At 38.1% G+C, this 71,402-nt stretch overlaps 4 protein-coding genes, 1 long non-coding RNA gene and 1 other non-coding gene across 10 annotated transcripts in view; 3 read left to right on the top strand and 3 right to left on the bottom strand.

The window, feature by feature from the left end:
• Positions 1 to 4,412, bottom strand: part of LOC110068222 (DENN domain-containing protein 11-like) — a 10,462-nt gene extending 6,050 nt beyond the window's left edge. The window contains exons 1-5 of the mRNA XM_089297693.1: positions 4,193 to 4,412; positions 3,470 to 3,569; positions 1,760 to 1,921; positions 1,107 to 1,248; positions 462 to 600 (exon numbers count right to left, since the gene is read on the bottom strand). Of these exons, the coding sequence (XP_089153819.1) occupies positions 462 to 600; positions 1,107 to 1,248; positions 1,760 to 1,921; positions 3,470 to 3,569; positions 4,193 to 4,412 (763 nt within the window). The remainder of the gene's footprint in view (positions 1 to 461; positions 601 to 1,106; positions 1,249 to 1,759; positions 1,922 to 3,469; positions 3,570 to 4,192) is intronic.
• Positions 4,413 to 4,724: 312 nt separating this feature from the next.
• On the top strand, positions 4,725 to 9,747 carry LOC110068220 (selenocysteine lyase-like). The gene is made up of 4 exons (XM_020775600.2): positions 4,725 to 5,270; positions 6,982 to 7,165; positions 7,522 to 7,700; positions 8,349 to 9,747. The coding sequence occupies exons 1-4, from the start codon at positions 4,725 to 4,727 to the stop codon at positions 8,700 to 8,702; spliced, it is 1,263 nt and encodes a 420-aa protein (XP_020631259.1). The 3' UTR covers positions 8,703 to 9,747.
• Positions 9,748 to 10,682: 935 nt separating this feature from the next.
• LOC149106190 (uncharacterized) lies at positions 10,683 to 19,248 on the top strand. The gene is made up of 2 exons (XR_016209674.1): positions 10,683 to 10,738; positions 18,921 to 19,248. It is a non-coding gene; the product is annotated as an uncharacterized LOC149106190 (long non-coding RNA).
• An 8,635-nt stretch (positions 19,249 to 27,883) lies between these two features.
• Positions 27,884 to 56,251, bottom strand: LOC110068202 (importin-4-like). 2 transcript variants are annotated; one of them, XM_089297964.1, is made up of 35 exons: positions 56,157 to 56,251; positions 55,978 to 56,064; positions 53,810 to 53,889; positions 52,110 to 52,151; positions 51,637 to 51,667; positions 50,923 to 51,024; positions 50,679 to 50,815; positions 50,068 to 50,110; positions 49,875 to 49,940; positions 48,953 to 49,054; positions 48,718 to 48,801; positions 48,185 to 48,343; positions 47,546 to 47,599; positions 46,244 to 46,353; positions 45,529 to 45,563; positions 44,983 to 45,056; positions 44,424 to 44,559; positions 42,971 to 43,038; positions 42,705 to 42,750; positions 42,415 to 42,473; positions 41,751 to 41,808; positions 41,589 to 41,668; positions 40,590 to 40,633; positions 39,163 to 39,274; positions 38,745 to 38,827; positions 38,331 to 38,408; positions 38,025 to 38,082; positions 37,184 to 37,289; positions 36,250 to 36,440; positions 33,948 to 34,124; positions 32,716 to 32,769; positions 31,741 to 31,895; positions 30,461 to 30,593; positions 29,326 to 29,500; positions 27,884 to 28,906 (listed from the first exon to the last, which is right to left on the bottom strand). In XM_089297964.1, the coding sequence occupies exons 1-35, from the start codon at positions 56,217 to 56,219 to the stop codon at positions 28,767 to 28,769; spliced, it is 3,222 nt and encodes a 1,073-aa protein (XP_089154090.1). In that variant the 5' UTR covers positions 56,220 to 56,251; the 3' UTR covers positions 27,884 to 28,766. The 2 variants fall into 2 exon arrangements, with proteins under 2 accessions (XP_089154090.1, XP_089154091.1); XM_089297965.1 differs by lacking the exons at positions 55,978 to 56,064; positions 56,157 to 56,251 and adding an exon at positions 55,168 to 55,255.
• A 399-nt stretch (positions 56,252 to 56,650) lies between these two features.
• Positions 56,651 to 56,736, bottom strand: Trnay-gua (transfer RNA tyrosine (anticodon GUA)). The gene is given in 2 exon segments: positions 56,651 to 56,686; positions 56,700 to 56,736. It is a non-coding gene; the product is annotated as a tRNA-Tyr (tRNA).
• Positions 56,737 to 56,904: 168 nt separating this feature from the next.
• Positions 56,905 to 66,816, top strand: LOC110068245 (uncharacterized). Of its 4 annotated transcripts, XM_089298071.1 has the most exons (6): positions 56,905 to 57,056; positions 57,169 to 57,293; positions 62,726 to 63,442; positions 63,800 to 63,873; positions 64,673 to 64,766; positions 65,780 to 66,816. In XM_089298071.1, exon 3 carries the CDS (start codon positions 62,914 to 62,916, stop codon positions 63,214 to 63,216), a length of 303 nt encoding a protein of 100 aa, XP_089154197.1. In that variant the 5' UTR covers positions 56,905 to 57,056; positions 57,169 to 57,293; positions 62,726 to 62,913; the 3' UTR covers positions 63,217 to 63,442; positions 63,800 to 63,873; positions 64,673 to 64,766; positions 65,780 to 66,816. The 4 variants fall into 4 exon arrangements, 2 of the variants coding, with proteins under 2 accessions (XP_089154197.1, XP_089154198.1); XR_016209833.1 differs by lacking the exon at positions 62,726 to 63,442; XM_089298072.1 differs by lacking the exon at positions 63,800 to 63,873.
• The last annotated feature ends 4,586 nt before the right edge of the window (positions 66,817 to 71,402 follow it).

The following is a 71,402-nucleotide window of genomic DNA, read 5'->3' as shown; positions in this document are numbered from 1 at the left end:
AATTAACTGTAGTCACATAATTTGCAGTCCTGCCCCGTGAGATTCAGAGGCTTTTGGAAAGTAGTAGTTTCCTTCTTATAGATATCCTGTGACTTTGAAGCAGTCAATGAAAGAATGTTCTGTTGGGGATAAGATTTCAGCTACAGCTCTAAAATGTATATATACAATTATAATGTTTAGCGTGAGTGCTGGTACACAATGTCATGCAATATCATATTATTCAAAACTTTTTCATGCTATGTTATGCTCATTATGTATTGGTATATTTTTTTAAATATTAAATTATTGTCTGCATAAAAGAGTGTGTTATGTGCAATGACCAAAACATGCTAAGGGAGAAAAAAAACCTGACAGCCAGGCATGACAGATTATCAGGGTATACAAATATGGCACATTATTTGGTATAATTCCTTCCAAAGTACGCATATCTAACATTATTTTACTATTCAACCACAATGTACCTCTGTAACAAGCCACTCCCACAGGAGGCGGAGAAAAGAATAAAATTCTTTTTTGTAGCAGCACAAATTTCCAAAGTACAAATATGTGTTCTCCAAAGAACTTGATAAACTGAGGAAAACACCCAGCTGGATGTGTGATCTGTTGACAAGTCAAAAATGAATATTAATCCAAGAAATTTACAAATTAAGTGAAGTTGCTTGAAATTTTCTGTATTTTATGTGCACAGGCTTAAAACATCATGTATGATATCTGACATAATTATTTTTGAAGCTAAAATTTGTAGACTCTCAGTTTTTGTTCCTGATTATAAATATTCAAGGTAAATTACAACTTTGTCATAGAACAAATGCCCTTTGTGCCTGACTATAATTTCTAAAGCATCTGTAGCTACAGTATGACTGGGTATTTTCCTGCAAAAGAAATGCTACCAACAGGACGTATGTAATATTTTATTAGTATAATTGTAATAAGGAACCTTCTAATTCTAATTTATTGCTTGTGAAGCAACTAGCAGCAGTTGAATGAAGTACAGTGTTCACAAGACATGGGCAAGTTATCTTGAATGTTACTTTGAGATAACCTGTAGGAGCTTTCAAATAGGACTGGATTTCAAATGATGAAAAGTACAATAATGCAATCTTTACCCTCAACACTGGTATTTCCTCCAGCCCTGGAGCCTTCTCAAGAGTTGGAGAAGGAATGTAATTATTTCTAAGAACGCAGTTCTTATAACTGTGGTAGTAGTTTTCCAAGCCCTCATAATGTCCCGGGTTTTCAAGCTGCCTCCTAGGAATAAGCAAATGCACTTTTTAACAACTTTTGAAACTTAAAGGTGTTCAATAATGCATAATTCACACATTTACACTCATGAAGAGAAAGAAATACAGGTAATACAACACTCCTACACAGTCTTAAGTGAGAAAAGTGGGCCAACTTCAATGCCTTTCTGTTAACAAACATGTACAAGTCAGGAAGGTACCCTTCCTCCTGCATGGTGAATGCTGATTGGTCAATTAAAATTTTTAGAGGCACTGGTTGTTGTGATGATATTTTGTTTGTTGTACATGAAGTGTATTCACTGACAAATAAGTGTGTAGCCCAGATGAAAGCGTGTTCAGTTCATTAAAAGTTGTGCAAGGCTAGTGTAAGTAGAAAATACCACCAAAATATGCTACTGATGCTTTTTTTTAATGAATAAATGAAAAATATCTGACACAGAAGACAATCAAATCATCTTTCTTTATGTTAAGTCGTCTACTATAATAACTTAACATAGATGGATTAAGTGAGATCTTACCTAACTTCCTCTTCAAGAAATGGTATGTGTTCATGTAGAGATGTGTACTTTGCACAAAGGATACCCACTGACTTCATTCTGGCACCTCTCTCCGCCACATTATCAACAGCTATTCTCTCATAACAACTAAGTCCATAAAGACCATCTCTGGTTTTGAAGTATCTAATAACAGGAAAGGAAAGGTAACATCTTATTAGTGCCCTGCTTAGCAAATTTCCAAACATTATGGTCTATCAAATGAATGTAAAGAGTAAGTGATGCACAGGAATGGAGAGAAGCTGACATAATACACTCTTCAATGTTAAAGCAATGTTCTTGTTCCCTCACCACAGTTGTTTAAAAGTCACATAATGCTATCCACTGGATAAATCACTATCCAGTGTATGGCTTGGTTTGTCACTTTTTACATGCAGGTTTATCCACTATATAGTGTTATCCGACATTTGCACAACTAACCCCTGGACTGTTAGGATCAAGTGTACTTGAGACATCTTTCAGTCAATACCATCGGTTCACACATCGGCCGAGTGTCGATCAATAAGCTATTCAAGTTGGTAGACTGTCGGTCACCACTATCGGTCAACAATTACCCACCGAAATACACGGACATAATGGACATACACAGTCGGTATGTCCATTGATCCTTGTCCGACACCTTGACCATTATGCTGGCATTGCATATCGGTCAACTGTCTGTGGTGTATCGGTCGACTGTAACTGGTATATGTGTATTGTTAACCTTTGGTGTACTGAAATGGTAGCCATCGCCTAGCCCCTTCCCTTTACCCACAGGGGAAGTGAAAGAAGAGTCTCTATCGCCTGTGCTCATATGTTGATAGGGCGAGGATACAGCTCAAACAGCTGTCATTTCGAATGTACCTGTACATCTAATTGTATATTGAATACATATCTAACTTACATTCCTCAGGCTTTAGAATGGATGAACGAAGGGGTAAATGACGAAATGAATGAAGAAATGTAACTAACAAACAAAAGTCTCATTAAAAAATCAATAGCAGTTGACAGTTAAAGCAACAACTGCTAAACACCTACTCCTCTATTTATCATTGTTTTAGACTTTAGCTGGTCTGCAATATATTATAAAAGTGATGACGAGAAAAAAAAAATAAGCTGAAAAAGACAGTCTTTGACATAGATGAATGTTGCCGGCACGAAAGGTCAAGAACAGATGATGGCTATTGAAAGTCCCTTGCAAAGGCCAGGGCTAGACAAAATTATTTAATATTTGAGTAGTGAAGATAGAACTCAGTAACAAGAGCTGACCAAATGATCATAGTGTTGGCATAGTGTTGGTGAAGTGTCGGCCGAGTGTTGGTAAAGTATCGGCCGAGTGTCAACCAAGTATCGTTGGCCATGTGCATCAGTTGAGAGGCAACCGAATTTTGGTCAATATATCAGCCAATACTTGGTCGATATGCCGACCAACACTCGTGGTTGACATGTTGATCGATAGCGTTGGTTGATACTTGACGAACAGATGTCTTAAAAACACATGATCCGACTATTAATTAACACCAGTATTAAATACACTCCAATGGAATTTTATCAGGCATCTACCAAAAAAACTAAATGTGGAACAAGTCAGGAAAAAAGAAGAAATACTGATGTCAGTATTGTAAAGTACATGGATCTTCCAATAAAAAAAATTAAAAAAAGGAAGAAGAAGAAATGCAGTTTATATAGACTTACATGAAGTCTTTTGTGATTGTGTGTGAACCACTGGCCAGGGCTTTGAACTCCACTCCAGTTAAATCCACTGATCTGGGATGTTTCCATTCTATTTCATTTCCTTTAAAAACAAGGCTAAGCTTTTCAGACATGTTCATTAAGCAATTATTATTACTTACATATTTTTTTATTTCACTGAATAACTTTAACAAAACATCATTTAATTTGCCCAATCAGCACTATTGCTTTCCATGTGCATTATTTGTCAAATTTTCGTCCACACAGAGCATTTAGTGTTAAGATTCTTAATGGCAGGCCACAGTACAACCAGTCAAGTGTTCATCAAACAAGATACTGCCCTCTGGATAATATAAAAGTTCTTCATAATTGAGGCCACAACATCAAGAGTTTTATGAAGCTGAGAGGATATCTATCATTGTTTTGGTATCTGTTGACAAACGTTTGATTAATACAGTATAACTAATAAAGGGTTCTGTATTTCCAAGTAAGCAGAGTGATAGATTCAGGTTAATGTTTTTTTTTTTAGCAAAAGACCTCATAAGACAAATAAAATTAAACCTGGTATAAATTCAGATAAATTATAATGAAGTAATCTATCGCAGACTAACGAAAAAGAACCTTAATTAATCATCAGTACTAAACTTCCAGAAGACTATGGACACTTATGTTTTACACGGATTAGCTACAAGTGTCATATAAGCTTACTATTTTGAAAAGTCTTACCTCTTCTTGTATCGAATTGTACGACATAAACAGCGATTATGAGATCAGGAACTACTCTTTCCTGTTCACTCGTATTTCCTCCGGTGTCTTGTAAAAACGAAAAATTTGCACCGGAAGTAACATCTTCATCTCTTAGCGGCAGTGATGGAATATCTTGTCTCGGATCGTAAGAAGTATCAGGAACTTCTTCGAAATCGACAAGGCAAGCATCGTCCGCCATTCCTGCCTAATCATGATCAGCGGTGACTAAGTACTTGCTTGGGAGGGTAGGGACAGTAGACGCGGACTCAAGATTTTTAGGAGCCTGGGACGAGACAGTTCACGGCACGTTCTCCATGTTCTCTCCTCTTGCCAACTTTTTCATTCAAATTTCTCTTGATCTGCGTTATATTTCTTCGTTAACAACCAATCAGGGCATAGTTAAACTAGTGCTTTGACTAGGTTTCACTGTTATACTGGCTAACACATTGCCCTTTTCTTCTGTTAAGATAATAATTTAGCTGAGATTGTGTGATTAATATAAGTTTCTGTGATGAACCCTTTTCTGGAAGATGGAGACAAAGAAAATGAGTTTAAAATTTATTTAGACTACAATGCAACAACACCACTGGAACCAACAGTACTGACAGCCATCCATAACGCTTTGCAAGATGCCTGGGGAAATCCCAGCAGTTCTTACACAGCAGGAAAGAAAGCAGGTCACATGATCAAACAAGCCCGCTGCTCCATGGCCAACATGATTGGTGGATTAGAGAGTGACATCATCTTTACATCAGGTGGTACAGAGGCAAATAACATGGTCATTCATTCTGCTTTAGAATATTTCCATGAATTTAACAAGGAAAGAGGGAATTGTAAACCTGATTTGAAACCTCATGTAATAACGTCAAATCTGGAACATGATTCTATTCAACTACCACTCCTACATCTTGAAAAGCAGGGCAAAATTGAGGTAACATTTGTCCCTGCCTCGCAAAACTCTGGTGCAGTAACTGCAGAAGCAATAGTACAGGAGGTCAAACCAAGTACATGCCTGGTGACTGTCATGATGGCTAACAATGAAACAGGAGTGATTCAGGTAATTAATAATAAGGAAAGGGTTCCACCAGGGATGCCAATGTGAAAATATTGAAATCTGGGAGATAACAAAATTATCTTTTCTCAACCCTCCAAAACACAGTGTAAGAGAGATGCCAACATGAAAAAGTTGAAATCTGGTAGACCTGCAATTTTACTTTATTGCCCTAAGAAAACATTGTTAAAAGTAAAGGTTTTCAGAATCAAGCACAAAATTGAGTCAAATTTTTCAAAAAATTTCGCCCTAAATGTTAAAAATCGGCCAAGGGTTGCCAAGATACATTGAGTGCTTTTGTTTGTATCTGGGAGATGTTTTGAGGTACCAGTGCATGGGACCGGGATATTGAGTTCTAATCTGGGAGACTCCTGGATAATCTGGTTGAGTTGGTTCAGATGTTGTTCAAAGTAGAGTTCTGCCAAATCAGCCCCAAAAATGTGTCAAATAGCTTACAATTTTCCCATGAAAACACCAAAATTTATCAACTTAAAAAATAAGTGCAAAAAATTACTTTAAGCACTTCAGTTAGTATCCAGGAAATATGATGACCAGTATGGGAGTCTAGGAGATTTGGTCTGTATGCGGAAGACTCCCGCAAAATCTTCGAGAATTGGCAAATGTGTTCTTCTTTCAAACACAAGTGTTTGTTTTTGATTGGAACATGCTAGACTGTCTAGTAGCTGCTTGTTAAAACCAATGGTGCTTAAAAGGTCTAAAACTGTTGGAGTGATCTGTCCTCATAGTTCTTTAAAAAACGTTTAAAACAGATCTAAAAAGTAAAATTGTCTCTAAACTTTTGACCGCCTTCTGTGGTCTTCTTCGGAGAATGATGATTTCGCACGATTCACAGAATTTTGATAAGCTGAGACATTATTGTTTGTTGCCCCCTAGGGAGGCAACCAGTGACGCGTAAACCCTTGGGAAGGGTGCTCTTTCATTTACGGAGTTTTTGTCTAAGAAAGAGTGCAAGGATTCCAGAAACAGTCTTTTGTTCTTGCCGCTCACACCTGTTTCAAGAATGTTGGCATAAATAGGATGTATATTGTGGCCAGTTTCTGCATGTTGTTTAATTGCGGAATTGACATTTCCATTGGTTCCTGGCTTGTGTTCGGCCCCCCGAGATTTCCAATTTCTTCTGCTTTCCCCGACATACAGGAAAGAACATGTCCTACAGGTCACTTTGTACACAATGCCTTTTAATCGCTCTTTTGTCGGCCGGTCTTTGGGCTTTTTGAAAACATTTCCCAATGTTTGTACTGGTTTGAAAGCTGTCCTGATGTTTTCACGGCTCAAAATGCGTTGAACGCGTTCTGACACTCCTTTTACATATGGAATTGATGTGTATGCCTGTGGATTCTCCTGGGGTCTTGGTTGCGTGTTTGTTCTGTTCGATTCACCAACTGACTTGATGAAGCTCTCGGGATAACCATTAGCTAGTCTGGTTATTGATTTATCTCCCATACCCTAACTTACACAGAATCTAAACTAGAAGTATGTACCCAGCTGGGCCTTACAAAAGGTACTGATGGGATACATTCTGAGGGGAGGGACTGTCAGCTCTTCAACTCCTTTTCAAAATAGTTCTTCATCTGGGCAATACGTGCTGTTCTCTCTGTCTATATCTAATGTATTACAATGCTTTTAAAAAATCAAAACCATCCTCAATCACTGAAATTACACTGTTTTTTTTTTGTTTTTTTTTTGTTTTTTTTAGCCAATTGCAGACATTTCCAAAGCCATTAGAAGCCTAACAAAGAGCCGTTTATCTCAGAACATCCCTAGGATTCTTGTCCATACAGATGCAGCACAAACCATTGGCAAAGTTAAAGTTGACGTGGATGAGCTTGGAGTTGATTACCTGACAGTTGTTGGACACAAATTTTATGGACCTCGCATAGGTAATGTGCAAGAGGGGTGCTATGGGGAAGTACCAAGAGAGTCTATATATGGCCTCCCTCTGAATTGTTTGGGCTTTGATCCATCCACTTAAATGCTATGTTTCCCAAAACTAAGACTACTCAGTGGACAGGAAATGTAAATTCTTGTGTTAATATATAACAGTACTCTCAAGAAAGGTCTGTCAGACTATTTCTATGTTTAGGGCATTTGGTTCAAATCAAGAAGGGGTGTGATACAACACTACTCTAAGATCTCTTATTCTAACAGCACCTCTTTCCACTGACATGATGATGGCCTGCATTGACATACCATTCTATGGAAGACAATAATCAAACTTCTGTCATTTATCCAACAGGGGCATTGTATGTGAGACATCCACGAACAGACACCCCTCTACACCCCATGTTTTTTGGAGGAGGTCAAGAGAGGAACTTTAGACCAGGAACAGAAAACACTGGTATGATAGCTGGATTAGGATGTGCCTCCCAGCTGGTGGTGGACAACTTGGAGAAATATCATGACAACATGAAAATGGTTAGTATGGGTAAAATTCAAACCCTGGGTGAGCACCAGGTTAAGCCTTAAAATAAGTCAACTTTCCTGGGGCGGGTACAGGATGTAAGAGAAGGGGGTTTGAGATATGAACCGCTGAAGATGTTCCCTGTAGGGGGGTCTAGGGTAATCCTCCCCCAGACAATTTTTAAAATTGAGGTCTTTGGAAACGGGATTTTCAGCATTGTGAGATCTGCCTCAGCTTTCTTACTCTTTCATGTTCTCTTTATCTTCTGTCAGCTCTGTGCTTATTTGTCTGTCTGTTTGGGCATAGCATACATTGACTATTTGATATCAACAGAATAATAAAATAATAAAATGTTTCTATCCTTGTTAATCAGTCACAAAGAGTTGATAGCATTTGCGTGTAGTTGGGGGATTAAGAGATGAGTTTCTAATTGATTAAATTAAACTATAATAATTGAATGAAATTCGATAATTGATATGTAATGCTGTAAAGGTAGTGTAGGGAAACGAAACCAGTGATGTACATGTATATGTAATCACCACCTCTGTTATACTACTAAATATTCAATGGATGAACAAATAAATATAAGTGATGAAAACAAAAATTTCAGGACGATTTCGTCATAGTAGATTTAAGCCCTTTTTTTCCGTTCTCTTTTTTAGGTGAGAGACCACCTAGAGTCCAGACTGAAGGAGACATTTCAGAACAAAATTCAATTCAATGGAAAATTTGAGACTAGTGACCGAATACCCAATACGTGCAATGTGTCATTTATTGGCTCCGGATTAGAAGGTCGGAAAATTCTCGCCACTGTTAAAACGTTTCAAGCCAGTGTCGGGGCTGCATGTCACTCTGATGTTGTTTCGCGTCCCTCTCATATCTTAACTGCCATTGGAGTTCCTCACGACATTGCAATGAATGCTCTGCGACTTAGTGTGGGACGAAACACAACCAAGGAGGACATTGATGTTGTAGTGGAAGATCTCAAGGTTGCTGTCAAGTGTCTCGAGCAATGATAAATTATGTTGTTTTAATACAAAATACTGAAAAAGAGATTATTTATAGTCTAGGTAAATATCATGACACGCCTTAAGTCTCACAGTCTTCTTGCTAATTCATAAAACAACTTTTGTGGATACGCTATACGTGAGTATAAAACTATAATCATGTTAAGAACTCACTGGAACTTAAATGAACAGTGTTCTAAAAATATAAAATTAATCCTCATTCAATCGATAGTTTTGAACAAAATAACAAAAGCGCTGGTGGATGGTGAATAAATCCATTAAATCCATTTGTAACCTGAATAGTTTTTGTTGAAGAAGGAGGTCATGTTAAACCTTTTTAATTTACTAAAGTAGCTTGTTTTTTTCCTCTTCGCTTTTCTTCGTTCCCATGGCGTGTTACAACGACGGGTATCTCTACTCTTTAAGGCATGTAATGCGTCCGTTGTCTTGCTATGTAAACGGTAATATTTATCCTAGAAAGAGTTCTATGTGGTTAATACTTACCCGATGCTTATCTCTCTACTCTTACTTGGTTTGTCCTTTGCCACATCGTCAAATGTCGCAGAGAGTGTGCGAATTCTCGCGTACAACGGGGTTGGAAACACATAAAAAGTAAATGGGGAACTCGAAGGTTCTATTGGCTGATAGTTTCCCTTCGCAGCCCTCGATAGGTTTTAGACATAACTAACGATCAACGATCTATCAAGTAGAAATTTATTTCTACTTCAAAAACCTCATGAAAACACAAATTTGAAGCCACCACTCCACACGCCGTGCTTCCCTTAAAAAAGATTTTAGCATATTAAATATGGAACGTACTTGGTAATTGTGTGGATTATGTTGCTGACTATGTGATTTCATGTCCTGTTATGGATCTCAAAGGCCAAATAGAGCGAAATTTCCATCTGTTAGATCAATGCGAGTTTATGAAGCATCGCAGAGCCGACTTCATTGAAGGTTGAAAAAAAAACAACAATGTAGACAACGTTATCGAAACAGGATTAGAGTAAAGAACGAAGATCACCGAAAAACTAGTAAAAGTAAGAAAGATTGAGATGCTGCTGTTTTGTTTTCGTATATTGTTAAGTCAGTCTAGATGTTCGTATAAATCCGGCATCACACTTTAATCTGTCCTGATTCGTTAGCTGAAAATTAAAGAACAAAAAGTCTTCAGGGGGCGAAACCTTTTTTTCCTGAATCACGTCCTTTTCTGAAAATCGTAGCTGGCTATTTATTCGCGCCTATCTTTGTCCTCAGACAACACGCATATTTTCCATATCACAAATATTCAAGGTGACTAAGGGTAAACATCTTTGACCGTTAACAGCCTTCCAAACAGAAATTGTACCCAAAAAAATCAGTTGGGTGGCTGATTCTAAATAAGCTTAATTACAAACCAGTCACACCTTCAAAAATTGGCGAAAAACTCGAAAAACCCGGTAATTAAAAACCTGAGTGAAAACTGTTGACCGCGACCACTGAGAGGTACTTAACACATGGCAAACACAACTCAAGATAACAGTGTGTATGCGTTTAAAATTAGTCGGTAAATACAGTTTATCCTTTCAAAACTACTGCAGTTACAAGAGGACTTACCGTAATTCAGGTCATGCCTTTGTTAACCAACGAAAATGCCTTTACAATACACTCAGAACTCTCTTGTTCACAAGAAGTCGTATTTTATTCAAATTGAACTTTGTACTGAATTTCACTTCGTCGAACTTTTCGCGTTTTTTTCCTTTCGGTTACACCTTGTACCTGTAAAGCTGCTCCTTCACATTTTCTGTGTTAGATGTTCGTTTGGATGGAATCTTTTGCTCAGTGTTATTACAGCCCTTTTCTTTCTGTCTGAAAGAACCCTTCGTAGTAAGCAGAACTTCTAAGAGAACAAAAGACCTCTTTGTATTTGCATGTGATTGTATTTCACTAAACGGACAATAACACTTGTACTTTGCACCTACAAAGCGTACAAAAGGAAGTACCATGGTATAATCATCTCCGATTACACCGATCGTCGCTTCCTTTGATTTTAAATTACAAACAAAGTTGGAATAAACTGCTGTTGGAAGCAATGTCTTCTCCTTCACGCTCGTAGAAATCTTTAGCGAAATAGATCCTTCTGTAACAGGAAGTCGGATCGAGAGTCCGTACAAGCTAGCCAAGAGGTTCTCAAGAGCTTATTTGCCCTCAAGGTCTTTTCAGTGCCTTCCCCGCTATGGCCCAAAAGTTTTCGTTCAGCCAAAAATGCACAATAAAGTCCCGAGGGAAGAAATCTATCGTCACGGCAAAAGATCGGCCTTTTGCAGAACTACATATAGCAAATCACCCATATCTCCGGAAAGAGGAAAAAAAAAAAAACTTTAATAATAATGTTATTATTTTCAAAGCCTAAACCTGAGGGAAAACCGTTGACCGGAAGCAAGGGTTAAGAGGTACTATAAAGCCAAATTATTGCGGCCTTATTGGTCCTGCCAAGCGATAAGAGATTTTAAACAACGAAAAAAAAACTCATTCCCCATAGGACAGACATTTCATTGATTGTTATGTCGTGTGGAAACGTTCAATAACAAAGGCAGTTACAGCTTACGATATGTGATTTATGTACGATGTGAACGGCAGATCGGAAAAGGAGTTCAAATGGGAAGCCGTAGAATCGGACCTGTGAAATGAACTTGTAATTGTTATTGTGTTTAAGCTTAGAGATAACAGAATGATGTAACAGCTGGTTGAATCTATACCAAACTTACAGATTGCATATGCTGGTTTACAAGTTACTGGTGTCATTCACGTGACCAATGAGTTCAAAGAGTATGGATTTGAAATTACAAAATTGAAAAGTGTGGAAATATCATTTCCGCTCCTTTCAAAGTTGCAGCAACAGACAGTCAAACAGACACAGAAACTGGCAATAAATTTATGACATATGTTTTCAAGTATTTTTAGGTTATCAGGAGCTCAGTAAAGTCACGGTATTTTCACTTATTTCAGCCACCTATTAAATTACCTTTGAATCGAAGGAAACCTGAAAATAACAGATAGTTTACTAAGATGACTTAAGATAGAATAATAAATCACAAGGATGGCTAATGATGGAGAAGATAACACAGATTACAAACCGCAAACTAAGGCTAAACCCGAGACGCGCAAACAGTGACGTAACCCCTTAAAGTTTACATGGGATTACTCTGAAAGAGGCAGAAGGAAGAAATTAGAGATCCTTAGTAGTGACCAATGATTCAACGAGGTTATTTCGCAAATGCACGTAAGTAGTTGTTTCATACCAGAAAATGATTCAAAATGCTGTCAATTTGCAAAAAGCGTTTTTGGCTCGGGATATTGAAGTGTTTTTGCATTTGATTCCAAAAACCGGCGGAGCGCTTAGAAACATCTGTCAGTGTTATAGAATGGTTAATAAGCCAGGATTCGCAAGTTATGATCGTAACTGAGAAGTGGTACGTGTTGATTGCTCCGCTGACTTAAAAATTTCATTGCCCGTTATAGAGCTCAAAGGCGGCAAACGGAGGAAAAGAAATAATCGAACATAACTTTCACTTATCTCATCACAGAGCCGACGTCATTCCAGTTCATACAGACGGGAATACCCGAAACAAGAATTAAGGCTAAGAACCAGTGATCGGCGAAAAACTAGCACTGGAGTTAAAGATGGATCGAGCTCTAGCCGAACTGAGTGATTACAAACCTAGTGCACCTCCGAAAATAGGTGAAAAACCCCCGAAAAATAACATAAATTGCTTAATTTTAACAAGCCAAAATCTGAAGGCTATCGTTACATAACCGCAAAGCGAGCTGAGAGACACCACGGACAATCAAATCCAATCAAATCGTACAGTAAGTGATACCTTTTTTCCTTCTAAAGCCATTTTTACCGGCGGACTTACCTTAATTCAGTCATTTCCTTGCCAATCTTCATGAATTCCGTGTTTTTTAACCGTGTTTAAATAAAGATCTATCTACAAGCCCAGGCTACTTGACTTACCTTATAAACGTCAGAGCCCTCTTGCTTTCACTAATACGTATTTTAATCAAATTGAACTTCGTACTTTTCGAATTTCGCTTAATGCGGCTGCTCTTTTATACTTTTTTTTTATGAGCTGTGTATTGGATCGAACTTTGTACTTTTCTACAGTTGTCTGGGTAAGCTGAATTAAAGGGAATCATTTCAGCTCTTTTGCGGTATTTCGCACGTGGTTGTAGCCACTTAACTGGATGCAGAACACGCACTTGGCACTTGCAAAATGTTATATAACCAATCAACATCGTAAAACTTTAATTCTCCAATTACATCATCGCTTTCATCAGACGATGAAGAATGAAGTTGGAATAAAGTCAATAACCTGCTGTTTTACTCAACTGTTAGAATTGCCTTCTCCTTGTCTTCTGTAGAAATCTCCAGCGGAAACGGATCCCTCGGGACTACAAAATCGGGCCGGAGTTTTAGTTCTCGCAAGCCAAGTATTGCCCTTCAAAGCTAATTTTCTTTGAATTATTTTGGGCGTTCGCCGCCCGGGATTCTCCGCTACATTCCAAAAGTTCCGTTCAACCTAACACAGTGAGTCTAAAACGAGAAACCTATCGTGACAAAAGAATTCGAAAGAACGATGATCGTCAAAACACCCGAAAACCAAAACAATCTAAAACAACATCGATTAGAATTAAGTTACACGCAATCTGATCGTATTTCCGAGAAAAATTCGTAGATACAGGGCAGAGCTTTCAAATATTTAGTTCAAATGGTTACTGCCCACCTAAACGGGCATTCTTCGGGAAAAAAAAATTAAACGAGAGCCATTTTCAATAAAATTCCAACAAGCTATATATCAGAAGAAAGCTTATTAATTGCGTTCGATTGCGTTCGACGAAGTGGAACGCAAACCTAATTTTGACTGTGGCTTTTCAGAGTTGGTTTCCCTGTGCACGGTTCTAGGCTGAAAAAAACCACATTCCTGTAAGGACACCAAAATGGCCACCCCGCTTGACTTTTGCAGGGGCATGTCACCGCCAGTAAACTGGTACCGTTTAATGCTAAAACATGTGATAAGACATGTGACGAACATGTGAGTATGTTAGCAGGCCATCTGAGCTCGTCTTTCCGATGGATCCTTTTAAGACTTCTTTCTGTTCAGTCGCCGTACGCCTCGCTATTATGTGCTCTCAGCGTTAGATTTTGGCGACTTTAAACGCTTCGATGGCAGAATTTATCGCAATCTGAGGAAATTGTCCTTGTTTATTGCACGACCTGGCTTTGGGATGACAACCGTGGGAACAGCTACATTTTGATTGCATTTGTTGATTAGTTCCAGTCGCGACAGATAGCTCAGTCTTTATCCGGTCGAAATTTTATTGTTTGGAATCGGTGGAAAAGTACTCTGAAGGCAAGATCCATAAGACTACTTTATTCATCAGGGGAAATACTCAAATTAGTCGCGAAAAGAGCACGCGACTGCAAATGCTAGCTTAGAATAATATACGTAATTTAAATATTCTATGAAACTTGAGAGACTTCAGAAACTGACAGCGTCACGCAACGTATCAACAAATCGTGACCTCTTCACTAGCATGGACTTTGACACTATGCATATCTGACTGTAAAACCTCGGTTGCTGCTGAAAAATGTTGATTTTAGCAGTAGACAAAGGTTGAAAGTCAGCTAGTGAAATCATTTATTTACGATATATAATTATATATTAAAGTGAGAGCGTCGAACGCATTCTCATAATCTCTGATTACTACTAGTAATAAATTTAGTTTACGGTGAAAATATAATTTCAGGAACGTTTTCTTTTAGGAAATGCCAGGAGGTGGACAGGCAGTATACCGTGAAACGACTGAAGGTTCTTCTTTTTAATTTGTCAGGTGTCGAATACCGCTCTACCCCAGCAAAATATGTCTACGCAGTCTGTCTGTCTTATTCGGCGGGCATCAATCAATGAATGTGTGTCAGGCTTTTCTATATTCTGATTGGTTGACTAGACACCCGCATCTAAAGTTAGAGCAGCTAAAAAAATAATGAGGCGTGTTACGTCAATAGACACCGCAGGAAAAATATTTTAAATATTCCCGGAATATAGAAAAAAAAAAAACCTGTCACACTTTTGTTCAGTTTGTCATTATTCTTGGAATGATTTGGTGAAATTTTCAGAAAAACCGTCGAATCTACCTACCCAATAAATTCGCTCAAAGTTCAGTAAGGTATCCTTCCCAAAAGTCAAATGGGAGATTTTTTTTAAAATCTCGCATTTGAAAATAGTTCATTAAGGTTATCGTAAATAACTCGCGCCACGTAAGGAGATTATCTTGCCACATGAAACCGCAAACCAACGGAACAACAGGACCTCCGGGCGCATGAGACTATGATCCGTTGCCGGACGTTAATGATAATGGTTGGAATATCCCGGGAATTGCGAAAAGCACACGTTTTTCTAGCTTGCAAAAAACAATTTTTTCTGCCCTTAAACCCCAGCCAAACGATCGCAACATTTCAACGCAACATTGTTGGGTGCAACATGTTGCGTGCGTTTGGCCACCTTGTTGCGACCTGTTGCGACGTGTAGCGAGATGTTGGGTAATGTTGGCTCAAATTTGAAACTGGTCCAATTTCTCATGCAACATTGTGCATGTGGCATGATGTTGTAGTCGTTTGGCCAGGTTCGTGTAACAATGTTGCACCCGGGCATGCGCACTAGTTCGATTTTCAATACCCAACATGTCGCAACACGTCGCAACAAGGTGGCCAAACGCGCGCAACATGTTGCGCCCAACAATGTTGCGATATGTTGTCCTGGAATGTTGCAATTGTTTGGCCGGAGCTTGCAAATGCTGGGCCAACAATGCTGCGATATGTTGTGTATGTTGCGATCGTTTGGCCGGGGCTTTAAAGGTGGGAAGTAACCTTAAATAAACCGCACGAATTGCATACAGATGCGATGACGTTTAAAAATTGTTCCTAGAAGATTGGAACATAAGCAGACAAACTGATTCCTAAACTAAACTGTAGAACTTTTGTCTCAGAAATTTTAGGGGTTTACATTTAAGGTAGTCCATTCGTAGTTCATTCAAGTAGTTCATGTACCAGGTCCATCTTGTTAGTACATGTGCTAGGAGTCAGCGAAATGTACCAACCCGAAAGAAAGATTAATAACTAAAATAAAAAGCACTCCGCTGATCCTACAAACAGCAAAACGGGTATCGAATGGTCTTTGCAAGCATTTGCAAGCATTTGCGAACACTGAGCATGCGAGCAGTGCGTTTATTTTTGCGAGCACGAGCAGTGATCAAATTTGTTTTGCGAGCAGCGAGCACTTTAGAAAATACAGATGGTGAGCAGCGAGCACTCCGTAAATTTTCTAGGCGGAATTTATATCTCTCTTTTATTAGAAAGAAACGTTTTGCGCAAAGTAATCTGGCTGACACCGTTCAACCAATCCCAGCGGCTTACAGCCAATTATGCCTTGTTGGATGTCAAATTACGTCAGGTAGCTTCGCGGGAGCTTCAGTGCGGTACACTAGGTGGACGCTCAAGGAGATCCAAAGCTCTCTACTCCGACATTGTGAACACATCACGGGAAGAAGCTTAAAGTTACCAGACTTTCAAGTGTTGTGACATGGAAGGTTTTTTTGGTTATATTAATATTCTTAGGAAATGTGAACAACGCGGCATTTAGTCTAACAAGCATTTCGAGCTTCGGTTTTGATGATTGGCAAACCGATTGACTGAAATAAGAATGACGCAATGGAAGAACTGTGATATATGCTGCTAGGCCGTTTTAAATTTTACATTTTAGATATATTTGATATCTTTTAAGCTTTTGAATCTTACTAAGTTCATATATTTCATTTACTTACTTATTTATTTATTTATTTATTTTATACATTATGCATTACATTGTAAATAATTTTAACTTTAGATAAAGTATATTTTATTGTGTAAACAGTGTCCCCAATTATTTTTTTTTAAGCTTAATACTATTGACACTTTAATACAGTCTTTCATTGATTCATTGATTCATCAATTCATTCATTGATTTATTGATTCATTCAAGCTTCATTTGGAGGCTTCTAGGATCCAACCAATTGAAGTCAAACAGCTCTGACAAGCTCTGAAGGTCGAATAGTAATAGTAATACTCTACATGTCTTCATGTCTCTAGATTACTTTCTACCTTTGCGGGTGCTTTTCGCGAAGAATTGTTACGTACGTCAGTTTCAATAAAGCGTCAGCAAAACCAGGAAGCATGTTTCCAGAAACATTCATAGCGCGTGAATCTTTCCCCAATGTTTCTCAGGTTTGCCATACGGGAGAATCCGAGCATGCGAGCAGTGACAAAACTTTTGCGACTACGAGCAAGCGAGCACTCATCTAATTTTTGTGAGCAATTCGAGTAATGGCCAAATTTTGCGAGCACTTTTAAATTGAATGGGACCGTTCGACCATTCGGGGCTGCATGTCACTCTGATGTTGTTTCGCGTCCCTCTCATATCTTATCAACCATTGGAGTTCCTCACGACATGGCAATGAATGCTCTGCGACTTAGTATGGGACGAAACACAACCAAGGAGGACATTGACGTTGTAGTGGAAGATCTCAAGGTTGCTGTCAAGTGTCTCGAGCAATGATAAATTATGTTGTTTTATTACAAAATACTGAAAAAGAGATTATTTATAGTCCAGATATATATCATGAAATACCCAAAGTTTCACAGTCTTCTTGCTTATTTATAAAACAGCTTTTGTGGATACGTTATACATGAGTATAAAACTATAATCATGTTAAGAAGTCACTGGAACTTAAATGAACAATGTTCTAAAAATATAAAACTAATCCTCATTCAATCGATAGTTTTGAACAAAATAACAAAAGCGCTGGTGGAGAGTGAATAAATCCATTAAATCCATTTGTGACCTGAATAGTTTTTGCTGAAGAAGGAGGTCATGTTAAAACCTTTTTAATTTACTAAAGTAGCTTGTTTTTTCCTCTTCGCTTTTCTTTGTTCCCATGGCGTGTTACAACAACGGGTCTCTACTTTTTAAGGCGTGTAATGCGTCCCTTATTTCTACTTCAAAAACCTCATGAAAACACAAATTCGAAGCCACTTCTCCACACGCCGTGCTTCCCTTAAAAAAGATTTTAGCATATTACAACGTTATCGAAACAGGATTAGAGTAGAGAACGAAGATCACCGAAAAACTAGTAAAAGTAAGAAAGATTGAGATGCTGCTGTTTTGTTTTCGTATATTGTTTAGTCAGTCTAGATTGTCGTGTAAATCTGGCATCACACTTTAATCTGTTCTGATTCGTTAGCTGAATATTAAAGAACAAGAAGTCTTCGGAGGATGAAACCTTTTTTCCCTAAATTACGAGTGACTGTCGTCCCTTTCCGAAAGTCGTAACTGGCTATTTATTCGTGCCTATCTTTCGTCTTCCAGACAACAGGCATATTTTCCATATCACGAATATTCAAGGTGACTAAGGGTAAAAATCTTTGACCGTTAACAGCCTTCCAAGCAGAAATTGTATCCAAAAAAACGGTTGGGTGTCTTTGATTCTAAATGAGCTTAATTACAAACCAGTCATTCCTTCAAAACTCGAAAAACCACTTAATTAAAAACCTGACTGAAAACTGTCGACCGCGACCACTGAGAGGTACTTAACACATGGCAAACACAACTCAAGATAACAGTGTGTATGCATTTAAAATTAGTCGGTAAATACAGTTTATCCTTGCAAAACTACTGCAGTTACGAGAGAACTTACCGTATCTAGAAAAAATGTATTTCAGGTCATGCCTTTGCTAACCGACGGAAATGCCTTTTCAATACACTCAGAACTCTCTTGTTCACTAGAAGTCGTATTTTATTCTAATTGAACTTTGTACTGAATTTCACTTCGTTGAGCTGTTCTTTTTTCTTCGCGTTTTTTTCCCTTTGGGTTGCACCTTGTACCTGTAAAGCTGCTCCTCCACATTTTCTGTGTTAGATGTTCGTTTGGATGGAATCTTTTGCTCAGTGTTGTTAGAGCCCTTTTCTTTCTGTCTGAAAGAACCCTTCGTACTAAGCAGAACTTCGGAGAGAACAAAAGACTTCTTTGTATTTGCACGTGATTGTATTTAACTCAATGGATAAGAACACTTGTACTTTGCACCTACAAAGCGTACAAAAGGAAGTACCATGGTATAATCATCTCCGATTACACCGATCGTCGATTTACAAGGTTGGAATAAACTGCTGTTGGAAGCAAGGAATGTCTTCTCCTTCACGCTCGTAGAAATCGTTAGCGAAACATAGATCCTTCTGTAACAGGAAGTCGGATCGAGAGTCCGTACAAGCTAGCCAAGAGGTTCTCAAGAGCTTATTCCTCTCAAGGTCTTTTTAGGGCGTTCCCCGCTATGACCCAAAGGTTTTCGTTCAGCCAAAAATGCACAATAAAGTCCCGAGGGAAGAAATCTATCGTCACGGCAAAAGATCGGCCTTTTGCAGAACTAAACATTGCAAATCACCCATATCTCCGGAAAGAGGAAAAAAAAAAACAAACAAACAAACTTTAATAATAATGTTATTATTTTCAAAGCCCAAACCTGAGGGAAAACCGTTGACCGGAAGCAAGGGTTAAGAGGTACTATAAAGCCAAATTATTACGGCCTTATTGGTCCTGCCAAGCGATAAGAGATTTTAAACAACGAAAAAAAACTCATTCCCCATAGGACAGACATTTTATTGATTGTTATGTCGTGTGGAAACGTTCACAGCTTACGATATGTGATTTATGTACGATGTGAACGGCAGATCGGAAAAGGAGTTCAAATGGGAAGCCGTAGAATCGGACCTGTGAAATGAACTTGTAATTGTTATTGTGTTTAAGCTTAGAGATAACAGAATGATGAAACAGCTGGTTGATTCTATACCAAACTTGCATATGCTGGTTTACAAGTTACTGGTGTCATTCACGTGACCAATGAGTTCAAAGAGTATGGATTTTAAATTACAAAATTGAAAAGTGTGGAAATATCATTTCCGCTCCTTTCAAAGTTGCAGCAACAGACAGTCAAACAGACACAGAAACTGGCAATAAATTTATGACATATGTTTTCAAGTATTTTTAGTTTATTAAAAGAGCTCAGTATAATCAAGGTATTTAGCCACCTATTAAATTACCTTTGAATTGAAGGAAACCTGAAAATAACTGATAGTTAACTAAGATGACCCATGATAGAAAAACATCAAAGAGATAATAATGAACCATAAAGGAACAAGGATGGAGAAGATTAACACGGATTACAAACCACGAACTTGAAAAATTTAGGTCAAACTTTCCAAGACGCGCAAACCGTGACGTACCCCCTTGAAGTTTAAATGGGATTACTCTGAAAGAGGCAGAAGCAAGATATTAGAGATCCTTTGTAGTGACCAATGATTTCACGAGGTTATTTCGCAAATGCACGCAAGTCATTGTTTCATAGCAGGAAATGATTTAAAATGCTGTTAATTTGCAAAAAGCCTTTTTGGCTTGGGATATTGAAGTGTTTTTGCAATTGATTCCAAAAACCGGCGGAGCGCTTAGAAACATTTGTCAGTGTTATAGAATGGTTAATATGCCAGGATTCGCAAGTTATGATCGTAACTGAGAAGTGATACGTGTTGATTGTTCCGCTGGCTTAAAAATTTCATTGCCGGTTGTGGAGTTCAAAAGCAAACGGAGGAAAAGAAGAAATCGAACATAATTCCCATCTCATCACAGAGGCCGACGTCATTCCAGTTCATACAGACAGGAATACCCAAAACAAGAATAAAGGTTAAGAACGAGTGATCGCCGAAAAAAAAAAAAAGACGAAGCTAGCCGAAGTGAATGATATCTAACCAAGTATACCTCCGAAAATAGGTGAAAAACCCCCGAAAAATAACGTAAGGGTTTCGTTTGAAGGGTTTCGTTACGTAACCGCAAAGCGAGCAGAGATACACCACAGGCAATTAAATCGTACAATAAGTGATACCTTTTTTCCTTCGAAAGCCATTTTTACGAGCGGACTTACCTTAATCCAGTCATTTCTTTGCCAATCTTCATGAATTCCGTGTTCTTTAACTGTGTTTAAATAACCATTATCTATCTACAAGCCCAGGCTACTTGACTTACCTTATAAACGTCAGAGGCCTCTTGCGTTCACTAATATTTTAATCAAATTGAACTTCGTACTTTTCGAATTTCAGCTGCTCTTTTATAATTTTTTTTTTTATGAGCTGTGTACTGGATCGAACTTTGTACTTTTCTACAGTTGTCTTGGTATAAAGCTGAATCAAGGGGAATCATTTCAGCTCTTTTGCGGTGTTTCGCACGTGGTTGTAGCCACTTAACTGGATGCAGAACACGCACTTGGCACTTACTAAATGTTATATAACCGATAAACATCGCAAAACTCTAATTCTCCAATTACATCATCGCTTTCATCGGACGATAAAGAATGAAGTTGGAATAAAGTCAATAAACTGCTGTTTTACTCAACTGCTAGAATTGCCTCCTCCTTGTCTTCTGTAGAAATCTCCAGCGGAAAGGATCCCTCGGGACCACAAAATCATGCCGGAGTTTTAGTTCTCGCAAGCCAAGTATTGCCCTTCAAAGCTATTTTTTTTTTAGTTTTTTGGGCGTTCGCCGCCCGGGATTATCTCCGCTACATTCCAAAAGTTCCGTTCAGCCGAACACAATGAGTCTATTAAACGGAGAAACCTATCGTGACAAAAGAAGTCGAAAGAAGAACCAGAAAACCAAAACAATCTAAAACAATCAATCAGGATTAAGTTACATGCAATCTGATCGTACTTCAGAAGATAAGAGAAAAACTCGTAGATACAGGGCAGAGCTTTCAATTTAGTTCAAATGGTTACTGCCTACCTCCGCCGGCATTCTTCGGGAAAAAATTCAAACGAGAGCCATTTTCAATAAAACTCCAACAAACAATATATCAGAAGAAAGTTTATTAATAACAAATTTAATTGACGGTGAAAGTATAATTTAAGGAACGTTTTCTTTTAGGAAATGTCAGGAGACGGACAGGCGGTATTCTGTGAAACGACTGAAGGTCCTTCTTTTTAATTTATCGGGTGTCCAATACCGTATGTCTACTTAGTCTTAACTGTCTTACACACACGGCATCAATCAATGAATGTGTGTCAGGCTTCTCTATATTCTGATTGGTTGACTAGATACCTGCATCTCAAGTTAGAGTGGCTAAAAAAGAAAAGTAAGCGTGTTGCGTCAATGGACGCCTTTGGAAAAATATTTCAAATATCTCCGGAATATCGAAACAGCCTGTAACACTTTTGTTTGTCATTATTCTTGGGATGATTTGGTGAAATTTTCAGAAAATCCGTCGAATCTTCCTACCCAATAAATTCGCTCAAAATTCAGTAAGGTATCCTTCCCAAAATCAAATGGGAGATTAGCAATCTCGCACTTGAAAATAGTTCAGAAAGGTTATCGTAAATAACTCGCGCCACGTAAGGAGATTATCTTGCCACATGAAACCGCAAACCAACGGAACAACAGGACCTCCGGGCGCAAGAGAGTATGATAATGGTTGGAATTTTCCGGGAATTGCGAAAAGCACACGTTTTCTATATATTTTTGCTGCCCTTAAAGGTGGGAAGTAACCTTAGGAAATTCAAAAATTCCTTCTGTGGTCCTTCAAGCTTTCGCCAAAACAGAACACATATGTTTTTATGAGGTTTTTTTTTCACAGCAGCTTAAAAAAAACCCGCAAGTAATGTATCTTTTTTAGGTGTTTAAAATAAGGTTGCTTTGTATTAGTGCCCATTGGGATAATTAGGCCTTTGTATACCACTCCTTGTGAATATCACACCACTTGACGCCGACCAGTTTACTCGAGGCTGTTTTTCCTTATTGCTATATCGTTGTTTAAAATAGCGCGTGACCTTTTCTTTTATTCTCTGGCTTGTAACCTGTATTCAGCGTGTCTCAGATTCTTGAAAATAAACTCGATCATTGCCGGCGGCTCCCTCCACTATTTGGTGTATTACTTGTCTCCTCTACTTATAGAAGAAATGTTTTCTATTCCGCTGAGCGAAGCGAAATAGAATAGAAATTCTTTCAATGTGCGCCTTACTTACAAATTGTTTTTTTTCTCGCGTTCGTGTGTTTGATTCGTAAAACCAGAGGAACACTCAGAAAAGCTTGACTTCCGGTGTTATAAATAGAATGATCGATAGTCCGCATGGAGTGAAGTCATAAAGTAAGTGAACTTACTCTCTCTATCTTCCTCGGACAGCTCTGTCCAATCAGCAGTGGCATAAAAATAAAGTGAATAAATCCATTTGTGACCTGAATAGTTTTTGTTGAAGACAGACTCCTTATTTGCTAAATTAGCTGAAGTAGCATCAGCTGTAGGATGTCCTTACGGCTTAGGGATCGGACACAGTTAATAGACGTAAATGGTTATGAAACTCGACAAACTTCAAAAATAATGCTAAGATTGATGCAGGTCGATGTTACGAAGTCCACGATTGTGCACAATACAATGCAATGCAATGCAATGCAATGCAATGCAATGCAATACAATGCAATACACTACAATACAATACAATACAATACAATACAATACAATACAATACAATACAATACAATACGATACAATACAATGCTGGTTTAATGTGAATATACGCTTAGCTATGGTGGTGCATTACGATAGTTCACCAGCTAGTTTACAGGTATTTCACTAGAAAAGAAATACTGAAATATAAAATGAATATGGAGTGACAAAAATTGGCTAAAATAAGCTAAAATATTGAAAGAACAGTTAAAACTTCCTTTACATAAGTACAAGCTTAAAATTAATTAATGTTTTGCTCTGCTCTCGTACACTATGCATGAATTACGTAACAGAAGTTTGTTCAGGTCAAGGCCAAAAAAGCGAACAAAGAAAGACAACAAAAAACTTCAGTCTTCTTTAACAGCCATTCCCGTCTGTTATTTTAACTATGGATTGGATATGAGCATCGTTCCAGATGTGTTTGATTATACTTTTAATCAAAACTATAACAAAATTCTCGAACGTGATTGGCTATCAGCAGCCCGATTTGAACATTAATTGGACAGTGTACGCGTCATGCTTGTAATTGGACAGTACGCGTCATTTTGCGCGCGCTGTTGCGGTGCACTTTGTTGAGTAAACTGCTGTGTTTTTCAGCATTCATAACGACGTTAAATCGTTCAGCGATCAATCGATGGTTTGTTCGTTTCTCGAATTTTGTCATAGCTTTGATTAATTGGTAACAGGACTTCGCGTCGTCCAATTCAGTCTGTAATCATACTCGTGATTAACAAATCGGACTCCCGCTTCGCGGTCGTCCGATTTTGTTAATCACTCGTATGATTACAGACCGAATTGGACTCCACTCAGTCCTATTACCATTATTAACTGCAATCAATTTTATGGAATGTGACAGAACTTAGAGGCCAAGGGAGGAAAATGATAAATCAAACAAAACTTCGATCTGTTAGATTTAATTGAGTTTAGGAAGCATCAGCACAGAGGCGACGGTCACTGGATTAACTACTGCAGAGAATAATACTGAAACCGGCAGGTATATTTTGCAGGTTGCAGGTTAAAATGACTTGTTTATTTGAGTTGAAGTCGAATAAACCCCAGTATAAAGGCTAAGCGCAAGCAACCTAAGCTAATTTAGGCTAACCAGAGTACTATTCAGGCTGACCGAAGTGCTAAGTAGACTCATTCGTACTTAAAAGTCGATTTTTCAACCTGCTCCCTGCAACCTGCGAAACATACCTGCCCTACTGAGACAGGAATAGACCAAAAACTGCATCTGTAACCAATTTACTAGAGAAGCGCCGGTAAGAAGAATGTGTTTATAAATATATCTCTCGACTAGTTCACGTGTTAGAGCGTGTGCAAGACCAAATTAAGTCTACGTAATGCGCGCGCAAATGGTCATGTCCATTAACCAATCAGGTTGGAGGACGCTACCGACTAAAGCAGAACTTTCTTCCAAGTGCATATCTGGGTCTGGAATTACTGTTCATCAAGAATTGTTTTGTTGTATTTTCTGGATTGAACCTTGTACCTTTGTGCGGCTGATATTTTAAGTCCCGGCCAAACGATCGGAACATTTCAACGCAACACATCGCAGCATTGTTGGGAGCAACATGTTGGGTGTTGTTGGCTCAAATTTGAAACTGGTCAAATTTTTCATGCAACATTTAACACTTAAGGTGCCGAGGGTAACAGTGAATTTTGTTTCCTGAGAATCTCAATGTTTGCGAGACGAAGTCGAGGGAAACGTTGAGATTGGAGGGAAACAAAATTCACTGTTCCCCAAGGGACCAGTCATTGTGATTTGTTAATTAAATAGGAAAACAAATGGGTCAAACCGATGGAAAACACTTTGTTGACAAACGACGTGCAACAGCGGTCAACATTTCGCGGATAACAGTGAACTGTTTCCCGTATGACGTTATGGTTTTCGCAATGTTGCCCGCTCATGGCGTTTGGCGCGAAACAGTTTTATTGCTAGATGTCATGTGACCATGAAGTAGCCAATGAATGGGCGCGCTGTAGCGGGAAAAACGCCAGCAAAATAACATTTGTGGATGTTGCATGATGTTGTAGTCGTTTGGCCAGGTTCGTTCAACAATATTGCACACCCGAACATGCGCACCAGTTCGATTTTCAATACCCAACATGTCGCAACAGGGTGGCCAAACGCGTGCAACATGTTGCGCCCAACAATGTTGCGATATGTTGTGCTGACATGTTGCGATCGTTTGGCCGGAGCTTACAAATGCTTGGCCAACAATGTTGCGATATGTTGTGTTGATATGTTGCAATCGTTTGGCCCGGGCTTGATCCCTTGGTGAATATTGCTTTTTTTTTTACACCGAAGAAGGCAGCATTGCCGGCACACCTGAAATTAGTTTACCTGTTGGCCTTGGCTTCTCGTGAAAAGAAATTCTCGTTTAAAGTGCACCTAACCCCCCAATTTTTTTTCGCTAAAACGAATCTACTTGTTATTTGAAATAGTTCTGCAAAAAAAAAATTTGGATTCCGTTAAATCCTCGATTTTCTGTGCCCCAACGAAATCTCGAAAATAGCTCCAAAACACCGCCATTTTGTTTCACGACCGAATTTGAGGAGAATGGGCCCAGCGGCTGTTGTGACGTCTACCCAGGAAGGTGGGATATCTCACGTCGTCTCATTTCCTTCAGGATGGTGCAATACACATTCGAAAAATGCGCAGAAACGCCTTCCAGAGGTGCTATCGGCTGTTGCAGCAATATTCCAGATTTAAAGAAAGATATACTGTACAATTTACTGACGATGATCGGCTAATGGTGCAATAAAGACGTAAACGATGGTTGATTTTGTCGAACCGAAACAAGCGAACTGAATCTGTGAGAACCATTGAAGAACTCTCACTGGAATTTGTTCCGCAGACTTTCGAACGCTATTTTCATAATTTTCTGCTTAAAGCTAACCAGTAATTTGTAGAAATACTACCGACAACCTAGCTATATCTTCCAATCCCGCAGTATTTATAACATAACCGGCAAAGTTGTGTGATCCGATCATGATCAAGAAGCGTTATACTGATATGTAAATAGATCGCAACTGTACGCCGCTAACCAACACTTATTTCTCTTTCGATTTAGATGAAAGTCGAAGATTAATCATTTAGAAATACATGATAACAAAATTGTTAGACTGACAGAGTTTTTCGAAGGTTTGGAAATCAGCAGTGCGACAAAGATTCTGTGCAATAGCGTCGAAAATATGACCGCGTAACATTATCTGCGGACCGCTTAGGGAACACATCCTTTTCGCTTATCAGACGAATTTCACTGCAAACCTTGAGAACAATTTACAATGGTTATTTGGAGTTACGACTTAAAACGTGTGACAATGTGAAATCGGTAATTGTATGAAATGTTTCTTTCCGCCTTGCTTCCCGCAGCTTCAAAAATACAGGTCTAAACAATACGATTTTCAATCGATCGAAGCCAATGTTTTGGAGGTCATCAAGTCTCGAAAACTGCAACAAGTACGTCGCTCTTATAAACATAAAGCATTCAACTGAAGGTAAAACACAAACTGGATTTAACAGAACAATCACACCTTGACAAAATACATTCTCGCTAAGGACAAATGTAAACGGGCTATAAACCAGTATAAACACGCGTGGGAATCTTATGTTTAGTTGACGAAATTACCATCCAAAGCAGTCCTTGAGTTTTCTTTCCTGCTTACGTTTGCCAGCTCCTCCACTTCGTATCTAGCTTTCCATTCTCAATATACAAGCAGCTCGTCCGCAAAGAAGTCTTCCCCTTCGTCGCTTGAAATATTGTAAATTGCTCTCAAAGCTCTAAGCAGTGAGTTCACAGCTCTCGAACGTGCTCGATAGAAGTTTATTTCGGTGTCTTCCGAATCAAAACTTAACTCTGACTCCAGTGACGAAAAAGAAATGATTATGAGACAAAACTTGGACGTTTTAGTCCCAAAATAGATCGGAACGATTAGTTTTGTGTTCCATTTTCGCGAGCAAATACAGAGGGCTGATTGAGGCGCTATTGTGTTTGGTTCTTGGGTAGACGTCATCAGGTACCGCCGCCCCAGACTCCCTAAAACGCGGTCGTGAAACACTTCAAGCGCGACTTTGAAAGGGCATAGAAAATCGAGGATTCAACCAAATTCAAAACTTTCTTCGCCCAAATGCTCCAAATAAAGTCTAAATTCGTTTTAGCGAAAAAAAATTTTGGGGTTAGGTGCACTTTAAAGAAATTTTTGATGGCCATCAAGATAGTAATCTTCTTTTCGCAAAAGAGCACGATCACCAGCAACATCACATCATCATCTTAGTTGTAATCTTGCAAGAAATATGTTTCCCCAGTTTCCCTTTCCCCAGTTTGCTGGATATTTTGGCAGCGAAAGAGCCGCTAATTTCAATGTTCAAATAAACCATGTAAAAAATAAACGACCGCGTGACTGAAAAAGGTTTAAACCATCTACTCTCTTTAATGGAGTGTGATTGAGTTCTACGAATGGGAGAATGTAAAGATTTTGCTCCATTCTATAGAACTTCTCGTTTTTGAAGCAGTTATGACAATGCACTAAAACGCCTGACCATAGAAATTTTAAAAAATAATCACGTAATACATTTCACATGGATCAATTTTATTTGTTAATTTTTCCTTATCTAGTCTTATTTATATCGATCTATCATTTTAACAGTTTCGGATTTCTCATTCTCTCTTTTCTTTACTTCGGGAACGAAATTTAATTATTCCAAGTAAAGATAGATTTTGACCAGTTTGTGACCACATAGTGCTCGCATACTTCATTTTAAAACATTATTGTTTTTGTGGTAGTAATGTTAAAATATGCTTCCCTTGTATTCTATCAAGCCCTCCTTGAGGACACATTACGGCGTTTTTGGAAAGGACAGTTCCCTTCCCTTCTGTGCTATCAGATGACCACTCTTAGCATAAATATATATTTTCAGGCGGCAGCATCATTTCTCAATTCTAGCAATAAAGTTCCCTTCTGCAATCTTTTACAACTGAAATAATGACTATATAACGCGAGCAATGATTGGTTAATTAAGCTCAAGGGGATCATAATCTCTTGTTACGCTATAACACGGTTGTATCGCATGACATTTGGCAACATTTTTTTATGAAGGAATTTAAAACTACCTGTGTATTTACCGATGCAAACGTGAGAGTAGCATTTACATCAGCCTGCTAAATCTACCAAGCGATATTTTCAGGTTTTATTTTTCATCCCAGTTTTCATTTTTGCTTTATTGTTTGTGCGGCCGCAACTTGAGATTGGGATGTAAGTCACGTAGTACGTTGTGTAAGCATCATAGATAATCATGATGCATTCAGCTGCATTCACGTTCTGTTTTCTTTGCAGACATCCCTGCTAATAAGTCAACAAGAAGTGGGTTCTGAAGACACGAAGGCGTTGTCTTTCACCATCGATAATCTTGACCTTGCCAACGATAAGTTAGTACTGAGCAACGTTGTGAAATGCTGTCAACCAGGAGCCTGCGCAGTAACAGCGGCCATCAGCACCTGAGCATGCTCTTGAGGCATTTCTGCCAGAATGTTCTGGAATCTTTGAGGAGATTGTTGATGAATCTTCTGTATCATACTAACGACTCCTGAGCGAATACCTGAAAATAATTAACAATTGATTTTGAAGTTACAGTCAATACGGCTGCAGCGATACATAGACAGCTTTCTTCGAGAAATTCTTTCTTTTCTTAGCTGTTTTATTTACTTAAGTTAGACTTCCAAAAACACTTTTCCTGAGTGTTTGCGATTTCCCATCCCACCAGCAATTAGAAAGGATCAAAACAAGTTATGCGCGTTCTTCCCGTAAAACAACCCAAATATGGACAAAACCTTGGTCAATTAACCAATCAGAACGCTGCAAAGCGAGTCGCCCAGAGGATGCGAGCGTTCGCCTCCGTTGGCTAAACCAATCATATTATTTCTAGTTCGTTTTTTGTTGTTCGTGCTCACGCTCATTCAAGGTCATACGAAAATTGCTCCATCTGCGGGTAACCCCAGTTTTTGCAGTCTCACTCACCATCTTGTAAACTGCCAGAGGGTAGCACTTGTGAAAACACTGCTAGAAGCTGTGGTAGATACTGCCTGATGAGGGGATGCTGATCGCTAAATAGCTCCATGATGCATGAATAGACAGGATGGTTTTCTTCAAAGTCTTCTTTTAAAGGGAGACACTGCAACAATCCTGGAAAAACCTGCAATGCAAAGTTCGCAAGTTGGGAAATTTTCTTCTGCAGATTTGAGAATTTGGTCTCTCCTCACGGAGAAAAGTTTATTACGATTGTGCTAGCAAGCTCTCTTCTAAACCTGGGATAACTCCTTGGTTGTAGAAAGAAAGTGGGATCTGTTAGAGCAGATAAAATCTTTGGAGACCAACAAAACAGACAGAACCTGCACCTCCAACAGTAGCGGTATAGTGGCATCCGGTGTCCCACCAGAGGGGGCGTAACCGAAGAACAATTTACAAAATATCTGAATTTATTCCAGTCTCTAAACAAATGATCTAACATTTCATTTACTAATCCTAAACTGCTATTGGCTGCCAGTGAGCTCATTGTTGTTGTAGGCTATCTCATCACGGGCAAGTTAGTTACTCTACTCGTAAATATTACGGCCTGTTCACCAAATTTCTAAACAGAGTTTTGGAAATAAGAAGTCGCGTTTTGGCCAATGCTCCTTCGATTAAACCTTAGTGAAGCAACAATTCCTTACTTTAGAAACGCGAAGAAGTCTAGGGCGAGTTTCATTTCGCAGTCGCTTGCAGAACCGTTACTCGGGACACAAGTAACGGTCCAAGAAAACGACCGTGAATTGAGACTCGCGTTCTCAAACTAGCTGGATACCATTATAAAACATTAAATGACAAGCAAGCAACATACAATGGCTTGGCCATACACTTCGCAAACCACCTAGTAGCATTGGCCGTCAAGCCCTGAACTGGAACCCCCAAGGTCAAAGAAAGAGAGGGAGACCACGGAACACCTGGCGGCGGGAGCTTGAAAAGGAAATTAAAAGGACTGGACACGCATGGAAACATCTTGAAAGGATAGCTCAGGACAGAGGAGACTGGAGAGTTGTTATTGGTGGCCTATGCCCCGGGAGGAGTAAAGGGCCAAAGTAAACAAAGTAAGCAACATACAAAATCAGGCTCAAACCTTCTCCAAGGGAAGAGAATTCCTATTGGCCATTACCATCCTACTGACAGCGCCACAGATGTTGTCGACAACACGGGGAGGTTGGTTCTGGGACAGGATCACAAACAGAGCTTCTAGAATAGTCTGGTAATGACTGAAGCTCATTAAGGAAATACTGAAGACATGCACGAACCTTTTGGGAACAATTTCTAAGCGTAGTAGGATTTCCACGCTTTTGGGTCGACACAACTTACGATGGCGGTCAGTATACAGTAAATAAGAACAAAGAAATATTATTTCATTTAACGTAATTTTCCATAGGTAAAAAGATGGCGACTAGCATATTTACCACGGAACAACGCAACAACGCTCGTAGACACGTACATCTTCAAACCACCGGCATACACAATAACGTTAGTAAAGGGACAAATAATGCAAAAAATAGGGCTTTCTTTGTCTCTCATGGGGTGTGTTACGTTCGCAAGCTACTGTTGTAAAATGAGCTGCCCGTTTTTTCCTTTGGAGGATTGTGAATGCATTCATATCGGAATGGAGCTTTCACGTTGCGGTGAAGCAAGTGTGATGTACAATGTTTACTAGTTGCGTTTGACTACAGCTGCAACACTCCCGCGCTGCCACTTCCACACTACCATAAAAAGAACATCAATTTTTTTTCAACTCGTGCTTCGCGCTCGTGTCCGCTCTTCGCGCTCGTGTTCACGCTCCACGCTCATGTTCGCGCTCCGCACTCGTTTATTGGGTTTCGTGTTGCCTCGCTAATCCGCCTTATAATCTCCACTTTACAATTCCTGATCTTTCGCTTCAGGGTTTCACAGCGACGTATCCTAACCCTTAAAATGCGTTTCTCGGCAGCACATGCCTACATTTCGCTTCAAAATTTTCTGAACTTACGAACTTTCTTCGCCAACTTCGTGAACTAACTAACAGACTGAACTAACAGCAAACAATGATGTAAAAAAAAAAAAACAAAAAAAAAACTGTCACGTGCGCGCGAAACTTGATACATTAATCGAATTATATTCGAGTGATGTTCACTTGAACTTGTTCAGCTGTTGGAATTAACGTGCTAACAAGCGCTCTTAACATTTTCGGTCGGCACGCACACAAAGGACACGTCAAGCCTATTCTGCAGGCTATTTTCGTAGAAACAATCGATCTGTGGACCTCGATCACAACGGACTAAGACCATTGTAACTCACACACGAGTCACTTCATATATACTACCAGAACCAATTAAAATATTACCGAATGCGATATAGATTCAGTGTATGTAAGGATACGGCGTAATAAGATCTCCACCATAGAAAGCAAGAAGACCAAGGCCATAGATTGCGTTACTTCTCACTTCATCATCCTCATCTTTGAGTGACGTCATAAAAACTGGGAAGAGATGCTGGACAAAGGGAACTATTGCGTGGGCCATGGCGAGCAGTACCTACAAACAAGAACGAACATGGTGTGGGTATATGACATACTACAGGAATCAATATGGACAATTATCAGCAACAAAGTGAGTTACGTCTTAGAGTAATTTCTCAAACTCATAAATAATTCATCAAGTTTAACTCAAGGAAATCATAACCGTGACGGTGTTTGGATATCTGATCTTAAATCAGCATAGACGTTTCACGCCTTTATTTCTCTATTTTATCCTTGGCTTTAGTTTCTTCTGAGAAGATATATTAAACGTTCGAGACAGTATTTACCCCCCCGGGGGGGGGTGCACTGTCATGTATGGGCTATATAGGTATGTGCCGCTGTGAAGGGCATGGTTTTCAAGCAGTTTACTCTAGGATAGGGTATATAAATCAGAGCGTTTGTGTCTAGAATAGGGTATAATTTTTCACAAAACTGACTTGTTGGTTGAAGATTTTATCTAGACTAAGGAAACCAGGAATTGTCACTCAAAAATATAAAAAAATCAAATCGGCAAGTTTAAATTTACGCAAATCAGCCTCAACAGTGTCGATAGATGGGGGGATTTGGGGAGTTTACTCTAGTATAGGGTGGCAAAATTCAGCTGAACTAGCTCTGGTATAGGCTAAGGGTTCAAGGGTCCCAGCGGCACATCCCCACCCAGAAATTCCTAAATTCCCCTCCCCGGGTATTTACCCTAGTTCCAAACACATCGACGTAAATCAGCTGCGCGCGCCGTATTTCAACTCTCTTTACGGTGTTTGGAAATGTGGTAAAACACAGTCACTTGTGTTGTATAATATCACTTGAAAGATCATATTTGAGAAAAAAAAACTCACCTCTGATATTGTTCCAATAGCAAACGATTTATCAGAAACTGAACAGGATTTTCTCTGCGAAGTCAAAAAAACATCAGACAGGGAATATATACTACAAAAACACAGATTGGACGCGTCATGAATTTAGTGTGACAAGCCCCAAGATGTAAGAGGTTGTAACATAAGTGATTTGAGACAATATCTTGCTTAAGGAGTTAAATCTCTACGCAATAGACCGTTTTTCAATTACCGTAAATCCTCGAATTAGCGCCCGGGGGGCTTATTTCAAATTTAGGAGAAGACGGGGGGCGCTTATTCGAGGGGGGCGCTAATTTAATTTTTCCCAAATCATGGCCTGACATGATCATTTTTTTGGTACATCATCTGCGTGTAAACACCAACATAAGCTGTTTATTGACATAAAAAGCTGATCCTAAAGTTTAAATCGCGGCATCGTTAGTATTAACGTGTTCAACGCGTTCACTAAACGTGAGGCAAAAAAAGGGCGGGAGTCTAGCGATTTATCCTGTGAATAATGATATCGAGTCTTTTATAGGAATTACGTCACAAACTGAAACAATGTACAAATCTAATACTACATGACGAAAAGTATACATCCTTTGTTGTCTCATTACTCGTCCACAAAATGGGGGGGGGGGAGGAGGGGAGGGGGCGATTATTCGAGGCGGGGCGCTAATTCGAGGATTACGGTGAGAGTCGAAAGCAATCAGACGATCAATTTGGTTTTGCTTTTGGTTTTGGTTTTATTACGGTTTAAAATTGGCTGAGTAGTCTAATTGATAAGCAATTGGTTTGGTTTTGCACAAATTGCGTTTTTCACCTCCACTATTAACCCCATCTTCTTTTACGCCAGCTATGCACGCTGTGCTGAGAAGTGGCACAGTAAATCATCTACAGTATTAGTTCCTACTCTGCGTCACATGATTCATAGAGAAGCGAAAAAAGCGAGTAGAAAACCACTAGGGCGAGGAACACTGGAAAGCATTGCCTCGCCCCAATTTTCAAGCGTCCGTCTCAACCGCTTGACTTTTTCACTAGTGATCTGGACAATTTGAGGAAAAGTGAGAACTATTCGAGGTTTTTCCTACGCTATGATTTAAAAAGCATATAAAGAGTTGGTGAGACTGATTGTTTAATCTATGGAAATGAACGACCATAGTCCTTGTAACACGGCCGATAAACTGAGAAGGAAAGACTTGTATTTGAATACCGGCTTAGCATAATTTACTTACAGTTTTCTTGAGTAACAGGGGCAAAAATCCTGCAAAGTACGGTGCGAAGATTTGTCCGCCTACAGCAGTAGCCAAGGACGGAAGAATGTCCCCGGCATACTCAATTAACATTGCATCAAACTCTGCTTGCTGGTCTGAATCATCTATGTCATCATCATCACCTTGTTGACAAGCAGTCTGTAAAAGGAAGATGAAAAAAAAAAATCCAACTTACGAAGCAAAAATCGCACGCTCTTTTTTACAGTTTGTGGAGGCGGCGTGGCCGAGTGGTTTAGGGCGCTGGATTTGAAATCTGGAGGTCCCTGGTTCAAATCCTCCACCCTACCGCTATCTGGAGTGTTCTCGGTAGCCCCGAGTTCAACTCCTCGACCGCATTGTGTAAATAGCCAGCTGGTCAGCCTCCCGCCAGTTGGGATTCTTAATAGTTTATGTTATATTTGAAATGTTTGTTTATTTATTTACAGTGTCCCCAATTAGCACATTAGTGTTAAATACATCGACACTTAAATAAAGGGATTATTATTATTCAACAATGATTTAGATAAACATATACAGGCAAAAACTAACGATAGATAAATCCGACGTTTCGGCGACATCTTGGCGCCATTGTCAAGGGAAACTAATTAAATATGCGATTTCAAGAGTAACTAAGAGTTCAGAGTTTCTAATTTGCATAAGTTAGACAAAGACTTTAGCGCGAACTGAGTCTGATTGTACATTTAAACACGGTCGTAATTGTTTAATGAGTAACATCTCATTAATGAGACAATCAAACTTGTTGTGGCATTTTTTCAACACGCTAAAACAATTGCGAAGGTCATCCGGAATCCTGCCTGCGTGTCTATTATCATAGTGATTGCGTACTGACGAGGTCTTGCTTCTATGTCCATCAACGCGTACGAACAGATGGCCACGGGTGTAACCGACATAACCAGCATCGCACTGGTCACACTTGAAGTTATACACAACGCATTGTTGATCAATGAGCTGAGGCTTAGGTTCGCTTGTCGGGAACTCCTGGGCAATCTTGCGGCTCGTAAACACCGGTTGAACACTGGTCTGCAGCTTCACACTTCACTATGCTCGATCGCGCACATCGCCTGTCTTCGTCATGGTCCTACTTCACTGAGGAGTGCGAACGACTGAAGTCTGTTTTCTCTAAACTTAAATATCCCAAGCACCTTGTTGACTCCACTGTCAAAACCTTCCTAAATTTAAAGGTCGCTGACCAGCCCTCATTACGGTCCAGATCTACGACAGAAAACACTACTCGGGTTGTCATACCCTTTAAAGACCAGGAGTCTGCTAATATCGTGAAGACACAGTTGAAAGATCTCAGTGTGAAGCTGCAGACCAGTGTTCAACCGGTGTTTACGAGCCGCAAGATTGCCCAGGAGTTCCCGACAAGCGAACCTAAGCCTCAGCTCATTGATCAACAATGCGTTGTGTATAACTTCAAGTGTGACCAGTGCGATGCTGGTTATGTCGGTTACACCCGTGGCCATCTGTTCGTACGCGTTGATGGACATAGAAGCAAGACCTCGTCAGTACGCAATCACTATGATAATAGACACGCAGGCAGGATTCCGGATGACCTTCGCAATTGTTTTAGCGTGTTGAAAAAATGCCACAACAAGTTTGATTGTCTCATTAATGAGATGTTACTCATTAAACAATTACGACCGTGTTTAAATGTACAATCAGACTCAGTTCGCGCTAAAGTCTTTGTCTAAATTATGCAAATTAGAAACTCTGAACTCTTAGTTACTCTTGAAATCGCATATTTAATTAGTTTCCCTTGACAATGGCGCCAAGATGTCGCCGAAACGTCGGATTTATCTATCGTTAGTTTTTGCCTGTATATATTATTATTATTATTATTATTATTATTATTATTATTATTATTATTATTATTATTATTTATTACAGTCACAGAAGAAACGCAATGAAGAGCTTGTATGATACGAGTGTTCTAGAGTGCACCAAAATGTACAGCTACTGTAACATCAACTCCTTCTTTTGTATGTAGGAATGATGTACGAACGCCGACCAGTGTTTCAAGTGCGAACCCCACTACAATCCCAGCCCACCTCTAAAAGGGAACTGACAACGTAAGAAGTATGAAATTCTTGGCTTGCCAGTTTAGTGACCAAAAATCGCATTTGCTTTAATTTACTATAGTGTGTTTAACAAGTTTCTCTAATCAACTGTAGTACAGAGTTGACAAACAAAGACAAAGCAGCAAAACATATAAACACTTAAAAAGACCACCATGATTTACAATCAATATATATAAACCAACCTTCTGCATGAGTATCGATCTCGCGGCATTAGCAATGGCGTCAGGGTGTCCCTGTTCATCAACGATTAAAGACTTGACTGCCTTTAGGACTTCATTGAGCGACTGCAGTGTTGCCATGGCAACAGATCTGTCCTTGTCCTTCGTTATAACGGTGATAAAGGTTGGTATTGCTGTGCCAAGCATACGTTGCACTAAAGAAGAGAGCGAAGAACGACAGCATACAGGTTTAATAGCCTAAAATGAGGGATGGTACCTTCCATAATTCACAGCTTTACCGCCCGAAATGCAAAGCTGTACTTTTGTAGTTATGTTATGCTATAGAGTCAACAGAAGAAGCTTCAAAGTTTCAAAAAACAAAAAGATGCCATTGATAACGAAACCCAAAGTTATCACTCTGGCCAATCACAAAAAAACACACAATCCAACGAACCAATCAAATCTCGAAGTAAATAAATGTAGCTGACGCAAAGCGCGGGAAAACGTGTGCGAGCGAGTGACTTCTGATTGGATGACTTATTGGCAGGCGTTTTTCTAAGCCAATCGTGTTACGTAGTAATGCAAAACCAAAGCAAATGCGACTTACTTTCGGCACTAAAGCGAAAACTGTTATAATATGATATAATATGATATAACTTGGTAATATCTGACAGAGAATGCTGACAAAAATAAAACACATTTTATCAGCAACTGTCGTAGAAAATGCATATTCTTTTTAGCCGTTTGCGATTTGATGGTTGACTGTTAACTGGGCGTAAGAAAAGGCAGGCCAGGCCCATTTTTACGAAAAATTCTTGTTTTAACTGCAGTGACTAAGAAGGATGGTAGAATTATATAACAAAAACAACGATTACGCCGTCATTACAAAAAAAACAAAAAAAAAAAAACAGCCTTTTAACGCTATTTAAGTATAAAAGTGGTTGTTTTCTCTACATACACGCTGTTTTATCCTCTGCACCAGCTTCTTCAAGAAGAGAATGGAATCCACTGCAGAACTGACCTAACGCCATCACAGCTCCCTTCCTTACCCCTGTGTGGGGAAACTGACCAGTCGCATGGAATTTTGTTAAAAACAGAAAGCGAAACACGGTTTGCCCTCAACGAGGGTTTTCTTGGCAGTTACATTGGGGTTCCTAAACTATAGTAAATTTTTGTGTAAGAAAAAGCTCATTTCCCAAAGGGGAGGAATTATATTGTTTTGAATGCCAAGATAGCTGCTGTGACGTCATGTGGAAAGTTCTGTTGTTCTGGGCGAGTCCTGGGCCGGGTTGTTCAAAGTCCGATTAAGCTAACCCACGATTCGCGAGAACTTTGATTTCAGTTTTAAAACTTTTTGGTGAGGTTTTCTGTTTGTACTGTGTGTCCTTCAGTTCTGAGTTTGAATAATCTCAAACAACACAAAACATAAGCAAAGAAAAACATTTTTATACAGGAAAATTAATAATTCGGTTAACTCTCACACTCAGATTTAACCCCTCGGCTGCGCTTTTCGAATAGCACACTGGTTAGCCTCCAACCAAATGGGTCTTTTAATAGGTTATGCAACATTCGCAGTATTTTTGTTTACTTTCAGTGTCCACAATGATCACAGCAGTGCTAAATCCGGCACTCAAATCAACTATTTCCTTAAATTCATTTGTGATGGCCAAGAGAAAACTGTTTAAATTCATCCAGAAATAACTGGAAATTCTATGGATACTCCATGAATACTGATATCACAGGTGAAAAACCACTGGTCTGCCTGTGGCTTGCTAGCACAGTAACTTCAGTTTTCATACCTGGATAAGTTTTAATACTTCTTTAAATGATTCGTCTAAGTACGGTAGAAATTCTGTTCTATAAAAGAAGAAAAGTCAATGATTATCCTAATAGTTTCAATAGCTGTTAACTATTGTTTGAACTTCTAAACATTCATCTCAGAAATCCGTAATTCTCTCTCTCAACACAAGATATTATAATGTAATCCTAACGCCTACTTCTTGTGCTTATTTTCGAGATCACTTTTAGCGCAATAGAGGCAGTAAGCACTCTACTGGGTTATTGGCTACACTTACACGCTTTATTAAATTAGCACTTCAACTTACCCTGAGTTTTCTGAGATCTCCCCCAGAGCATTACAAGTGTCTTCTTTCTCTTCCAGATAAGCATTTTCTACACTATACCTGTAACCAGACAGAAGGAACTTTGGAACACACTATAGTGCGATACATGAAGCTAAGACAAAGTATAAAGTATCAGCAATCACCTCTTTTCTTTAACCAATTTATAAAGACGTTTTTCATAACAGTGTTGGATGCAAAATTGCATTTTCAAATTGGGTGATAACTTGTATATTGCAAGCTACAGCACTTAGCTACCTCCAGTACAGCACAGGTTTCCTTTAATCCAATCTTTCGTTATAACGAATTCTCTCAACGAAAGTTAAAGTAAAGATGTGATAAAAAATAAGGAGACTTTTGACACTGATCATGAGACTTGAGTCACAAAGTAAACATTACCCAGTTACTTCGTCGTCATCATCTTCTCCTAAGTCTTGATCTTCTAGTAGAAAACTAGGGTCGTCCTCACTCGCATAGTGGGTCTGGCGAAGAAAGCACCATTACGTTTACTGTATAAGTTTGTTGCTTGCTTTTACTTCTCACGAGAACATATTACGTTCAATTCAATGTAACAGGCTATTGTGGTGGAGGGGTGGGGGAGCGATAGACTAGCATGCCCTGGGGGAGCAGTAATAACTTTGGTCACTAAAGAGTTGCTGGCAAGGAGAAAGCAGGAGCTTCATCTAATTCCTTGGTATGGGACAGACGTAACTGAAACATCTTAAGGCATCACCGACATCTTCACGTGCCTAAGATGTGACAGATTTAAACGATTACACATAAATTGCAAACAACAAGCAACTGATTTTTAACTTACCACAATTCCTTCCGTAGATTGCAGTGATTCAATCATATATTTCACTATGTCTTTGAGGTATTTTCCCATATTAGTCTTCAATATTGTAGATACTGAAGCAAACAAGCCATACCTGGAAAAGAAAATAACATCTAACATCAAAGCAATATTCTCAAAGGATCTATGGGTGATTGATAGCGGTATTGGAGAGAGTGGGTCACACAATTCCAATTTCAACAATGGCCGAGTGGTCATAGAAATACTGAACAGAAGCATCACAGCAACAGCTTAAATTGTAGAACTGAAAAAAAAAGACAGAAACGCCAGAAATAGGCAAAATTGGGGAAGATTTACAAGGATTGCATTAGAGTAAATTTTGAAAAACGTTGGTCCAACTCTTTTCAAGAATACTTCAATTTGTTTTAAAGTGTCATGTCTGATGCTATGAAGTCATGCTTGTTTGTTACGCGGCCTTCATTCTGCCAGTGAAAGACTGTCGCTCTGCAAATTAAGACATAATAAAACGCTGTTCAAGCACTGTTAAAGCATTTAAACGAGTGAGAAACGTTATTGTGCATTTGCTTCGATTTTGCATTTGCAAAGCTCTCCAATTGCCTTTTTAAGTCTTTCTAACCCATCAGAGCAAACATACGTTTTTTTCAACCAATCAAGGACAAACCTTGCCTAGTTCCTGTATGTCTTTCATACAAGCCTTCACGGTCGATTTCGGTGACGTATCCGAGACGAACGGCGGAGAGTACACTTTTCGCCTCGTTCCACGTGACTTGAAAACGATTGACCATGGCGAAATATAGAGGCCTAGGAACTAGGCAAGGGCTAACCCAAATCAACCACGTTTGGTTGAAAAACCTATCCTAAACACGAGATTGGTTGGATATCATTGCTTCATGTATTGACTTTACTACTAGATTATTCACCGCTATTGAGTAATTTGTATTTGGGTAATATGTAGGAGGAGAGAAGAATTCCGAGGGTATCTTGGCCTGTGGTGATCGGCACCAACAGAGATTTATCGATAAGAACCAGTCAAAAGCCTATCAACACCACCATTAAGAGAAGACGCTGGAAATGGATTGGTCATACACTAAGGCATGGTGCGAGGAACATAGTGCGCCACCCCATGGATTGGAACACGCAAGGCACACGGATACGTGGTAAACCGAGAATCACGTGGCGCAGAAACTTCCAGAAAAACCTGATGGAGACCAACACGAGTTAGTGCGAGGCCAAAAGAGCGGCTCCAGACTGTCAGAAATGGAAGGGAATAGTGGACGCCTTATGTCCCCCAAGGGCCGACGAGGACCAGATGATGACAAAGAGGACATGACTGACCAGATGTGATTATTATCTCACTCTTTTTGTTTGTTTGTTCGTTTGTTTGTTTATTTTAAGCAACTATATTGACAGTCTAGAATCACAATCCTTACGTGCATCTTCTTAGATCAGGATCCCTGTCTTGTTCAAGGAGTCTCTTAAAAAAATTATAATAATAATAATAATTACTGCTAATTTCCATTTTCAGAGCAGAGGGGGAAATGATAACACATATTTGTCAAGCTCAATCTGCGCCAAACAGCTGACATTTATGTTTTGAGGTGCATGAAAGAAAATGCGAAATCAAAATTCCTACTCAGGGACTGAATATCTTCGTTTAACTGTTGAGAATAAAAACCAACAGAGATAAGCTTATTTCAAATCAAATCAAATCAAATCAAATCAAAACTTTATTTATCGAGGGTGACACGTAATAGTTTATCAACTAATAAATTTGTGGCCCTCTTAAATGTACTAAAAGTTAAAAATCTACTTTAAACAATAATCAAAGATTATCACTAAAATATCGCAATCTAAAAATTATTATTTAGAAAAGGAGTAAAAATCTTATTCTTGAGCTGACTTAATTTAAAATGTTTGTACAAAGCGTTCTTAAGGATATTTACAGATGAAGAGGCGCGCAGCTTCAACTAATGTATTTGAAGTTCACGACTAGACACTCCGCAATACTAATCATTTCAAGGTATGTCTAACTTAATTTCAGGCATGCTGCATTTCAGCTATAGCTGGAATAAAACAGATGTTACTATACGAGACTATACAGAGCCTTCCCTTTTTTTGAGGATGCTTGATTCCCTAACTTTCTTCCTTACTAGACTTTGAGTAGTTCCTGTTTTGCTCAAACCATCGAGCGTGAACCGTAGATAAACCTCAAATAAAGCTTGAGGAAAAAATGGCTGCGCGAAATCCTGGAGGCGAGGGACTTTCACGGCTTCATGCCCTTGGTTTTTTCTCGCGGTTTCCTTTCATGTCACACACAACGGACTAAACGAAAGAGAGACTGCTCGTAGTCTACTTCCTTACTAGATTACCCTTCTAAAATAGCTGGTATCACTGTCAGGTTATGTGGTAAGAAATCATTGCAATCTTACCATGCCAAGCTGGACACACTCATCTGCTAGTGGCATAAAGTTATCAGGACCAGTAGTTCTGGCAAGAACTCCTAACGTATCTATATAGAATGGAATAAAAGTCAGAGAGAACTCTCTACAACCACTAGAATTTCTGTAAGAACTGCAGAACTGCAGACTCACCTATAGCTTGTACCTGTAAAATATTCCCTTCAACAGATCCTGAGTTGCTTAGATATTCCTGCCAAAGGTAAAAAGAAGAATGCTCACTTTTTAAAACAAGTCAGAGACCTATTACATAGCACTTGCCAAAGATGGCGTCGTACATATACAATGTTTTTTTTTTTTTTTAAATGTTCTTGCATGTGTTTTTTACCCGAAAAAAAGACATGCAAGTTGTAACTTGAATCATATAGAGTGGTTATCATTTGATTGTCTAAAGCAATCCTCGATTGCTTTTGACTTCCTTTTATACTCTATCATATGATTGGTGTAAAACCCTGCACCCTCCTTCTCAATCACCTCTGAGATACAAAGAGAAAACCAATTCTGACTTGGTTTTGTCCATGTTTCCATGTATGACGCATGTGTTTGCTTTGTGCTCTCATTTGTTCATTATGTTGCTTGCATTTCCTTTGATCGGTCAATGTTATTTCATGATTTATTTGTTTTATATTCATTTCAACTGGCACAAGTTCCAGCCATTTTGTGAGCCTCCATTCCTTGACAACCAGACTTCCAAACAGGCCAGAAATAGAGCAAAGATTTTTTTTTGACACTCAATAACTAATAAGTAGAAGAACAGTTTTTTCCCAAGATATGAATGCTATGGTGAAATTATAATTACCTTTATAAATTGAACTATTTGAGGAAAGTATGGTAGCATGGCTTCTTTGGCAGCACTAGCTGTAAAGAAATATTTTCATTAAAAACAAATAACAAATGACGATGAATCTTCGAAAATGGTTAAATGCAAACTGAGGATGATGAAAACAAATCAAAATATGATTAACAAAATATTGACCACTGTAGCCTCAGCGTGAAGATGTCATCAAACGTTGTACGTGCTACACCTGTACATCGTCCAAAATTGCAGTAAACTAAAGACAGGTTGAACTGACCACAGCTGAACTTTACCTGTGGCTCCTATGGCACTTATAGCCAATTCCTTCATCTGTGCAGTCTGCCAAAAAAAATAAAAGGAAACATGCTATATTAAACTGAGCAACAGGGTTTGTTAAATTTGTTCTGCGACAAGTTAGTAAACTTTACTGCAAGAAAAAACGTGCCGGCAAACATTGAAATGATACAGGAAAGTTGTACAGTGACACTGCATTCAACGGTGAATGGACAGCCTAGCATTATTTTTTTTCTTTCAATGTTTCTTGTAAAATACAACTTACCGTACTAGGTGACAATGCAAGAAGAAGTTTTTCCATTAACGTGGGTAAATAAGGAAGGATTCCCTCTCCTGCAACAATGATCAAATAAGGATTAACATGAATCGATATTATATACATCCTTTGGAAAATATTCAGACAAATATAGCCCTTGCATATCTATCTACCAATTACGTATACAGGACAACAGTTTCCCATGTCATCCCAAGCGCAGAGCAGGTGTGGGAACTACTTAACTGTGTGGTGTATAGTGTAACTGGACAATGCATGCATATACAAAGAAAATGAATAAATATGTTAAATGGTTGAAGAGCTATTCAAAGAGATAGAGTCTTAGTGCAGGCTGTTACGGTAAGGTTAAATATTTCTACTGCTTTTCCCTGTAAAAAATTGGAACATGGTAGTGCATGGAGCAATGCTCTTGTAAGGAATTATTGATATTTGGAATATTTTTATGGGCATTTTAAAATGAGTGAATTTGTAAATACTCCATGAGGTGCAGCCCGGCAACACATTCAAAATTTTCATGAGGATTCTGAGGAAACCCCTAAACATGTGTTGTCTCGCAATTTAATTTACACAATAAATGTTTGCATGTAAGACAAAGAAACAGTGCCACATAAAAAATCAACAACTAAAAAATTGCAACAAAATATTGTCAATGAGTAACACAAGAACTGAAGCCAGAGGCCATGCTATGGGTCAGTTCAAATCATTGTATGTATGTGTCATTTCTGGTTGTAATAATTATTATTTAAGAAATAGGAAACACATACTGTGTTTCTATCGAGTTTTTTACGATAACTGCAGAAATTCTTGCACGCTCATTGGCTAATTTTTATTGTCAATAAGCGGACAGACACATGAGTTTATAATTTATGCCATGCGCCAACGAGCGAGAGCAGACAATTCGACAATTTCTTATCATAAAAAAACAAATTGATGTCAGTTTTATTATGCGTCTGTCCTATCCACAGCTACTTTGACAATGTTATGACGAAAGTCATGATCAATAACAGGACAGACACACAAAAAACTGACATCAGTTTGTTAAATAGAAACACGAGTGGAAGTTTGGGAGAACGAGAAATGCTGTAGGAACACGAGCCATAGGCAAGTGTTTCCACAGCTTTTTCGAGTTCTCCCAAACTTCCACGAGTGTTTCTATAACTCGATAGAAACACGGAGAACATGTTTTCTATTTCTTTTAGAAAACACCGCGATGGAAAAAAGGAAAACTACTTGTTAACTTTGATTATCAAAACGTAAATTCTCTTTGCTCGCACCATCATTACGTCAACAGCTCAAGCTAGTTCTGTGTTTCTAACGAGTTATAGAAACACGATTTTTAACCAGTCAGCGCACGTATTTTCTTAGGGCTGTTTTCTAATGGAGCTTAAAATTCCCATCAAGTAGTTCTGTGTTTTAAACAAAACCCGTAGAAGACCAACATTACCTAGATTTTCACAAAACGTTTCCAGTGCATAATAAGTCCTTGTTACGCTGGATGATTTTTGTTCACTTTCTGAAGTATTCACAAGTTTCTCAAACAGAAGTGGAAGTATATCGGCACTGTATTTACTGATATCTGGCTAAAAAGAAACAAAATGTAAACATGAAAGTGACCAAAGAGAACTATAGATAGATACAGAAGTTTTGATTTCCTTTCTTTTGATTTGATGAATTTTCAGTAAATCCATGATTTCCTATCAACATCATCAACCTGTTTTATATTTTACCCACCTAACCAATAGACTGTTTTCAATACATTAAAATCCAAAAAAATCTAACCCTTGGCAGTGAGGTCTAGAGGACACAAACAAAGGAAATTGAATGACCATGTTTAGTTACTTCTTTTGTTTGTGTCCCCTAGGCTTCACTATCAATCTGAATTTTAATATGTTGAAAGAGACCTATCAAGGAACTCTCACGTGGAAGAAAACTATGGACAAAATTGTCTTTATTATAAAAATGTCACTCATGACTAAAATTATCTAAAGAACAAAGTGTGTCACCTGCAAGTACTCTGAGTACTGACCCAGTGCAAACAGAGCAGCATTCTGAACCAAAGGATTTTGATCTGAAAGACCTTAAAGGACATATTAAACAATTTGTATTAAACATGAGACAAACTTTAATTACATTTTAGGTGGCTCGAGAAATATATCTTGTCATGAATTCTCCATACATTTTTCGCAAGTTTTTGTTACCTTTACCTGAAATTTCTCAATTATTACTACTGTAAGTAAGTGCAATTACCTGAAGCATGCTATTGCCAACAGTGGACAAAAAGCGGTAATTTACATGCATTTGGCATTATCACACTTTCAAGCTTTGCTTCATTCTGTTGTTACTTTTTATCACAATTAGCATTTTCTACTTATTATTAATTCAGCATTCATCACATTGTACTTGGATTAACTGAGGATGACAGAAGTTTCTGTCGAAACATGTTTTGTAAACTCAAACGTTTTGTCGTTTTCTTAATATTCTTGACTTGTCTGCTACTATCACGACCCAATTGGCCTTACGGACACCAAACTGTTTCTTTTTATCCATACCTCTACAGATGGTCTGCAAAGCAGCTTGAAGGTATCTGCAATGCAATAAATTAACCAAGTTATAGCAAATATTTCAATGCAGTTGTTTTGCATGCTTGCCATGGGTGGGGAGGGTGGCACTAATTTTATTGTGTTCTTGAGTAACACAATGTAGTCTCAGAATGTCCTCTCTGTAAACATGCACTGCTACGCAAAAATGCCAGGAGAGCATTAGACAGTCTAGCATTGATATGATTGATGGAAAACAATAACACTCCTAGTGAAAACAGCACATGCAAGTGCTGTAAGTGTCTCACTTTTTCAAAACAACCCTGAGTAAACTTACTATTGCACAACAGTTCTATCAATAGAACAGAATCAAAAGGTAACCCCTGTTTTGACTCTTTCTAATTGCAGTTTTGTATTATTGTGTATGTTTGCGACATTGGAGTGGTTTTCAATTGAGTGTAAAACCAAAACCAAAGTAATTACTCTGGCCAATCACAAAGGGCACACAAAATCAAGCCAATCAAAATTGGAAGCATAATACATGTAGCTGAAAGAAAGGAAAAATGTGTGCAAGTGGGTCACCTTTGGTTCTGGTCTTACTTCTGACTAGCTGATAAAGTGGCACAAGTTGTTAAAGCCTATCGCACAGTGTACTAAAGCTGAACTAATTCAAACAAATTCAAATTACTTTCAACAATCAAGTGAAAACTGTCCTAAACTTACCAACCTGTTTCTGATGTAGTCTGCACATCCCTCAGCAAGCACTGCCAGAGCTATTAGTGCTGCCTTCCTCTTATATGGGTCTTCACTTCCAAGAGCTGGCTGCACAAACTGCATCTGAAGGTAAGATTGAAAACAACTTATTAAACAGTCATGTTTTGTGGAAGTTCTGTCCAAATTAAGTTTCACATTGCTAGAGCCTAACACAAGTGTAAGTTTGAGAGTGCTGTAAATCCTCGAATTGGCGCCTCCCCTCAAATAAGTGTACCCCTTCGAATAAGCATGCCTTCTATCGGCCAAAATTTTAAATAAGCCCCACGCCTCAAATAAATGCCCCCTCCCCTGTTTTATGGAAGAGTACTGAGACAATTGCAACAGAGGATGTATAGTTTTGGTTGTCTTCAGTCACAAGCAAGTGATTATTGACTCATTCAATCACTGCACATTGACCATCGTAATGGATGGTAGTGAAGATCTGCTGATTCATTGCCTAAAGGCCAGCCAACCTAGTGCAGCAGGCCTAGACCAGCTAAAGGGGTTATATTACATAGTTCTTCAAGAGAGACAGGATCCTTCTGAGACTTCTGAGGGTCTGACACATACAAATATTAGAAAAAAACTGATCATAATTATCTGACCACAATTTGGGAAAAAATAAATAAGCCCACCGCCCCCCCCCCCCCCCCCCCAATTAAGTGCTTCCCTCAAATAAGCGCCCCCTGTCTTCTCCTAAATTTGAAATAAGAACCCCGGTGCTAATTCAAGGATTTATGGTATTATTGACTGAGTCTTAACTTATAATGCCCTTTGACCTTTGAATTTCTCAGAACTGAATTTACAATGAAAATTAAGATTTTCATGAAAAAAATAAATCTGAATGATCTGATTAAGGGACACTACAGGTGTTGGTTTTGGGCGAGTTTAAATCACAAAATGGCAAACTGACAAAATGACGCTACGAGTAAGAGTCAATGTGGGATACAGGTGTCTGTAAAGGTTAACCCTTATAATTCTTGATAGGTAACCACTTTTGAGTCGGTGATAGTTAGGCTAACCAGAGTACTATTTAGGCTAACCTTAATGCTGTTTGTCATTTTGCCATTTTATGTTTTAAACACGCCCCTTGACAACACACCCTTGTTTAGGGTTCAGGATCTAATAATAATCACCAACTGGAAAAATGTGTGATTGAGCATTTGTGATGACTCCAAGGTTGTGAAGTCAACTGCAGATGCTGCAGTCCTTTCTTAGAGACTGTTCTGACAGGAACAGGGGCTTGTCTCCACAACAGTAAAATTAGTTCACTTACCAAAGGTGGAATAACTGACTCGGGTGGAAAATGAAGAGCAAGAATATCAAGAACCTAAGGAAACACAAGCACATTAAATGGAGATCAACAAGACTACCAAATTTCAGAATTAAAAAAAAAATCTGTGCCAGTAGAAGTCACTAGAAGGGTCGCACTCTACAGCTGTAGGTTATCATCCCCAGACTTATAGAGAAACAACTTGCATGCCATAACAAAATAATGGTATCGCATAAAAGTACATGCACTGCTCAGTGCATACAATGTAGCTTTCATTTGAGTAGCTGAAACACAAAATAGGCCATTTTACAGTTGTGTGCTTAGTTACCTGGCCTCTGACTGCAAGCGAGGCTGGAGGTGACCTTGCTTTGATACAGACCTCTCTGCTTTTCTTATGTAAATGCCAACTAGTTAGCATAAGAACAATTTGATTTACACAACAAAAACAGTGAGGTCTGTATCAAAACAAGGTCACCTCCAGCCTCGCTGCCATCCAAAGGCCAGGTTACTGAACAGACAACTGTAAAAGGGTCTATTTAAGGGTAGAACCATTCAAGATGCTTGAATGGGCAAAAGGTCAATATCTTAGGATATAATAAAAAAATGTTTGACAACCACACCTTTGTAAAAGTACCATTTTACCTGTGAAGCCACTGCACAAGGTCTGCTTGCTTCTGTTCCTTCTTCCACCTCATCATCTTCATCTTCATCATCAAAATCATCATCTTCACTTGGTGGTGAAGCCATAAGAGGAAACACGACGGACAAGGTTGGCAAGAGAAGCTTGTTCTTCACCAGTGCCTGTTGAAGAAAAATTCTCATGGTCAATTAAACAACTAATATCAATGGAGAGGTTTGCAAATTTCTCTAGTTTAGAAATACACTTAATAGATATGTATACCTCTTTTAACTATTATAAAGACAACATCAAATGTTGAGAAATTCAAAATGAACCATTTGAACCCTTTAGAAATTAGTTTCACATGTATTGTAGAGCATCATTAAACCCTTCTAATGTAGAGTTGTTAACAGTTAAAAAGGCATCCCCCCCTCTACAATCAACAACAACAACAACAGACAGAATGGGAGTGGCTAATACCTAAAATACTCTATAAGACCACTAACTGCTTGGTTATTAGCACACAGGCAGCACATCTTTTGATGATTAAACTCACCTTGGGTTTGATTCTTGCCAGCCAGCTTACAAAGTAAAGAGCTTTTATTCTCAAGTTGTCTCCACAAGATGAATTACTAGCTATCTGCAATCAATTTTGTATAAATGGCATCATTAATAATATTTATTATTATTGTACTGTTCATAATGCATACACACAGTACATCATATACAACAACCAGAAGCTTAGCTGCACTACTGTTAAACAGTATCCATAAATTCTAAGTATTACAAACCTGAAGACAGAACTCAACCAATGCTTTTAAATGAGGAGTCACAATATTGACTTCAGACTCAACCAGTTCATCAAATATTTCCATTGCATCACACGCTTTATCCTGGGTAAAAATTGTTCAAATATTGTTACAATCAACATCCTAATTTACTAAATTTCTTTACATTTTCATCACAAACTTGAGAAAGTAGTTTACCAAAATTAAAGATCTAAATTAAATCACCTCAGGAAAACATCTTGGCTGAGAACCAAGGAAAAAAAATCTCCCCTTGAAAATCTGATGCCAATGATATATCCAAGCCACGAGTTTGGGAAGAAACTACATCAAATTTACAATAGTGTTTTACCTAATAAGTCAAACATGAGAGAAAGTGTTTCATCGGGATGTTCAAGCACCAAGAAGAGGGTTGAAAATATGACGTGCAGCAGAGTATTTTTGGATAGCCAATGAAACACTGTCTCAAGTGTTGGATATATCGTCTCAATCGAAACAAAAACTAAGGAGTAAGTGAAGAAAAAAAGACCTCTTTCACAGATGTGATTTTCTTTGTTTGCTATTTTAATGAGTTTGAGAATAGAAAATACACCACTTGTAAAATTCATATGAAGCTACATCCAGGACTGAAGTGGCACATTTTCAATATCCTCACTAGTGGCAACATTGATGATGTCATTTTCCTCACAATATTGTTTGAATGTGCAAGAAGTAAGTTTGTCCTTGTTTGTCTAAATGGTGGCTTGAACTAGATACGAATTTTATTTTCCTGAGTTAAAGACAATATCCTACTCACTTGCTGTACTCATTTGCAAAATGTTGCTTCTATCACTTAAAAATAAAATCTATATCTTCATGCCATCAGGTTATGTCCTCTATACATTACTAGTAACCTACAAATAACAGTATACAGTGAACAATCACCCACCTCATCTATGGATAAGATTTGATTGATGAATGCCACAACTTTTGGTATAAGAGGTCTAACTAAAGGCTAAAACAGAAACAAAACACAGGTATTAACCACATTTTGATACTGAGGTTGAGGGTTGATAAGACACAAATTAAATGACAGTTACTTTAATACACACAGGCATGTGATTATGTACTGATCAGCTTACAATTTCATCTGTTCCGACACATTCAATGAGGCATGTCAATGCTCTACAGAGGAGATAAGATACAGTGTGTAGTTGTAGTGATACAATATGTGCATAAAACCTGTAACCAGAGAATTACAAATCAACAACTTTCTCATTCCCAATGGAAGTCACACTGGTTTTAAATTTCCTTATTCAAAAGAATGATAAAAAAAATCATATCAATCAACACATAAAAGTATTGCTCAGCAATAATCAGTTCTAAATTTTCCATACTTGAACCAAATTCAGGCTGTATCAGCCAGCTATAATAATTTACCCCCACCCCAACCAACCTACATGTACACAAACTTAGGATGTTAAGGACAAACACCATTACGGTTTACCTCGGTATTTTAAGCCCTCAAAGTATCTTTTAGGGCTACACTCCAGAAAACAATAATTTAAAAAACTATGTCATTTCTATGTTAATTGGTATCTTTTATGAGTCAAATTAAGTTTGAGCCACACCCAGACTGGTCTCCTTTAAGATTTTTTTTGACCAGCATCCTGACTTTTTCATACGGGAGGCCCCCCAGGCATTGAAAGGGTTTACCTACAGGGGGTGGTTAAGTGATGGATATGCACCTCACCTTATAGTGTAAAATGGTACCAGTTTACTTTGTTGGTCTTCTAATGTACTGGAGAAAAGTTGGAAGAGGGAGGTGAAATGAGGACGTAGCTGTTCATTGGCTGATTCTGTGATGGAGCTTAGGAGAAACATGCCCATCTGAAATACAACAGAACACCTCAGAACTGCGTTACTACCCTAACTTGAAGGGAATAATACAGGTGGATGAATTTTCCAAACGGATATTAATTTCTAATCTAGCTGACCTCTCTCTGTAGTGGTTGATCTGACTTGATGTGTTGTTGAAGGAAAACAAGCAGTTTTGGCCACTGATTAGCTGGCAGGTCATGTTTAGCTATCACACTCACCTAATATAAGGTAATAAATTAACATATAATATAAGAATTCTGCTTCCAGTGTTGCAATCGGTGATAGACATTTTTAAAACATTTTTTTAATCCAATCTGTTGCTTTTTTAACTGAATTTTTGGTGACCTCTGTTCACTTTCATCAGTCAAGAGTTCACCAGTACAGTATCAAAGTTTGTTATTGATGAACTCTGATGAAGGCGAACAGAGGTCACCAAAATTCAGTTAAAAAGCAACTGATCGGATTACAAAAAAGTTTCAAAAATATAAGAATTCTACTATCAAACAGTTAATATAAATAAAGTATTATTATTATTATTATTATTATCATTATTATTATTATTGTCATTATCATTATTTTGCTCTTATTTTCAGGGTTCAAAACATCAGTAACTGAGCGGCATACACTAAAAATTAACAAGTTCTTAATAAGTGGAATTCATTTGTTGTATCTAAATAAATAATTGAAATGTTAAAAAATTATGTAGACGAATGAGAATACATGTTCTAGTTTCACTATAAATTTAAATTTAAGTATCTTGATTTACTAATCATATTATGACATATCTAATAAGTAATTTTAAAAATATTTTCATTCAATGAGTAACTTACTACTTGTGCTGCAGAATTCCTTACAACTGGCCTAAAATTAATCAAAAAATTAAAGCAACTCTTATTAATGATCTATTAATTGAAATGTGTCACTTGGCACAAAGTGGACAGGTAACAGGTAACAAAATTACTGACAGTACAAAACAATCAAAATTTTTCATGGCAAATATTGACAAAACATTACGGAATTGCGCCCATTGAAACACAATTGATTGAACATGTAAATTAGCTTCCAAATTAGCTTCCAAATTAGCATTAGCATGCGTAACTAGATGCAGAGAGGCCGAGAGAAGTCAATCATTAAACTCCTGAGTGTATATCAATGTCAAAACCATTGTTCCTGAAATTTGCTTGCGAAGCCTCGATCTATTCATCGTGTAACAATTCATTGTGTTTCAATGGGTGCGATTCCATAATGATTACTAGCAGGTCAATTTGTTGTTCAGATAATAATTGATTTCAGCCTAGCTTACTCTGGTTCTTGAAGCAAGACTTGCAAAAGGGACTCTCTTAACCTATAGAAAAAATAAAAACAAATAAAATTGGGTTGAATACTTAATAATTATTTTTCTAATTAATTGCATGAAATATTGTTCATACTACACTGAAGATTCCTTTACCATAATTTGCCATTTAACATAATTTCTGAGTATTTTACTAGGAGAAAGGTGAGAGGAAAATGAGAACCAGAATTATCAAGCTCTACATTTGCATTAGGACAATCTTGACATTTCTGCCTCCCACAGTTCTTGCCTATTATTTTATGATTCAAACAGCTGTTAAAAAGGAACAAAAATTTGTCAAAATAATCAATTGAAATATTTTGTGACAACAGCATAGTACAGCGATCTTTGTTTGCTTTGTGGTTACTCCAAATAATGTGTGTGGCCTCTTAATGTGGTTCAATCAAATGTGTGTTTCGTCTACAAAAAATAGGTTTCTTTACTTCTAGAAGTTATTTACTTAGATTATACAGTGCAGCTCAGATATATGTGAACTATGCATATGCGTATTATACGCGCATATTTTCCATATATGTGTATGTCAATATGTGCACATATGTGCATATATACGCGCGTATATGTCTCTTTGTTATGCGTTCAAATAAGTTTCTTTATATGAAGCATTGTCGGACAAACAAGGGACATTCCTGGAATAAAAAAGCGTTAGGTTTCAACGTGAAATTTGCATATCAATGTTAAAATCATCAATGAACACTTAAATATTTCGAGATTTCGATCGCTTCGCAAGTTCATCAACAAACTACCGTTTATTAACACTTGCTTGATCTTTAGCTGTCAAGAAGTTGAGAAAAAATTGAAACAGTTGCTTGAACTCCTTATTTTAACAAATTGTTTTCATTTACCGAATATTACATGTAATGTTTACTTTGCAATTTACGGCTGTGAACAACTCACTTGGGCAAAGAATTATTTTGCAAGTAGTCCTCATAGTTTTTAAACGAAATAATCACCTTTGGCTTTACATTGACTCCCAGTTAATTTTGAGAATGGTAAATTATGAAACTACAAGGGAGTTTCGTGTTTCACACATGTTGGCAAATTGCTTGTGAAATGTTTATTGTCTAAATTGATGCGTTCTATGGCCTAGTCGAAAAAATGAGATCTAGTCAAACTAGTCATAAGGTAAATCTTAAGTGATCTAATTGGTTCTTCTTAGTTAGGTTTTTACTGTACGGACCATTTCCATGGAAACAGTCACAACCTATGTATTTTTTGTTTTGACAGCCAGAAAATTCAAAACAAGCATGACCCGAGTGCCACACAATAAACTAGCATTGCTTACTGACCTAGCTTGCTTGAGCTGTATGAGGAAATATTGGCCCTTGGTCATTTTTGTATGACCTCTGTGCTAGGTCTCTACTGCCAAAACCTCGGGTAAATAATGGTACAACCCTCCTGCTGGGTTAGTAAAAGGTTTACTATGTAGCCTACGAACAGACTCCTTGTTGGGTTTTAAGGTGAGCAAGCTGAGAATGGTCTAGGGCTTCCAGAACAAGCCGATAGTAGGCAAACTTTTTTCTACCCTCACTGGGAGCCTGTTTGCAGACTATTTTATTTATGAGACTCTAAACGAAACAAAATTGAGTCTAACCTGGTTTGAAAATTTTCAAACCAAAACACAAAATTAATGTAAACTGTATTCTACTCACATGGCATGAACCTCAGGGGTCAGTTTTGTCCACTGCTTGACAACTTGCCTACGCAACAAAACTGCAGCATATTGTCTCACCTGGGACAAAAAAAACCCATCATATTAGTGAATTATATATCATGTATATTAAGCCCACACTCTCAAACTCTATAATCTCAAACTTCCTGCTATCTCCAACAACAGCTTGTTGTTTCACTGAAAGCTATTCAACCCTCTGAGTTCAATCAAAATGTGATAATGGTGTTAATTGAGAGTATGTATTATTTACTATTGTATCCACACAATTTTGGAGTATTATTCTATATTACAGATTATAATCCATCAAACATTTTGGCTAGTGCACAATTGGTCTAAACGTGTCACATGACTGAATATGCCCCAGGTGCAACTGTGGAATATCCGGGTAATATTCCCCAATTTTCAAAACTGCATGTGTTGTGAAAAACATTTGAAATTTCAAGGATACTAAACATAATAGCCTCCATTTGGTCTGAGAATATGCTCAGATATTTTGTCCTTGGACATTATCTGACTGTTCACTTCTTGAGACAGACAATGTCTGTGGATAAATATGAGAGTATATTTCTGCACCAAATGGAGGCTATTGTTTATATATCCAATTATATACAAGTCTAATTTACGTTCATATTTCCAGCAAGAATTACCTAGTGCTATAAATTATGAACAGAATTATTTTTTTGAGAAAAATATGCCAGCCCTGTTATTTTGAAGACACAATATCTCAAACAATTTTCATACCCCTTCAGAATTTTTTTCAACAAAAAAAGGCAGTTGTATCTCGTAATCCCTAATCTAAGTTTGCTAAGGCAGCAGTCTCCTGCAGATAGCTATTTAAGGTCATTCCCTAGTATTGCATTGCGCATCCCTACTGCACATAATTTCCCGCGTGATTAGCATGCATGCATTAAAAAATGGTGGCTTTTTCTTTACAGCTGGACCTCGCCATAGAGGTAAATTGTCATTTTCTCGCAAATGAGTATGGTGACCTATCATTTTTTTCTGTGGATTTGAATTGAGTAATACATTTCTTTGTGTAAAATAAATATGGACCAATTCTCAGTGTAGAACAAAAAACAATTGTTGGAAACGAGAATTTAGTAAGCAATCGTGACTACAATCATGGTGCTATTATAAGGATTTATTGGGTATAAACAAGGTGCTGTTGCTCCTAAATGAACATACCTATAATATAAACAATCAATTGGCAAAGTTTCACAAAAATCTCCATGCAGGTTCTATTTCAGTGGAATGACCTTAAAGCCAGTTCTTATCTTGTTAACCAAATGTGAGAGCCACACTGAGATTATATCAGCCCGACGTCTTGAATATACAGACCTAGCACAGTAGGGTCTCTACAAAAGAGATGAAAGGCTAGTACTTCTTCTAGTATACTCTTGAGCAATCTTGGTTAATAAGAGACTTATCAGGTGACCGGAAATGTTTAGAATCAAAAGAAAAGTATAAGCCACAAAACCACAAGATCATTTGGAACAGTCCAACACTTGGAAAATATTGGACTAGAAAATTAAAATTAAGCAATCTGATTGGCTAATTTTAGTTAATGGCCCTCTGTATTGGTTCAGAAGTTCAATAACTGATATTCAATTTTTCACGTACAATTTAATAACACCTTTTCTGAGGAGTGAGTCCTCTAGGAAGTCTTGCTACTGCATCACTGTTTTGGAAACTTTCTAAGCTAGGCCAAAATCAAACATAAATCCTGCCTCTCCCTTAGCTGCAGCTTGCCAATATTTCTTACCGTGTCCTAATGTGGAAAATATGCCTCAGGCGCATTAGTGATCATTAAAACCACATCAACGCAACGTGTAACACGTGCCTTAAAAAGTTTTTGAGTTTATAATTCAGTTATACATTTTACTGTAAGCCTTGTAGCAGATAAATCATTTTTTAACCTGTTGACTTTTTCAATACTTGACCTTTTAATAAAGCTTTTAAGCTTAATATAAGGCTACTTATTCTTAAGTTATATATATGCTCATGTTGGTTATATCAAGCTCTTAATGACATGGCGATAAACAATAATTAACGCTTCGCTCACAAATCATATACTAAGCAAAACCGGAGACAAAAGTCAAACGGTTCTATTTATAGACAAGGGAGATTGACCACAACTGATAATCTTACCTGAGGATTTTGAGAAGAGCCAAGCACAGTTACAAGAGCTGGCACAATAGCAGGGTTCTTGAACGCCTCGCGCAGTTGAGCGGTAGCCTGTGTGCATAAAATGCGTCTAAATCACACCTACTTACGATGCCAGAAATAATAAAGCAAGTGATGGATGTACAGTAAGACTTGTCGTTTACCTGCTGTATCACTGTATTGTCAGGAACGAGTAGTTTTAGAAGAATTTCCTCTAGCTCCGCCATGTTCTCCCTGCTCTCCCAGTCCTCTCCCAGTGGTTTGGGAACGTGTACGCCCGCGATACACGTCAGATAGAATCGCGCCCCTCGCGCGAAAGGCAATTTGCACGCTATGACGCACGCGATTAGTGCGACTATGCAATGTTTTTTTCTGCAAAATTTGTGGGACACAACACATCGGAAAGAGAAAATGTGAAGAAATAAAGAATAGAGGTAAGTCGTTCGTTTAGCCAATTGAGGAATTTCTAAGATGTTTAAAGGCTATTAAATTGCTAGAAATTAGATCGATCACTTTATACATGGTACAAAATCGAAGAAAAAAAAAATTTGCATTACAGAATAAGGACCATTTTGCTCTTAAGACTCAGCTTTCATTTATCTCTGACTGAAAGACAAGAGGAATAAAGTAGAAAATTGCTGAGGCAAGGAAAAAAATTTCCTTCGAGCCGGATTCGAACCAGCGACCTAAGGATGACTTCACACACTCTACAGTCCTCCGCTCTACCAACTGAGCTATCGAAGGAAGAGATATCCGGAAGTTGAAAAGTTTTGTAGATATTGTAATAATAGAACGGAAATGCCAAGCGAAGCAAACTGGACGGCCCTCTTCTATGTTCTGAACAATGGCAATGGTTTAAAATGATTGTGCAAGCAAATTGAAGAGAATCAAAAAAATCGGCCGCCTCAAAATTACCAATCATCGATAGAGAGAAATTTCATCAAACGAAGTAGACTGGGAACCAGTTCGTCATACTCAGTTCTCCATGCATTGTGGGGTTGAAATTTGGCTTGTGTGTTTTCCTCAACCGCGAAAACTCGAAATATTTTATCCTTGAAAAACAGGTTAGTTCTATTCTAAATCTTCCTAAATTACGACATTTAATGTTCTAACTAATAGTGAAGTTATCTTTTTGCATTAAGAAACGATTTTTTTCTTGTTTCTTCTCCACGTCAGAGACGATATGGGTTCCTAAACTTGCCACGTGAAAATTGTGATAGCTTGACTCTGCGGGAATCTAGAAGGAAGTTCCCAATGAAATTAAACAGCTTGGACAGCAGACACGAACAGGCATTCGACAGGTAAGCGTAGTTGAAATGTAAGTCAATAATATTATTCAGCTTATATTGCTGTCGAGCTTTCCCACAGGGGAAGGAAGTTGTTCGTGTAGTAGACATAGGCTCACAAGGCGTGCAAGAGTTATGATCTTTCTTTTTTAGGTCTTTTTGATGAATTGAGGTGTGACCGAACACAGTTTTCGCGCGCACTTTTGCTGATGCAATTCAGCGCGCGCACAAGGATTGCAGAAAACAGACATGAGCGATCATTTTATTTGCTCAACACCCGCAGTATCTGTGCTATTTTTCTCTATAATTGAACGCAGTGTATTGATGGCTTCAGTCTTTTATTACAAAGGTATGTTAGAAAAGGTAACGATGCAAAGAACCCAGCAATTCTCAGCTTTTTCTTTCTTACCGAAAGAACCCAGTTAAATACAGTACATGCGTAGTAAGTCAAAAAATTGCGATTGAAGGAAAAATTGCACTCTAGAAAATATGCCTATTTCTTGAGAACCACTCATTAGAATTTCACGAAATTTGGCACGAAAATACTTTAGGAAATAAGTAACTGAAGTATTGAAAATAATTGAACTTTAACAAAGGGAATTCTAGATATTCCAGTGAACCTTCAACAAGGGATAATTAAAGATCTATGTTAAATTATTCGCAAAATGGTGTTAACTTGTGAGAATCGTCACAAGCTTGTTGCATGCAAATTATGAAGAAAATCTAAGGACTAGATTTTCTGCAAATAAACAAAACCGATTTTAAAGGCCTGTTTATGTTTATTCATGTTGCCATGGCAATGGCACTTACATCAGCTTAACCATCAAAAAACCAAAGTTTGTGTTATTAACTTGCTTGCTGCCATTTTTGACAACTGAGGGAACAAGGTGAATGAAACACAGGTGTCAAAAACTGTGTTCAGCCACTTTAAGGACGGTGCCTACTTTTGTGACATTGATGCAATCAACTACCCTACCGAGTACACAACTAAAATGAAAACAAAATTTTCCTACTGTGACCAAATCAAGTTAAATGAACCTGTACTAAACCAGGAATGCTAGAATAGGAGCATATCGCTAACCACTCACTGTCGAAAATTATACTGAAATCCAACTGTAAACATGTATCTGCAGATGGCGTAGTGCACGCGCAGAACAAGTGCGAGATATGCAATTGTTTTACTTACTGGGGAGGTGACAGGAAAAAATGTGATGGGCACCGTAAAAGTTTTCAAAAACGATCAATAACTTTAAAAAGCATGTGGTTAGCCCTATATTTTATGTTATGAAATTGAAGTGGCAAGCCTATTCAACATGTCATTAGTTTCTGGTTGTGAGCAAAAGGTATTTAGACTGTATCTTAACTGAATCAGAGGAAGGCTGTCAGAGATGCTAAAAGTGCTGTTGCAACAATTTTATTATTAAAAACATACCAAAAATGTTTTTTATGTTGCCATTTACCATGCAGTTTTATGATGTCTACACATGTTTGCTTTTCTGTATGTAAAGGCGAGTTCTAAGGAAATCGGTGAAGAAATATCCTTTCCTTCTTTTTTCAGAAAAATGCTGATGTCAGCATTTTTGTTGAGATTCAAGGCTAATTATCTCGAAAAAATGCATGGCTACCCCAATTTTTCTTTGTGGATTCCAATAGCCCTTCCAAAGATCTACTTTTTCCGTGTGGTCCTAACCTGGCGCAAAAACCTTTGTATTTAATAGGCACTGTGATATCTCAGTGAGGGGGTCGTAAGGGGGTCCGAAAACCGTAAAACCACATAGAAAAGTGTAAAAAAACTGCAATGCAGCATTAAAATAAAAGTTTGTACAAAACTAACCACAAAAATAACACAAAACTGCATCACCACAAACCCTTACCAGTGGTGAATCCAGACCTTGAGCTAAGAGGGGGCCCCAGTTTTGTTTTGCTTGCTCTGCCAGCTTTTCTTCCCTCTGTGATTTCTTCTTTTTTTACCCAAAATAAGGTGGGGGGGGGGGGGGCTAGATCCGCCACTGCTTACACCCCCCTCAGTATTGATTAGGTTAATCCACCGGGAACACTGGTGCTAAATCTCTAGTTTCAGGTATAACTGTTATCTCTCCAGAAGGGAGTTTTGCTATTCAAATTTTGAATGTTAACAAAAGAGGAAAGAGTGTTGTCTCTCTCCCAGGGAGAGTTAATAGTTAATACTTGAAATTTGAGAAGTTTATGTCACATCCAGTTTCCGACAGGTATAAAGCAGTTGTATTTGAAAATCACAAGGAGAAACTCTAGCACAAATCCCTTCCAGAACAACTAAAGAAAGACACACTCAGGCACACAGTTAATTCATTTTGTTTTATTACATTAGTATAAATAAGCTATATAGTTCCAGACTTCCCTGTGGTTAATCCAACAAGTCTGTTATGTTTTTACAACAAAAGCCAAATTTATTATTTACGATGTACCCACAATCTTGAATTGGTAATGGTAAGATAAACAGTCTAAGTAAGAAGTAATCCTTTTTTTAAAAAGGTTTGGCTGGCTGGTTAACTTTCAGTTTCTATTAGGCACCACCAAGTTTGCAGCAATATTTATATAGTGTTTGGGAAGTTTCCTTGTGACATTTAGTAGCTCTTCTCATTGCCTATGAGTCTTATTAGGTTTTCCACTTGATAATACAGGTATATGTTGGTCTACTTTTTTAACTGTGCGAGGAATCTTTAAATCACTGGCAGAGTCTCCTTTAAGTCTAATTTGATTAATCTGTGGTTAAAGTTGCTGCCACAGAGTCTTCAGGAATATTTGAAGCAATTCTATATCATAAACATTTAGAAAATCTCTGGTTTATTTCCCTTTTTTAAGAATACCTGCTAATACAAGATATTAAAATCTCAAACATTTAAAGTGTCGCTAACCCCCAATATTTTTCCTTTGATGAAGTCTACTAGTTTTCCCAATTACTTCGACAAAAAATTGTCTCGATTGATAACATCCCCGCATTTCTACAGGTGTTTTAAGTTGTAATTTCTGTGGCCATGACCAAGCATAGTGGGATGTGGGTCGGATGTCTGGTGACGTCATCAAAGGACATTGCTGAAAACACTCGAGAGACATTTGACTGGGTTTTGAGCGCTGTTTAAACATATTTCAGGTATTTGGACTTCATATTTTATCAAAAATGGACAAGACTTTTAAATGAAAGAACTGTATCATCTAGCAATACAATATACAGTCTAGCTATGACTAGGACACCTGGAATGTATATATTTTTTCAATTTTGAAGTGCAGGTGGCCAGTCAAGCCCACCACACTGCAATCACAATCAACAATTTACTGATCCATTTGGCCTATATACTTTAAGGTTAAAACCATGACTGAAGACTTAACTTACAGCCACTGAAGTGTAATAAAAATGTCAATGAACACGAAAAAATTCAGGGAAAAATTTGTCTTTTCGCTTCGTTATTGTTGATCGACCGTGTTTATACAAAGCCAATTACTGAATTAGTGTGTATGAACATGAACATTGCGAGTTACACAAATTTGCATTTTTTGCACTAGTAATTAAAAATCTGACAAGGTTCAGTCTGGTATCAGTTAAATGAAGACATTTCTCCTTCACTGTTCTTTTGTTTGAAAAGTCTTTTTTTAAGTAGGTTAATAACGTGAATGTTACGTTTCGGTCAAAAACAAGCAACCTCTCCTTTCAGCACAACAATCTTTGTCTGTTAAGTCGAATCTAAATGGTTTGTTTTACTTTGCTTATATACTTATCAATGCTTGATTCACTGAGTTATTTTTTTGTAAAAAAAAAAATACCTCTTAGTCGGCGCATTGGGTATGTTATGGACGGGTCAATGGATGAGTGAGTGAGTGAGAGATGTATGTATGTCACACCAATCAGATTGTATCTACTATAAACAGCCAATCAAATTTCTTGTTGTAAAGGTAAATGGTATGTGAGAAGATTTGATCCCGATACAGTTCAGAATGGCCATATTTATTCTTCTATAAAAGAGGAGGAAGTATTCGTATATAGGGTTTTACTTCGACATTTTCTGTGGGTTAGGCTGAGGATTTTAGTTATGAACGAGATGAGTCTTGAGGTTTGAAACAGTTCGTGGGTTAGTAGTATGCAAATGAACGAGATATTTTCATTCTTAGTTACAAAGGTAACTTGATACTTTTGTTTTTCACAAGGAGTAAATTCAATTAGAGGTCACGAATCGTCGCTTCTAGTTCTTAGGACATGTTTTAGAGGAGACGAGACTATTTAGATTTGAAACAGTTCTAACGTTTACAATAGTAAGTGCAGGTAACGATTGTTTTGTCCTTGTTGCATGCAAATACAACGAGATATTTTTATTTTCTAGTTACAAAGGGTAATTTGACATGCTTGTTTTTCACAAGGGAGTAAATTCAATTAGAGCTGACGAATCGTCCCCACTCTTTCCCATGAGATGTTTGCTATCTTTAGTTACAAATGGAGTAAATTCAATTAGAGCTGACAAGTTATCAGCTATTGTTTCCAGGGTATTAAACAAAAAAGAAGCTTTCATTTCTGGACGGTTTTTACGTAGCAGTAGCAGTTTAATAGTTTTATTTGATGACATTCATTTCAGTCCGATATTTTTAAAGGTAAAAAGTATGAAAACTGCTCAAATGTTCTTTGAAGACTGCGCAGCACCAAGTTAAAGTGCAATTTAATTAAATCAGACTTTCAAAGTGTTAGAGAGGTTTTTTCTCTTTCTTTCTATTTTCGGTAAAGTAGTGTTGTGTTGTGTAAAAAGGGTAAACTTACGTCTCGTATAAAATGCGAAAAGGTCTCTTAATTAACTTGAGTATTTTTGAGCAAAAATTCCTCTTGGGGGTTGGAAGGGCTATGTGATCGGTGAGTGAGAGAGTTATGCATGGGCGTGTGTCACACCAATCACAGTGTGGGTTGTATCAAAGAACGAATCAAATTGCCTGTTAGAAAATAAGATGGTATCTACATTAATCTGGAGACATGTCAGATTACTCTAGTTTGTTCAGTCAAACATTTTATGGCTTATTATTTAGCTATCTTACCATGACCGATGTAACATCGCATGTAGATCATAAATTCCCAGTTTCTTTCTTGCTGTATATCGCAACCGAAAAAACTTGTCAAGTTAACGAAATCACTACTGTAAACAGCTCCATGAATGCTCCTATCTCCAACACTTCACAAACAAACAAAAAAAAACTCTTGCACGCCTTGCGTGCCTATGTTTTTAAGTTTGTTAAACTGCTCACAGCCCTCTTTTTTCTCATATTTTGATACGATCATTAAACGCACAGATAGAAATGCGAGAACTGGACGCCAGCGCAAAACAGGAGACTTGACAGGGTGGGGGTGGGGACCGAGGAAAATAGAGGGGCTTATTTTGTTTAGTTTTACTCTTTATTAGCATTAGGCTGATTTTAGTTTGTTTATTGTATTTCAGTGCTACTCGTTCCTGTTTATTTTGTCCCTGTTGTTATTGTCTCCGCTATTTTTGTCAATAAACTCGTAAATCGTACACTCGTATCTGTCGTAACTACGTCGACCGTTTCGACCGTCTTACATTTTGGTGTCGGAAGTGGGATACGAGTTTTTCACGTAGAGTTAAAACGGAACGGGCAAACTACAAGGATGACCACTGCTGAGCAACTCAAAACCCTCACTGAGACATTGGCAGCGCTGGAAGTCCAGCTGAACGGAGACAGTGGACCCTCATCAGCAACCGGAGGATCAGGATCTTCTCCAGGACAGGTCACTGTTAAGGTACCCAGAGAACTTAAACTTCGGAAGTTTACAGGAGTCAGAGACGATCATCTGATTGAGGATTGGATACTGGACGCTAAGCGAGCCATCAGTTCCCAGTCCGAGGCAGATGCTGTGGATTTCCTCCTGTGCCACTTGGAGGGAGCTGCCAAGGAGGAGTTGCAACTCTGACCAGATGAGGAGAAAAACACCCCAGAAGCCGTATTCCAGGTACTACGTAGCTGATTTGGTGAGGGGCTTACCTCCACACAGGCCATGAGGAAGTTCTTTGAGTGGTGGCAGAAGGAAACGAAGTCCATACAGGACTACTCCCATTCGCTGATAGCGCTCCTGTCACAGGTGGAACGCCTCAACCCTGGCGCAGTAACTGAAAAAACCTTGGCATGACTAAAAACAGGTCGGCTATACGTACATGTGTTCCTTCATCCGTATTTGGTTTGGTTGTAATTATTGTCGGTGCTCAATTTGGTCATTGTTGTTTTCAATTGCTTTTTAATCTGCGAATTTAAATGCTCTGTTTTAGATCGTAACCATATATAAGCAGTTTTAACGCGCTCTTACCAATGTTTACCGGCCTGAAACAAACTTCCAAGCTTCGCCTAGTTTTTACATTTAAGAAACGGAAACAGTTTTCATCGTTGACAAACAAATTTCAGGATCGTAGTGTTATCATAGAAACACAAATAGGCGCTATCCTATTGAGAGTATTTACTCCGTTTGCGCTCATTATTTCTCCCGCATCCTTATTTCCCAGCCACATGTTGTAGAGAAGAGACTGTCAGACAACAAGAACATGATAAGCCAGTTGAAACCATGTTGGCGTTTAAGGTTGGTCGTATTGGTTGAACAGAAAGTTTACATTGCCAGAATGATTTTTTTGCCCTTTTTCATTCGACGTAAGCGGTTGGATTCTACAGTATAAATAAACTCAAAAAAATGTTCACAAAGGCTAGGTCTGATCAATTTATTTGAGTGTGCAAAAAGAAAAAAATATCTTCTATTCGCCAGACCCGGGACTCGAACTTACGTCTCCGTTATTTCCTCACTTGTCGTAGTGAGTAGCGCGCACCAAACCACTGCGCCACCCGGCTTCGACACTAATGTTGGTGGAAAATTAATTATCAATGCATACCAGGTTTAACGGCGCGCACTGTGGTCAGCTGCAGCCACGCAAGCAACTAACACATTTATGTTACTTTTGTAGTCATTAATTTTTTGGGCGAAAGTTTATCTCGCGATCGTTCGTCGAAAGATCTTGCTTATTTGGACACGTTAAATTTTGACCTCAGCTTTGGAGTTTGTTAAACTCGGGACGTGTAAGGAATTATAACTTTGTCATTATTTTCAATGGAAAATTAAACGAATTTTATCCTGAAAAAAGAAAGTAGCAGAGGGTGGAATTGGTTATTTGCGTATTGGAAATGTTTATTTTAATGTTATTTTGCTGCACGCAGTCAGTTTGATTGCTGTTGTGCAAAAAAAAAAAAAAAAAAAAAACTAATAATAATAATAGGTGTTTACCGCAGACAGCGAACGCCACAATTTGTATCTTATTTGCGTGCATTCTTGCCCTTTTATTTTAATTTGAACGAAAAGCTGACAGTTGTTTTCTTTTTTTTACGTTTAGGGATCAACAGCGAGGGGCTTTAAAGTTTAAGATGATGGCATCCGAAAACATGCACATTGATGGATTTTTCTGTAAACGCGATGGACAAACTTGAGTAAGTCGCATTGTTTACATGTTTACTATGGATTAAGTAATCTTACTGCGTTCGTTTCAGCACTTGTAATTAAGTCAAGTTTCTGTGTCATGAGAGTTTAACTTCATTCATTCACAAGGGTAAACTACGCAACTACTTGCTTTTTTATGAGATTCATTCAGATCAGTAAATATCAACAACATAAATACGAACAAGGATTAAAGGACGTTTAATTACAGTATAAAAAGATTTTAACTGCCTGAAGCATTTCACGGTAAATTTGAGCGTAAATATTTTCAGTGCAAAGACTTCAATAGACATGCAAGCAAATTTCGCTACGATAGGTTTTGAACCGTGCAAAACTGCGCGCGCATGTAACAGAAATGCTTCTTATTACTCGCGCTGTTTTCTTATTTCCGCTAAATTAACGTCTTTGCACAAGTCGAACGTATCGTACAAGTCTAAGTTGTTACAATGGTGAGCTTTTGGAATAATATTCTTGTTTATTATATGGCTTTGTCTCACAAGGACTGGGAACTACCGAATTCACGAATTTGATTGGCTGGATCGATATTGACCGCGGTCTAGATTTTCCCATCTAGACCGGCATCTAGACCGGTTTCATTTTGCGTTGAAAAAGTAGCAAACTAAAACACAAAAATGTTCACCGTTTTCTTTTATTTTCTTCTCATTCATTTATGGAATTGCCAAAAAGCCTGAGTAAAGGAGGACGTAAAGAGGACGCAAATTTCGGCAGGTTTAAGTTAAGCTCATTTCCGTTTGCAAGCAAAATGTCAGCAAACCGGTTGCATTAAACGAATTAAAGTTTTCTTCTTTGCCATATAATAAACATCTTATTAACCGAGCTAAGTCGGACTGTATGGGAGAATCTTGACCTGCGTCCGGTCTGTACTCACGACCTCGGTCAAGATTTCTCCCATACAGACATCCTGCTCGGTTAATAAGAGCTAAATAATGAGTGTTTTGGGGAGAAATATTTGTGGGTTAAAATTTCGTATTGTCTTCTTTTTCAGATTCCTTGGAAATGACCGATTTGGCGAAAGGCCAAAGATAAAAGTCAAACTTGGAAGGAAAGTAAAGATTGATGTGGACCACCACCACCACCCCACCATCCACCACTAACTAGCATTTTTTTTATACTTTATAGCAAGACTTTTTGAGTTCTTATCCTTGCGGTATTACTTTGTACTTACGCATGCGTGCTTGGAATCATTCTCTTGAGTAAAATTTTTAAAGTCTTTTGGCGGAAGACTTTTCTATGTATAAAGTTCACTAGCATGCTCTCTCTTTCAGATCCCATGAAAATGACCAGTTTTAAGATGTGGTCAAAGAAAAATTTTCAACCTTGGAAGGACGGTAAAAACTAAGTTTAAGTCTTTTGGCGAGAAACCTTTGTGTGTATAGAGTTCACTGGCGCGCTCTCTCTTTCAGATCCCATGAAAATGACCAGTTTTAAGAAGTGGTCAAAGAAAAATTTTCAACCTTGGAAGGACGGCAAAAACTGATGTGGAACACCGCCACCTCCCCGCCACCACCACTAACTACTGGGTACTGAACCACAAGGATGAGAACAGTAAACTCTTGCTATTAAGTATAAAAGAGATGCTAGTTGGTGGTGGTGGCGGGGAGGTGACGGTGTGAGTTGTCATTTGTAAGGCTTCTGAAAAACAGTCTTGCAAGCATAGTTTTCCGTAAACCGACACAAGTTTGTAAAGTTATAATCCACATTAATTTTTGCCGTCCTTCCAAGATTGAAAATTTTCTTTTCTGGGAGTCGTCATTTGTAAGGCTTCTGCAAAACAGTCTTGTAAGCATAGTTTTCCGTAAACTGACACAAGTTTGTAAAGTTATAATCCACATTAATTTTTGCCGTCCTTCCAAGATTGAAAATTTTCTTTTCTGGGAGTCGTCATTTGTAAGGCTTCTGCAAAAGAGTCTTGCAAGCATAGTTTTCAGTAAACTGACAAAAGTTTGTAAAGTTATAGAAGAACTTTATTTTGTAATGCTACAACAATCAAAAATCAATAAAAATTAAAACATTTTCAGTGTACATATCTTTCGCGTACAATAAACAACAATGCACTCGTTATCAGAGTTAAATAAAACAAACTCCGTAGCTCTTCGCCAGATTTCCGCCGCTATAATCTCAAATGAAACCCTTCTTTACCTGTTGACGAGCCTTGGAGTTGAGTTATCTCGACATCTCAAATGAAACCCTTCTTTACCTGTTGACGAGCCTTGGAGTTGAGTTATCTCGACATCTCAAATGAAACCCTTCTTTACCTGTTGACGAGCGTTGGAGTTGAGTTATGTTCCTCTGATAACGACGACCTTGTTGTGTTACTGTAATATTAACAATATCCATTGAAGCTTTACTCTGCCGTTACGTACGTAACTAGATAACTGATTTTATGAAACCTAAGAGAAAAATGAAACAGAAACATAATGCCATTGTTTTCTATTCGACAAGTTACTAGCAAAAATTACGCAGGAAAGATTAAAGGATGTTAACCTAGCCGAGCTGCGCGTCAACAACAACAGAAAGATATAAATTAAACAATACAGAATTACATTTGATAAAATTATCATAATTGTTATCGAAATAAACAATTTGACTGACTTCGAAAACTGTATTTTCCTATTTTCTTTCACAAAGACTCAATTTAACTGGAACAGCAAAAGTATATTCAACAATAATTTTATCAAGGCTAAAATGGACCCCCTATTTCCGGATTATTTTCAACCGGACAAACAGCCTTCCCCATGTAAACAGACGATGTCTTCCTAAGCTTACATCATATTATACATCACTATTACCTGTTGCAGGAAAAAGCACTGATTAAAATTCAAGTTCCAACTGAATTGTACAAATTGAGTATTTAACACATTTATAACGAAAAATTTGATACGTCTTTAAGTACTGATAAAGAGTTCCGTCAAAAACGTGGAATCGGGAATGGCGTATCTACAGAATCTTAAATCTTTCCCATTTCTATTCATCCGTTATTTCTGCTTTGTTCTTATAACCTCATACGGCCTTTACTACGGTAGGAAAGTTTTATTTTCAAATTCAATTCCTCTGGAGTGTTTACTTTTTACTGCACATTACGATCAAAAAGAAACATTTGTATCTCGGAAGTAAGCGATATCTAGTCTGTCACTGTCACGGTAGATATATTAACGTATCGACTGTCTATGATCGAATCCAAAATGAGATCATTAACAGTTTACCCAAGCCTTAACTGTTCTTCTTGACTGAAAACGCGTCCTGCCTGAAATAAAAGAAAAAAATTTCTCATCATTCAGTTACAGAAATATTGCCTATCATTGTGATCAGAAAGTGAAGAAATAATCAGGAACGTTTACGAACCACTTTTACACAACTAAATCGAGTATCACAATTGAGGATAAAGAGCTAAGACTAGTGGTACACACGAGACCTATGAGACCAAACTTGAGAAACTCCAGTAAGACATTACCTTTCTGAAACCTCGATTGTTTTTCATTTGTCCGCGGTAAACACAACCTCTATTAATTTTTTTACGGCTAGGGGCATTGTTATGACTTGTTGTTATTTTAAGAACCAATGAAATAACTCCAGGTTCCGAGAGACACTGGGCGACTGTGATCCTGAGCATAAACCGCAAGAAAAGATGTCCTGGACTCTAATAAGCCTATGCCTTTAATTACCCCGAAGTTTAAAGTCCATAATTGGTCGTATTTTATGGTGATTAATTCTTTCATTAATACGAAAAAATAAGCATGTTTTATTTTGACGAAATTTTAACTTGCAGGCGATCGGGAAGCGGTGGGGGTCAGGGGTGTCTTAACTGACTTCAGTCTCCTCGTACTTAAACAACATTTACGTTAACTGGGCAAATTTCGTTAATATTCCTCAAAATTATCGGGGAACATTTTGGTGTATCCATTTTTTAATCATGGGATTCACGACTCCGTGGCAACCATGTTGTAAGGACTATTTCAACGAAATGTGTTTCCACTAGATCAAGAACAGAAAATAAATTGTAATTTTGTTTTCTCTCACGCTGAGCCAGTGAAACTTGAAAAGTAATAGTATATTCGACTCTAAAAAACCTATACATTTTTTTTTTCAACCTGTGGAAAAAGTTAAATTTTAGCTCGCTATTGCACAGAGCTACTTCCCCCAATTTAACAAAACAGATCACAGTTTCGTGTTACATGTAGCTTACATCCAAACAACTTTATGTTGCGGGAAAACTCTAAACTCGTCTGTTTTTTTCTACTCTTAAGTTTCGTTCTTTCTGTAGGTAATTTTACACATCGTGTCGTGACTTACTTTTAGCTAAACAGTCAAACATTTGTCTTAGAAGTAAATGATGTTTTACCTGTCCTTTGTACCCGCGGTAGACTTGTTGACTTATGGGCTGATAACTGTCACATATCATCCTCCGTGTATGATCAATCCATCTTGAGTTCATCACCAGTTCCCCCAGGCCTTAATTACTCTTTTTCACTGAAAAAGGCGGCCAATCTGAAATACACAAAAAAATACTTGTCAGCATTCAGTCATTACAGCAATTATTGCCTATCATTATTTTACGAATCTATTTCAGTCGACCAAAATGTGACAAAATAAAAACTGAGAACGTTTGAGAAGATCCTCTTTTAAACTAACTAACCAATGCATCGAAAACTGCAAGGAATAGCTTTAGTTATCTTACATTAAAGGCGACACAAATGTGACTTCACGAAACCAAGCTTGCAGCATTTATATTGAGGGAAAATTCAGCAAGGATGAGTTTGTTCCCTGTTTATTTGTTCTAATTTTTTGCCTTTTATTTTCTTGAGGTTTAGAATTCATGAAAAACTTGCAAATTTGGCAGGGTGAGCTTTCTTCAGCAATATTTCTGCGCTGTGCAAAAATCGTGTATAACAGCAACTAATACTGATTTGCCTCCCCTATTTAGCCGGAAGTGAACGAGGGTGTTGCGGGTCCCCGTGCAGTCTTAGAACTGCATAATTATCGATGAATATTTTGGCACGTCACATTCATCGCGGGACTAAGTGTTTCCATGGTCAACATGTGTTTAAAGGTTGTTATAACGAAACTGGTGTTTCTTAAACTTATTTTTCTTTACTTGCTGTTTCTGAAGAATTTATTCTAGGTGTTTTGCTGTTTCGAAAAATTTCAGAGCTCAAGAACAAAAAAAAGTGACTGGAAAAAAGGAGAAAATGTAACTTCAAACTAAACTCATACGAAAGTAAAAAGAGCATATTCCAAAGATATGGCCATGGACTGTAAGCAGCTCTACAAAAGAAAAAAACACAACATAGAAATAGGGAAACTGGACAGCTGCAAGAGGGTATGCGTGCAGATAGATCTACTGGTCGATAAATGAACGAAATTGTTACGAAAAGCAAAAGCGAGATTCCGATTGTGACCTTTTTGAAAGCACAGAGTTTAGATCAATTTAGGGAAAAATTTATCCCTTGCTCTGAATTCTGATCATAGGTAAAAAGGTTAAGTCTGCATACGAGCCAAGTGGCCCATCAGGCCGGAGCTTATCTCGGTTCTGTAGCATGAAGCAACTAGGAATATTTCTACTCTCCCCTGGATGGGATGCTAGTCCATCGCAGGGTTACCCCCAGCATTAAGTTCGCCGGTACCCATTTATACACCTGGGTGGAGAGAGGCACTGTGAGAGTAAAGTGTCTTGCCCAAGAACACAACACAATGTCCCCGGCCAGGGCTCGAACCCGGACCGCTCGATCGGAAGTGGAGCGCACTAACCATGAGGCCACTGCGCCTCCCATTCTGATCATAACTTTTAATATATCATCTCAACTCGAACGGAAAAATATGCAGAACAATCTTGAACAATCTTGCATAAGCAAACTCTACATACTTGATTGACTATTTGTGACAAAATTGAAGTGTGTATTGCGTGGTGTAGTGGAGATCATTAACGCTTCTTAATCCGGATGACCACAGGTTCCATTACAGCCCGGAACCTTATTTTATTTTCCTTTTTTCCTTTTCTGAATGCCCTTGTTGACTGTTTGTGACCTCTTTCAACACTTTACGAGCTGGCAAAGGTTGTAAGCAAAACAAAAAAAGGAACTGTCTTTGGTCAGGGGTGCAAGAGGGTATGCGTGCAGATAGATCTACTGGGGTAGATCTACTACTACCTCAGGGGTGCAAATCAACATTGAATGAATACTTTTAACCGCCTTAAATGTGACAGCAGTTTGACTAACTGGAAGGTTCAAGTTTAATAGAGGAAGCAAGGTAACGAAAATATCCATGTTAGACGAACGTTTTTTTTGTCTACTGTCCGAGCCATAGTTCCGAAAATACTTTAAACGTTTTTAAATCTTTCTCAAATGGCAATCGCGTTTGGTATGGCAAGGTCCTTACGCACAAAAAAATACATGTTCAACAACAAAGGAGCACCATAATAGTGTAGAAATAGTATGGTGTGTTGATCAGTTGAATTTAACATTATCAGAAAAGAGGTTTTCATGCATATTCTCCTGAGTTGTGTTATCATACAAAGAGGGACAAAGTGCTGAGATTAAATCCTAAGCAGTCTTCCAAAAATTTTCTGAAAACAAAAGTGCTAGTGATCTATTGTCCTAAGCGATTTGTAACTG

The sequence above is a fragment of the Orbicella faveolata genome, unplaced genomic scaffold (assembly GCF_042242905.1).
Source record: "Orbicella faveolata isolate gen_17 unplaced genomic scaffold, um_ofav_v1 contig_3, whole genome shotgun sequence".
NCBI lineage: Eukaryota > Metazoa > Cnidaria > Anthozoa > Scleractinia > Merulinidae > Orbicella > Orbicella faveolata.
The sequence above is the reverse complement of the archived record's forward strand: the minus strand, read 5'-3'. Positions and strand labels throughout refer to the sequence as shown.

Excerpts from the sequence above, each read along its gene's own strand:
- LOC110068220 (XM_020775600.2), top strand. The coding sequence starts at position 4,725 with ATGAACCCTTTTCTGGAAGATGGAGACAAAGAAAATGAGTTTAAAATT. Across the intron at positions 7,166-7,521 it reads ATTTTATGGACCTCGCATAG|GGGCATTGTATGTGAGACAT; the intron begins GTAATGTGCAAG and ends TTTATCCAACAG. Across the intron at positions 7,701-8,348 it reads ATCATGACAACATGAAAATG|GTGAGAGACCACCTAGAGTC; the intron begins GTTAGTATGGGT and ends TCTCTTTTTTAG.
- LOC110068202 (XM_089297964.1), bottom strand. The coding sequence starts at position 56,219 with ATGGCGGAGCTAGAGGAAATTCTTCTAAAACTACTCGTTCCTGACAAT. Across the intron at positions 39,275-40,589 it reads CCTGATCTAAGAAGATGCAC|GTATGGCTTGTTTGCTTCAG; the intron begins GTAAGGATTGTG and ends TTTCTTTTCCAG. Across the intron at positions 31,896-32,715 it reads CTATTGGAACAATATCAGAG|GTACTGCTCGCCATGGCCCA; the intron begins GTGAGTTTTTTT and ends TCTTGTTTGTAG.
- LOC110068245 (XM_089298072.1), top strand. The coding sequence starts at position 62,914 with ATGACCACTGCTGAGCAACTCAAAACCCTCACTGAGACATTGGCAGCG.